This window comes from Pongo abelii, chromosome 18 (assembly GCF_028885655.2).
Source record: "Pongo abelii isolate AG06213 chromosome 18, NHGRI_mPonAbe1-v2.0_pri, whole genome shotgun sequence".
NCBI lineage: Eukaryota > Metazoa > Chordata > Mammalia > Primates > Hominidae > Pongo > Pongo abelii.
The window spans coordinates 74411165-74483253 of record NC_072003.2 but is presented as its reverse complement, the minus strand read 5'-3'; the positions used below and the strand labels follow the sequence as shown (position 1 = coordinate 74483253).

The window sequence follows — 72089 nt, the reverse complement described above, 5'->3', positions numbered from 1 at the left end:
AGGATTCTCTTATGTGAACAATGGATGTCAAACATGCTTTCTTTGATAGTATAGTCTCAAGGGTACAATGCAGCTCTGAAAGAGCTGGAGAAGTGTAGTGATATAGTTCGATGTTCGTCTCTGTCCAAATCTCATGCTGAGATGCCATCCCCAATGTTGGAGGTGGGGGCTGGTGGGAGGTGTTTGGGTCATGAGGGAGGACCCCTCATGGCTTGGTGCTGTCCTCAAGATAGTTCTTCTAAGAGCTGGTTATTTGAAAGCATGTGGCACCCCCTCCCCCTGCTCCTAATTTTGTCATGTGATGTGCCTGCTGCTCCCCCTTCACCTTCCGCCATAATTGCCAGTTTCCCGAGGCCTCCCCGGAAGCTGAGCAGGTGTCAGTCTGCAGAACTATGAGCTAATTAAATCTCTTTTCTTGGCCAGGTGTGGTGGCTCTCGCCTGTAATCCCAGCATTTTGGGAGGTCGAGGCAGGTGGACCACCTGAGGTCAGGAATTCAAGACCAGCCTGGCCAACATGGTGAAACCCCATCTCTACTAAAAATATAAAAATTAGCTGGGCATGGTGGTGGGTGCCTGTAATCCAAGCTACTCAGGAGGCTGAGGCAGGAGAATCGCTTGAACCCGGGAGGTGGAGTTTGCAGTGAGCCAAAATCATGCCACTGCACTCCAGCCTGGGTGACAGAGCAAGACTCTATCTTTAAAAACAAACAAAAACTCTTTTCTTTATAAATTACCCAGCCTCAGGTATTTATAGCAATGCACGAACAGCTTAACGTATGTAGACAGCCATTTTATAGGGTAATTAAGAGACCTTGCTTATGTTGTGCTGTGTTAGCTGAGGTCAATTATCTGTGTCCATTTTAATGGGTTTATGGTGTTTTAGGATAAATGAGTGTGTATTTAGGGACTAAGGTGTGCATACAAATTTTTCCACCAGAATTAATGGCAATTATATTCTCCACTTAGGAGAATTCATCCTAGGAGGGGTTTTTATGTACAAATTACCCTTTTAAAGCAGGAGAATGTAGGTGAAAAATACATCAGACTGCACAACACAAAGTTTTCTTAAATGTTTTTATGTTTTGCTTATTTTTGAGACGGAGTTCTCCCTCTGTTACCCAGGCTGGAGTGCAGTGGCGCAATCTCTGCCTCCTGGGCTCAAGTGATTCTCCCTCCCACCTCAGCCTCTTGAGTAGCTGTGACTACAGGCATGTACCACCACATCTGGCTAATTTTTATATTTTTTGTAAAGACGGGGGTCTCACTATGTTGCCCAGGCTGGTCTTGAGCTCCTGGGCTCCAGCAATCCACCTGCCTTGGCCTCCCAAAGTGCTGGGATTACAGGTGTCAGCCACCATGCCATCATTAGATGTTTAATAACTGGAGATATATCTAGAAATAATGTAAATATATACAAATAGACATACTGTCTTGGGTGTGACTGGCTGGGGCCAGTATCACAAGCAATAAAGGAATTCAAGACAGTTGTAGGGATAGAAAGGCAGATTTATTAGAGGGAGAGTATGGGCTGGGCACGGTGGCTCATACCTGTAATCCCAGCACTTCAGAAGGCTGAGGCAGGCAGATCGCTTGAGCTCGGGAGTTCGAGACTAGCCTGGGCAACATGGCAAAAATCCTCCTCTACCAAAAATTAAAAAATTAGCCAGGAGTGGTGCCTCGTGCCTGCAGTCCCAGCTACTTGGCAAGCTAAGGTGGGGATCACTTGAACCCGGGAGGCAGAGGCTGCAGTGAGGCGAGGTCGTGCCACTGCACTCCAGCCTGGGTGACAGAACCAGACCCTTTCTCAAAAGTAGGAAGATATGTTGCAAGGGTACAATGGGCCGCACAGCAGAGATGGGGCTGCTTGCAGAGAGGCAGGGGCTTGAGGGACGTCTTACAGGGTCATGCCGGAGGGGGCTGCGTGCGGAGCGAATGGGATGTTGTGTCCACGGGTTGTCTGATTAGCCTTCTCTTGGAACAGTTGCTCTCCCTCACCTGGGACCCCTTCCCTCTTGCTGCTGGCACAGCTTATCAGGACTCCACATTCCCTCTCTAACTGAACAATGCCCAAGCTCTGGCACTGGGGTGGCAGTTTCATTTTGCAGCTACTTCCTGCTGGCCTGGGGCGTAGAGTTGACCCTACCTATGCCTGTTGGTCTGTCATGAGACCCTGTGGGTCACTGTCCCGGGTTGTGAGGCCTGGGATGTTGGCTCTTGGTGGACAAAGGGACTTGTTGGAGAAGGGGAGCCTGTCAAAGTGAAACTGATGTCTAGCTGCATCCAGGGGAGACTCGTAAAGGCATCTGGCATCATCGGGGTTACCGATATTCCATCTGCAGCATCAATTTGAAGGTGAAACTGTTGAATTTGTCCCAGTGCTGTTTGGGATCACCTGGCTTAAGATGTCCAGAGCAGGGTGGTTGGCTGTCTTCACGGGAGAATTTAGCGTGAGAAAGAGGGGGTCTGGTTTCCCCAAAATGTGTGTAGGTTTGCCCTGGTTGAGCTTCTGCTGCCAATGGCACTACATGTAGGGATTGGGAACTTTTGGCCAGAAAGGATAGGAGGGGCCTTCCTCCCTTCCCAGCAAGGTAGCTAAACCTGTTTACCCCTTGGCCTCCAGGCTACACAAAGGAGTGGCCCTACACAGTGGCATGAATTGTCAGAGGGATACTAGCGTTTGTCCCCGGGAAGACTGAAAAGGAAAGCTGTAAACTGAAAAGGTGCTGTAAACTTTTACTGAATCAGGCAGCGGTGGTCGGTGGTCGGTGGTCGGGTGGTCGGTGGTCGGGCATCTCTCCACCGGGACCTTCTGGTCCATTAGGAAGTAGACCTGGCTGGGGAACTTCAGTTGTCTCCAGGCTTGGGTGCCCACTGAGAGGCTAGAGTTGGAGAAGAAAGGGAGAGAGGAGGGGAGGACTCCCTAAGCAGTCCGCGAGCACTTCCCATACGGGCCATCAAAATGTCACGGGTACAACTGGCTACGGCTGGCGTGGCAGGCGGCAAAGGAATTTACTAAGACAGTCATGGGGGGAAAAAGGCAGATTTATTAGAGGGAAAGCACGAAGATATGTCACAAAGGTACAACAGGCAGCACAGCAGAGGAGGGGCTGTCTGCAAACAGGCAGGGGCTAGAGGGAAGTCTTGGGTTGTGCAGGAACGACATGCTGCTGGGCTACATGGGGAGTGAGGTATTTGGGAACATGCCAGCAGGTTATCTGTGATGAGCCATCTCTTGGAATAATTGTTCCCCCCCACAGGAGACCCTTCCTCATTGCTTACTTTCCATGTACATGTGTGGAGTCTTATCTGAAAACTGGGCTAACAGAGTACAATATTTTGTACTGATTTTTTATCTTCTAAATATTAGAAAATACATCAATGTGGAAGTCACCGTTATAGCTCTACTCTATTTAAAACCATACCAGCTTGGTAGTAAAGGTCCTTATCCCAGAGGTAAATGCTGTTATGGCTTGCTCTAAGTCCTTCTGAAGCCACCTTGCAAAAATTAATAAGAGTGAGAAAATTATGACAACGAAAGGGATCTAACCTAACCAACTCCATCTTGCTCCTAACCTCCAAGCTGCCCTTGGTCATTCCTGGACATAGGCTGAACTAGCTTTGGGAGGAATTTATAGTTTAACTTTGGAACAAAGACAACAGCCCTTTTGCAAAACAAACCCCGTTCTTGCCTGGGGACCAGATAGCCTTCGAAGATTAACAAATTAGCCATGAGATTATAAATTAAGGTTTAGGAGTCTTGTAGCCAGAGGCCACAAGATTGCAAATCTCCCCATAATATCACTATTGTAAAATCTAAGATTGATGCTCACGATATCTTTCAAACCCTGCATTCTGATGTACCAGCTAGTGCCACCCAGAATGGTAATCTGGTCATGTCATTCAACCAGTACTGTGATCCCACCCAGGTACAGAAGATGGCAAGAACCCACTTTGACCTCTTCTTATTTTTTTGAGATGGAGTTTCACTCTTATTTCCCAGGCTGGAGTTCAGTGGCATGATCCTGGCTCACTGCAACCTCCACCTCCTGGGTTCAAGCGATTCTCCTTCCTCAGCCTCCTGAGTAGCTGGGATTACAGGTGCAAGCCACCAAGCCTGGCAATTTTTGTGTTTTTAGTAGAGACAGGGTTTCACCATGTTGGCCAGGCTAGTGTCAAACTCCTGACCTCAGGTGATCCACCCGCCTTGGCCTCCCAAAGTGCTGGGATTATAGGCGTGAGCCACCGCCCCCGGCTGACCCCTTATTTCATCTCTAGACCCAACCAATCAGCACTCCCTACTCCCTGACCCCCTACCGGCCAAATTATCCTTAAAAAACCAGAGTCTCCAAATTTTCAGGGAGAATGATTTGAGTAATAAAACTCTGGTCTTGGTCAGCCAGTTCTGCATGAATTAAACTTTTTCTCTATTACAATTGCCCTGTCTTGATAAATTGGCTGTATCTGGGCAGTGGACAAGGAGAACATGTCAGGCAGTTATACTTCCTGGTTTTTGTCTAAGTTTATAACATTTCCATATGTATATAAACACATATTCTATAAAAAATGTTATACGTAATATCCTGTAACATTCTTTCATTTTCAAAATTAGAAAATTTAGAATTTTCTACAGAAGAGACTATATAATGAACACCCATACACTCTTCATCTAGATTTACCAATTGTATGTTGTCATATCTTCCTTCTTCCCTCTCATTTCTCCCCCTCTGTGTGTATGTGTATACATGTGTATGTGTCCCTTGATAATCCATGAGGAATTAGTTCCAGGACCTCCTGCAGATATCAAAATCCAGAAGCTAAAGTCCCTGATATAAAATGGTATACTATTTGTGATCTACGCACACGCTCTTGTATACCTTAAATCATCCCTAGTGCTTATAATACCTAATACAATGTAAATGCTATATAGTCATTATATTTAGGGAATAATGACAAAAGGTCTGTGCGTGTTCAGTACAGATGCAACCATCCATTTTTTTCTTTGTTCTCTGAATATTCAACCCAAGGTTGGCTGAATCCTCAGATGCAGAATCCATGGATACAGAAAGCCAACTGTCTGTGTGTGTATACATACATTTTTGGCAACTTGCTTTTAAAACTCTATCAAACATTTTTCCAGATCAACACAATTAGTCTGACTATTTTCAGTCTTAGGAGCTCTATGGTATCTACCATATGTAAGGAACCATATGGTATTCAAATATTCCTTGTATGACCTCGTGGCAAAGATCAAGAAGGAGCCTCAAGTGCTCCAAGTCAGACCCACCTCCCCAGGCTTCCACATTTCTATTAGCAGGAGTGAAGAAGAGCCCAGAACTCTGGGTGCTCTTGGTAAGATTCCCACCCTTCCCTCCTCCCAAGACTCCAGCTTCTCCACCATTTTCTGAGACTCTCAGGTCTGATCTCATTAAAGCTTTTGTCCTTATTTGCTCAGTTATAAGAGGCTCAGGATTCCTGGGTCACCCCCTGCCTGACCCCACTCTAAACTTCCTCCACTTATATCCCTTTCTGAGTCCATCTCTTGCTTCTCCTCAACTTCTAGAGATCTTTCTCTGTGCCCTCCGGAACTCACCACAGAGGTTAGGGCAGAATTCCCTATGTCTTTTTTTTTTTTTTTTTTTTTGAGATGGAGTCTTGGGCTGGGTGTGGTGGCTCACACCTGTAATCCCAGCACTTTGGGAGGCCGAGGCGGATGGATCACGAGGTCTGGAGTTCGAGAACAGATTGAACAACATGGTGAAACCCCGTCTCGACTAAAAATACAAAAATTAGCCGGACGTGATGGTGCATGCCTGTAGTCCCAGCTACTTGGGAGGTGAGGCAGAAGAATTGCTTGAACCCGGGAGGCAGAGGCTGCAATGAGCTGAAATTGTACTACTGCACTCCAGCCTAGGCGACAGAGCAAGACTCTGTCACCAAAAAAAAAAAAAAAAAAAAAAAAAAAGGAGATGGAGTCTTGCTCTGTCCCCCAGGCTGGAGTGCAGTGGTGCAGTCTTGGCTCATTGCAGCTTCCGCCTCCCAGGTTCTAGTGATTCTCCTGCCTCAACCTCCCGAGTAGCTGAGGCTACAAGCATGCACCACCACTCCTGACTAATTTTTGTATTTTGTAGTAGAGACAGGGTTTCACTATGTTGGCCAGGCTGGTATGGAACTCCTGACCTCAACTGATCCACCAGCCTCGGCCTTCCAAAGTGTTGGGATTACAGGCGTGAGCCACCGTGTTTGGCCAGAATTTCCTATGTACTAATGAACATTCCATATACTTTTCTACTTCACCCTTAACCACTGGTCCTGGGGGTGGGAAAGATATCCTTCTCGCTGCTTCCAGACCATTCTCCTTTCATCTTCTCTGAAACCCCTTGGCATGGACGCTCAGGCCATCAGACCATACCACCTGATACTTAAAGCAGTCATCTTCTGATCCTTGGATCTCTTAAATTTTAGTTCCCACTCTAACACTACCATCTGAATTGATAATTTTAATGCTTATGTAGATTTAATACTTGGCTTTTCAGTTCCTTCATCTCCACTTATCCAATGAGCCTGTACTCCTCCCTCCTTCAGCCAGTTATTCTTGGACACGTTAATCTTGCTACTAGTAATAGCAACCTGTTTGTAATGTTTCATGCATTCCACACTCAACCAGATTTTCTCTAGTACTCTAACAATCCTACCCCATGGAAACATACAATCTTTTCAGTCTACCACTTTTCACACTCCTTTATCCCCTCAAGTTCTTTAGATTTTTCATTAACTTTTAAAAACTGACTTTCAAAGTTGTGTTTATTGGGGCCAGGTGTGGAGGCTCATGCCTGTAATCTCAGCACTTTGGAAGGCCAACGTGGGTGGATCACCTGATTGGCCAACAAGGCAAAATCCCATCTCTACTAAAAATACAAAAATTAGCCAAGCATGGTGGAGCAGGCTTGTGTAGTTCCAGCTACTTGGGAGGCTGAGGCAGCAGAACTGCTTGAACCTGGGAGGCGGAGGTTGCAGTGAGCTGAGATTGCACCACTGCACTCCAGCCAGGGTGACAGGGCAAGACTGTCTTAAAAAAAAAGAAAAAAGTATGTTTATTGTATGCAACTTGATGTTTACAAATGTATACATTGTAGAATGACTAAATCAGACTAATTTACATATGTATTACATGTATTTTTGTGGTGTGAATATTTAAAATCTACTCTCAGTGATTTTTCAAGAATACATTACAGTCAGGCACAGTGATACAACCTGTAGTCCCAGCTACTTGGGAGGCTGAGGTGGAAGAATTGCTTGAGCCCAGGAGTTTGAGACCAGCCTGGGCAACATAGTGAGACCTCATCTCTTAATCTCCTTTTTTTTTTGGAGACAGAGTCTTGCTCTCTCACCCAGGCTGGAGTGCAGTGGCACCATCATGGCTCACTGCAAGCTCTGCCTCCCGGGTTCAAGCAATTCTCCTGCCTCAGCCTCCCAAGAGCTGGGATTACAGGAGGTGGAGGGCACCACGCCCAGCTAATGTTTTCTATTTTTACTGGAAACGGGGTTTCATGATGTTAGCCAGGCTGGTCTCAAATTCCTGACCTCAGGTGCTCCACCCGCCTCAGCCTCTCAAAGTACTGGGATTATAGGCGTGAGCCACTGCACTTGGTCCACATTTATTCATTTTGCTAACAGCCATTCTAACAAGGTGTGAGGTGATATCTCATTGTAGTTTTAATCTGCGTTTCCCTGATAATTAGTGACACTGAGCATTTTTTCATACACCTGTTAGGCATATGTAAGTCGTCTTTTTGAGAAGTGTCTATTTAGGTCCTTTGCTCTTTACTTGGGTTATTTGTTTTCTTGCTATTGAGTTGTCTGAGTTCCTTATATTTTAGATATCCTTTATCAGACTGATTTGCAAATAATTCTCCCCATTCCAAAGGTTGTCTTTTCACTCTGTTGATTGTTTCCTTTGCTGTGCAGGAGCTTTTTTTAGTTGGATGTAATCTCATTTGTCTGTTGTTGCTTTTGTTGCCTGTGCTTTTGAAGTCAGATAAAAAAAAATCATTGACCAGATCAGTGTCATGGATCCCTGCTTTCTTCTAGTAGTTTTACAGTTTCAGGTCTTACATTTAAGTCTTTAGTTTATTTTTCTGTATTTCATTATTTTATATGTGAACGTCCAGCATTTACTGAAGAGATTGTCCTTTGCCCATTATGTGTTCTTGGCACCATTGTCAAAAGTCAGTTGACTGTAAATGCATGGTTTTATTTCTGGGAGCTCTATTCTGTTTCGTGGGTCTATGTGTCTGTTTTGATACTAATATGCTGTTTGGTTACTATACCTTTGTAGTGTATTTTGAATTCAAGTAGTGATATGGTTTGGATTTGTGTCCCCACCCAAATGTCATGTCGAACTGGAGGAGGGGCCTGGTGGGACGTGATTGGATCATTGCGGTGGATTTCTCCCTTGCTGCTCTCCTGATAGTGAGTTCTCATGAGATCTAATGGTTTACAAGTGTGTGGCACCTCCCCTTTTGCTAGCATGCTCTCCAGTCACCATGTGAAGAAGCTGCTTGCTTCCCCTTTGCCTTCCACCATGATTGTAAGTTTCCTGAGGCCTCCCAGTCATGCTTCTTGTTAAGCTTGTGGAACTGTAAGTCAGTTAAACTTTTTTTCATAAATTGCCCAGTGTCAGGTAGTTCTTTATAGCAGTGTGAGAATGCACTAATATAGGTAGTATGAAGCCTCAAGCTTTGTTCTTTTTGTTCAAGACTGCTTTGGGTATTTGGGGTCTTTTGTGGTTACATACAAGTTTTGGATTATTTTTTGTATCTCTGGAAAATATAATTGGAATTTTGATAGGCATTGCATGGAACCTGTAGATTGCTTTGGATAGTGTGAACATTTTAACAATATTCCTTCAATCCACGAACACAGGATAGTTTTCCATTTTATTGTATCTTCAGTTTCTTTTATCAATGTCTTATAGTTTTTGGTGCACCAGTCTTTCATCTCCTTGGTTAAATTTATTCCTAAGTATTTAACTTCTTGTAGCCGTTGTAAATGGGATTGTCTTACTGATTTCTTGTATAGATAGGTCATTGTTTGTATAAAACTACTGATTTTTGTATGTTGATTTTTGTATCCTGCAACTTCATTCATTAGTCCTAAAAGTTTTCTGGTGGACTCTTTAAGGTTTTCTATATGAGATCATAGCATCTGCAAACATGGACAATTTACCTTCTTTCTTTCCAATCTGGAAGCCTCATTTCTTTCTCTTGCCTAACTGTTCTGGCCAGGACTTCCAATACTATGTTGAATAGAAGTAGTGAGAGTGGACATTCTTGTCTTGTTCCTGATAGTAGATGAAAAGCTTTCTTTTTTCTTTTTCTTTTTTTTTGTTTGACACTAACTCACTCTGTTGCCCAGGCTGGAGTGCAGTGGCACAATCTCTGCTCACTGCACCTCTGCCTCCCAGGTTCAAGCAATTCTCCTGCCCCAGCCTCCCGAGTAGCTGGAATTACAGGGCTGCACCACCACACCTGGCTAATTTTTGTATTTTTAGTAGAGACAGGGTTCCGCCATGTTGGCCAGGCTGATCTCAAACTCCTAACTTCAAGTGATCCACCTGCCTCGGCCTCCCAAGGGGCTGGGATTACAAGTGTGAGCCACTGTGCCCAGCCAGATAAAAAGCTTTCAACTTTTCACTATTAAGTATGTTAGCTGTGGGCTTGTCATATATGGCCTGCCTTGTGCTGAGGTACATTCCTTCTATACCTATTTTGAGAGTTTTTATTATGAAAAGATGTTGAGTTTTGTCAGATGCTTTTTCTGCATCTATTAAGGTGATCAGAATAGATTTTGTCCTTCATACTGTTAATGTGGTAGATCACATTTATAGACTTGTGTATGTTGAAACATCCTTACACCCCTGGGATAGATCCCACTTGATCATAATGAATTGTCTTTCAATGTGCTGTTGAATTTGGTTTGCTGGTATTTTGTTGAGGGTTTTTGCATCTATGTTCATCAGGGATACTGGCCTGTAATTTTTTCTTTTTCTTGCAGTGCCCTTGTCTGGCTTTGGTATCAGGGTAGTGCTGGCTTCATAAAATAAGTTTGAAGGTGCTCCCTTTTTTTCAGTTTTTTTGGATGAGTTTGAGAAGAATTGGTATTAGTTCTTTAAATGTTAAGTAGAACTCAGTAGTGACACCATTAAGTCCTGCACTTTTCTTTGATGGATTTTTCTTCAGCCTCTTATTGAGTTTGTTGTTGATGTTGTTTTTGAAATGGAGTCTCATTCTGTCACCCAGGCTAGAGTACAATGGCACAATCTTGGCTCACTGCAACCTCTGCCTCCGGGGTTCAAGTGATTCTTCCTGCCTCTGCCTCCCAAGTAGTTGGGATTATAGGTGCCCGCCACCATGCCTGGCTAATTTTTGTATTTTTGCTAGAGACAGGGTTTCGTCATGTTGGCCAGGCTGGTCTTGAACTCCTGACCTCAGGTAATCTGCCTGCCTCAGCCTCCCAAAGTGCTGGGATTACAGGCATGAGCCACTGTGCCTGGCCTTTTCCCCACCCACCCCCCTACCCGAGTCTCACTCTATTGCCCAGACTGGAGTGCAGTGTGTGATCTCAGCTCAGTGCAACCCCTGCCTCCTGGGTTCAAGCAATTCTCCTGCCTCAGCCTCCCAAGTAGCTGGGATTAAAGGTGCCCGCCACCAGGCCCGGCTAATTTTTGTATTTTTAGTAGCAATGGGTTTTCACCATGTTGCCCAGGCTGGTCTCAAACTCCTGACCTCAAGTGATCTACCCACCTCGGCCTCCCAAAGCGCTGGGATTGCAGGCGTGAGTCACCATGCCCGGCCTATTGGTTCTCTGTTTCTTCATGATTCAGTGTTGGGTAGTTTGTATGTGTTTAGGATATTATCCATTTCTTCTAGGTTCTCTAATTCGCTGATGTATAATTGTTCATGGTATTCTAATCCTTTGTATTTCTGTGGTATCAGTTGTAACACTTCCTCTTTCATTTCTGATTTTGAGTTGTCTTTTTTCTTACTCTACCTAAAAGCTTCCCAATTTTATCTTAAAAGATTCCTAAGGTTTTCCTGCTTTCTCCAAGAAATGAAAGAATAAATCTATGAATAATTTATTTCTGTTCTGATACTTTCTTCTAACTTTGGGCTTTGTTCTTTTTCTAGTTCTTTGAGGTATAACATTATTTGTTCTCCTTTGATATAGGCATTTATTGCTATAGACATCTCTTAGAATTGCTTTTAATGAATCTTTTTTTTTTTTGAGATGCAGTCTCCCTCTATTACCCAGGCTGGAGTGCAGTGGTGCGATCTCAGCTCACTGCATGAATCCCATAAATTTTGGTATGTTGTGTTTCTGTTTTCATTAGTCTCAAGATTTTTTTTTTTTTTTGAGACTGAGTCTCACTCTGTCACCCAGGCTGGAGTGCAGTGGCGCGATGTTGGCTCACTACAACCTCTGCCTCCCACATTCAAGCAATTCTCCTGCCTCAGCCTCCCGAGTAGCTGGGATTACAGGAGTGTGTCTGGCACGCTAGGCAATTTTTTGTACTTTTTTATTTTTTAGTAGAGATGAGGTTTCACCATGTTAGCCAGGATGGTCTCTATCTCCTGACCTCGTGATCCACCCGCCTCAGCCTCCCAAAGTGCTGGGATAACAAGCGTGAGCCACCGCGCCCAGCCTGTCTCAAGATGGTTTTTAAATTTCTTCTCTGACCCATTGATTAGGAGCATGTTGTTGAATTTCCACATATTCGTGCTAATATTTATACCGTTGTGGTAGGAAAAAAATACCTGATATAATCTTCTTAAATTTAAGATTTGTTTTGTGGCCTAACGTACATCCTATCCTAGGGAAGTTCCTTGTGTGCTTGAGAAGAATGTGTATGCTGCTGCTATTGGATGGAAATTCTGTGTATGTTTGTTAGGTCCATTTGGTCTAAGCTGTAGTTTACATCTCCTTACTGATTCTGTCTGGATGATCTGTCTGTTGCTGAAAGTAGGGCATTGAAGTCTTCTACTGATATTATATTATAGTCTCTCTCTCCCTTCAGGTCTATTAATATTTGCTTTATATATTTAGGTGCTCAGATGTTGAATGTATATAAATTTAGAGGTATATCTTCTTGATAAATTGACACCTTTGTCATATAATGACCTTTGTGTCACAATTTTTGACTTAAAATCTAGTTTATATGATTTAAGTATAGCTATCCCTACTCTTTTGGTTTCCATTTCCATGGAATATTTTTTCCATCCTTTCACTTTCAGTATATATATGACCTTAAAGGTGAAGTGAGTTTCTTATAGGCAGCTATAAGAAACTGGGTCTTTAAAAAATTTTACTCAGCCACTCTTTTAACCAAGGAATTTAATCCATTTATATTTAAGGTAATTACTGATAGCCAAGGGGCCACTACTGCCATTTTGTTAATTGCTTCTTTCCTAGATCCTTTGTTTCTTTCTTTCCCTTTTGCTATCTTACTTGTAATGAGGTGATTTTCTTTTGTGGTATGCTTTTATTTCTTTTTTAAAATCTTTTGTGTATCTACTATAGATTTTTGCTTTGTGGTTAGCATGAGGCTTACAGAAAATATAGTTATCATAGGCTATTTTAAGTAGATAACAACTTTGATTGTAAACCAAACTACATGTTTACTCTACCCCTTCCCACATTTTGTTTTTAATGTCACAATTTACATCTTTTTATAGTGTGTATCCCTCGACATTTTATAGCTATTATTTGTTGATTCGTTTTTTTGAGACAAAGTTTCATTCTGTCACCCAGGCTGAAGTGCAGTAGCACAATCTTGGCTCACTGCAACCTCCACCTCCTGGGTTCAAGCAATTCTCCTGTCTCAGCCTCCCAAGTAGCTGGGATTACAGGCATGCACCACCATGCACAGCTAATTTTTGTATTTTTAGTACAGACAGGGTTTCACCATGTTGCCAAGCTGGTCTTGAACTCCTGACCTCAAGTTATCTGCCCGCCTTGGCCTCCCACAAGTGCTGGGATAACAGGCATGAGCCACCGTGCCCAGTTCCCTTTAGTATTTCTTGAAAGACAGGTCTGGTGGTAATGAACTCCCTCAGCTTTGGTTTGTCTGGGAAAGTTCTTATTGCTCCTTTATTTCAGGACAGATTTGCTGGATACAGTATTCTTGGTCAGCATTTTTTCCTTCAGCAGTTTGAATATGTCATCCCACTCTCTTCATAGCCTAAGATTTGTTTGGAAATCCACTGCTAGCCTTCTTGAAGCTCCCATATGTCATTTGCTTTTCTCTTGCTGTTTTCAGGATCTTCTCTTTGACAGTTTAACATGTACTCCTGTAGTCTTGTTAGGTCTCCAGTCAGATTCAATCCTTTCACCTTCCTATACCTGGATATTCACATATTTTCCCAGATTTGTACAGTTTATATTATATCTTCCTTTCTCCTTGCCTTCCTCCCCTGCTTCCACCCCCTATTCCCCTTCCTATTCCTCTTCCCTTCCCTCCCCACTTCCTCCCTCCTGCATTGTTTGTTTTTGAGACAGGGTCTCACTCTGTCACCCAGGCTGGCATACAGTGGCATGATCATGGCTCACTGCATCCTCAACCTCCTAGGCTCAAGGGATTCTCCCACTTCAGGCTCCCAAGCAGCTGAGACTACAGGCTCACAACACCATATCAGGCTAATTTTTTGTATTTTTCTACAGATGGGGGTTTCACTATATTTCCCAGACTGGTCTTGAACTCTTGGGCTCAAATGATCCTGCCTTGGCCTCCCAAAGTGTTGGGGTTACAAGCATGAACCACCCCCACCCTGGCCCTATTATTTAACCTTTCTGCCCTTTTGTCTCTCTTTCCTTCTTGAACTTCTGAGAGTCAAACATTTGTTCTTTTGATGGCATTCCATAAATGCCACAGTCTTTTCATTCATTCTTTTTTCTCCTCTGACTGCATCTTTTGAAATACAATGTCTTTGAGCTCAGATTCTTTCTTCTGCTTGATCACTTCTGTTGTTGCTGCTCTCTATTGCATTTTTCATGTCATTAATTGTATTCTTTAACTTCAGAATTTATTTTTATAATTTATGTTAAGTTTCTTATGTTGGTCATTTTCTTTTTTTTTTTTTTTTTTGAGACAGTCTCTGTTGCCCAGGCTGGAGTGCAGTGGCGCGATCTTGGCTCACTGCAAGCTCCGCCTCCAGGGTTCACACCATTCTCCTGCCTCAGCCTCCTGAGTAGCTGGGACTACAGGCACCCACCACCAAGCCTGGCTAAATTTTTTGTATTTTTAGTAGAGACGGGGTTTCACCATGTTGGCCAGGATGGTCTCGATGTCCTGACCTCATGATCCACCCATCTCAGCCTCCCAAAGTGCTGGGATTACAGGCGTGAGCCACGGTGCCTGGCGGTCATTTTCTTGATTTAATCAAATTCTCTATTTTCTTAAGAAAATTTAATATGCTGAGCTTCCTTAAAATAATTATTTTGAATTGTCAGGCAGCTCATACATTATCCAAATCTTCTAAATTTCTTTAGGGTCAATTACTGGTGCTTTTTTTTGTTGTTCCTTTTTTGGAGGGTCATATTTCCCTGATCTTGATCCTTGCAATGTGTTAATGTCTGGGCATTTGAAGAAATAGAGAGTTAAGTATTCCAGTCTGCAGACTGGCATTGTCTGGGAAAGCTCTTCACCAGTCAACCTGTCCAGAGATTCTGGGGAGGCCATCTGGTGTGATCTGCAAGTGAGTTTGCTGCTGGAGTCCTCAGCCAGGATGGTCTGGTCCCTGCATCAGTAGATGGGCAGACCTGGTGCTTGAGTCTATAGAACTGGGCCTGAAGCTTGGATCTACTGGAGGGACCTGTTGATTGGGTACATAGGCGTAACCCTGGAACTTGGGTCCTTGAAGGTAAACCTGGAACCTGCATCCTCTTGGGTTGGCCTGAAGCCTGGTTCCATGGGGGCTTACGTGGTGCTGGGGTAAGCCCCAGGCTGTGTAGTGTGCTAGGGTAGAGCTGGGCAGGCCGTGGCACCATGTCAGTGCCTGTAGACTGAGGTGAGGCAAGGGCCAGCCTGGAGCCTGAGGCCAGGGGTGCTGACCTGGCTCGGGGCTGGTCTAGAACCCAGGACAGACCTGAAGCCTTGCATCTGCAGGCCTGGGGAAGGCCTGGAACCCCAGACTGTGGGACCAGGCCTGAAGCTGGGGTGAGCCTGGACCACTGAGGTTGGTCTGGAGGTGAGGTGAGCAGACCAAGTCTGCTGTGCTGGCCTGGGGCTATGGGATTCAACCTCATGGTAGGGTCGGCCTGGAAGTTCTCTGTGGGTAGTGGCCTGGGGTCTAGGGCAATGGGGGCCTGCCCAGTGCTGAGTTTTACCCAGGTGAGCTGGTGCTTGGGATGGAGGCAAAGTCCAGTGTTCACTTCCTTCTCTTTCCCCTGTATGGAGGGTGTCTCTGTTGACACTATGGTGGCTGGGGTTGGGGAAGAGGTAATGGAAATAATGTAACACTGTCCTTCCTGCCCTCTTCAATGCATCTTTTTTTTTTTTTTTTTTTTTTTTTTTGAGATGGAGTCTTGCTCTGTTGCCCAGGCTGGAGTGCAGTGGCACAGTCTAAGCTCACTGCAACCTCAGCCTCCCAGGTTCAAGAGATCCTCCTACCTCAGCCCCCCTAGTAGATGGGATTACAGACACGCATCAACATGCCTGGCTAATTTTTGTACTTTTAGTAGAGACGGGGTTTTGCCATGTTGCCCAGGCTGGTCTCGAATTCCTGACCTCAGGTGATCCACCCTCCTCGGCCTGCCAAAATGCTGGGATTATAGGCGTGAGCCACTGCACCTGGCCGCATCCTTTATTTCTATACTATACCCAGGTGCTGTGACCTCTTACTTGGTTTCTTTAGCTCTTGTGAAGGTAATTTTGTGCATGGAAAGCTATTCAAACTGATGTTTCTGCAGGGAGTCAAGTGCTGGAAAGTCCTATTCTGCCATCTTGCTGATACCACTCCTTCTGATTTCCCTCTCTGAAGTTGTGACTCTTCACCTAATCAGCTTAAGTCCCATCGCTGATGTATTTCACACCAGTCAATCCAGGCTAAATCCAACTCTGCTGAACGTGGCTGGAACAAAACATACAACCCTGATAACTGATGTTATGTTAAACTCACGACCACTAACCTCAAGTGGGCCTTTAGTGTATCGTACATTTCCTTAGTTTTTTCACTCTTCCCTATCCCCCAAATGTCTCACACCACCTCTACCATCCTCACTCTCAGCTAATAACCATGTTTTCAGTTTAACAGAGCAAATAAAAGCAATCAGACGAGAATACTGACAAGCTCTAGCATCTTCTCTGCCCACGCTCTGCCTTCCTCCTGGTTGGTGCTCCAGCGTCTGACCTCTTCACTAGTACCCTGGATCCCGGTGTCTTCACCTGCTCAGACTCTGTTCTAGTCCATTGTCCTCCTCCTCTTCTCCAACAGCATCAATTTTTCTGCTTATCGTTCCTGTGAGTATATAAATTTATCCTAGAATTTTTAATATTTTAAAACACCAAAATCCTCAAAAGCCCCCATCTCTTCAGTTACCCATCCATTTCTCTGTGTTGGGAGACAATTCTCCATGGGTTTCTCCCTATCTTACAAGTACATATGGTGATGGCTTTTGTTACAGGCTGTTTTCAGGATGAATAGCCTTAGATAGGTAATTCGCTCTCCAGAGCAATGGTTTGTTTAGCATCCAGTATAATATGTCTTCTTTTCAGACAAAGGTTTGATAGATTTACTTCTAGACCACTGTTTAAGATTCAGGCTGCCTAAACTTGGACCTCCCCTCCTGTAACTCCACCCAGCGAATGTGTATTCTAGGTTAATACAGTATGTCTTCTGCCAGTATCCATGAAACTGGTAGCTTAACTTGTTACCTTGCAAGTAGGACAAAATCTCAGGCTTTTCAGTCCTTAACACTTGGCCCCTTATTCACAGTTCCTGTTTCCAAGTTTATCTTGAATTCTCCTAGATTTACCTTGACCACTCCTTTATAACTGTTCTTATCAAAATGACCTCACTGATGGTTAATCTCAGCATCTACCCAACTTCATACAAATTATTAGTATTTGATATCGTGGCCACTCTTCTACTTCAAAATAGTTTCACACCTGGCTTCAGATACCACCCTCTCCTGGTTTGCACCCTAACCCTGGTGGTTCCTTCTCAGTTTCCTTTGCCAGTTCCTGCCCAGCAAACACTGGGGTGAGTGCTCGGGGCTCAGTCCTTGACATTCTTTATACTTCTTTTTCCTAGGTAATCTCACCTAGCTTTATGGCTTAAAATATTACCCTGTGACAACTCCCAAATTTTTATTTCCTCTGAAACTGGGCTTCAGAGTCATCTTACCCTCTAAATGCGTAAGAGGCATGAGACAAACAGCTGCCACTTGGAATGACCATGGGGGAAGAAGGGTCCTTCTGGGAAAGCCTCATTACAGTCGGACCAGCAAGGCTGAAACTGAGATGGGAGATTTGCTGATTGTGCTGTTTGCCCTCCTGGTCCATCCTCCATCCTTCTACCCTGCTTTATCCCAGGAGGACGGCATCACCCGAGCTTCTGATCAGGTTCAGTTGATGGAGGCATCTTCAGGAGACAGCAATAAAGAGCTGAGGCTTTTCCCCCTCTGCTCCCTTTCCTGACAGTTCTGTATTTCTCACAGTAGCTGCATCTTTGTAGAGCTTCAACATCCACTTAAGAGACACTCTTCCTTTTTATTCTGTTTTTCTATCTCCTACAGGAAAGAGACCTTCCAACATTTTGGCTCTCACTGGGCTCTGAAACACCATTTCTTCCTCTTGTCCCTAGGGAGACAACAGCTTCCTGGCACTGCCGGTCTCTGGATTCCTTACCAACCGTTGTTTGTTCCCTTAATCCTTCTCTCATTCTCCAAGTCATCCTTTCATGTGGCGCTAATTCAGTTTACTGATAAAGCTGGTGAGGTCCACAGGTTAAAAATGGAAGGAATTCTATTCACCAGGCCCATAAAATCATATACAAAGACACACATATATAACGGTTTATCTTTATTTTATAAAAACTGCTACACATACACTCTCTCTCTCCCCTCTTGCTTTCCTCATTTGACCTACAGAAGTTTGGAGTTTGTTCCCATACATTCTTTTCAAGGAAATACCATTCAGCCATGGCATGATTTTTACCACAATTTATTCATCCATTCCCTTACTGATGGTCTTTTTTTTTTTGGTCCTTACCAAAAAATACAATATACATTAGTAAACATATAATCTTAAGTACTGGCACTTTTTATTCCTTAGGGATAGATTCCCAGGAGATTCCTAGGTTGTAAGAGTATATTAATGTTAAAACAGACTCACAATGTTTTCCAAGGAGGCTGTTACAATTTACATTTCTAAAAGCAGCTATGAAAATAACATTTTCCCCTCCTTTGTGAGTAGGTAAGATGACAACTTAGACAAAAGCTTATTGGGCTATGGATGTTCTGGATACATTTGTTCAGAAAGTCACTCAAATTCATATATAGTGACAGTACGTCAATGATATCCAAAAATATTTTTTAAAAGCCAGTTTTTGGTTGCCATTTATAATTTCCAATATATGATTTGTGATTGATAGGGAAAGGCTGAACTTAAGAATTTGAAATCAAGTCTATAAAAGCAAATCTTTGAGTTACACAACAATTCCTGTTAATATATGGAGAGACCACTGAAAAATCTGACTTTTATAAAAGTGTAAACATTGAAAGGTAATAACTTATAACTCATGTTCCAAAGGGAAACGTTTTAGGCTGGCAACAGCAAAACTCAAGGAAGTAGAAATGCCTCCTTGAAACAACAAAACAGTGTAAAAATTCACTTCTAAAGGGGGTTATGCACATGAAAAATTTAAAAAGCAATGAAACAGTTGACAGTTATTTAAAATAATTTTTCCTCTAAAGTCTCTGAAATGTAACATTTGTGAACTATAGAAGCATCCTACCATTTTTGCTAGACAATTCATGAAATATTAAGGGGAAACAAGGAAAGACAAAAACAGGTGGTTTGTGTCTGTGTTATACAATATTTTGGTAATAGACAGGCATGTGTATGCAAATATCCCACGGGAAAATAAGAGCACGATGAATGGGGATATTGTCTTTACACGGCAAACTCTTATTCTGTGGTGCATACTGAGTAGTACAGCTCATGTCTGCCTCCTTCACGTTATAGATCAGTTATTTCACATTTGCATATTTGTGTAAATAGTGCTTCTAGAAAATCTTCAGCAAACCAGAAGCAGGGAAAACTTCACTGTCTTCTGTTTCGTAAGAGGCAGCTCAAGAACAATGTTCATACCAACTGATATATGCCAGCAAGCAGTAGGGAAAGACGTAGGTTCCATGCTACTTTAAATCTGTTACACATTTCATTTGGAATGCATACTGGATTGCAGAGATACTGAAAAACACATGTGATGTTTAGTATGGAAAATCTTGTTATGTCCTAATTATCACAGAGGACAAGAATTTCAGATTCCCAGTGATTATGCTAAATTCACATGGGCAGATCTAAAACATACCACTTGTGTTTTGTGGCATAGCCACATAAAACCACTAAATTCATAGGATACTGTTTGTATATTTCTTATGCTGCCGTCTAGAATACTCAATTCATTCAAGATTTTAAAAAGCTCATTGTAGTACAACTGGGTGGGTATGGCTATTTACAACTGGATATATTCTGATATGTGTTCTTTAGCTGGGTATCACATGTAACTTCCAGTATAATGTTCTCATGTGATCCTATTTTTAATACATTTTTGAGTTGAGAGATTGCATCTCAGTATGAATTCCCATGTTCCCTCAATACTGTCATGAGGTTTCTCACCCGCTTGAAGAGTTCTGGCAGGAGTTTTCCACAGTACAACCTGGCTGGAGTTTCAGGGTTTCTCCCCGATGTGAACTCTCTGATGGACACTGAGTCGGGACTTCCTGCTAAAGGCCTTCCCACATTCGGAACACTCATATGGTTTCTCTCCTGTGTGGATTCGCAAGTGTAATCTAAGAGTTGACCTCTGGCTGAAAGTTTTGCCGCACTCAGTACATTCGTAGGGTTTCTCTCCTGTATGAGTTCTCATGTGTATAATGAGCTGTGAGTTCTGGATAAAGGATTTTCCACATTCACTGCACTCGTAGCGTTTCTCCCCCGTGTGAATCTTCTGATGTATGATAAGGTTTGACTTCTTGAAGAAGGTTTTTGCACATTCGTTACACTCATAGGGTCGCTCTCCTGTATGAATTCTCTGGTGTGTGGTGAGTTCAAACTTTTGGGCAAATGTCTTTCCACATTCACTGCACTCATAGGGCTTCTTCTCCATATGTGCTCTCTGGTGTACAATGAGGTTTGACTGGTGGGTGAAAGCTTTTCCACATTCCGGACACTCGAAGGGTTTCTCCCCAGTGTGAATTCTCTGATGTTTGATGAGGTTGGCCTTATGGGAGAAGGTTTTCTTACATACATTGCATTCATATGGTTTTTCTCCAGTATGTATTCTCTTATGACTAATGAGGAGTGACTTAAAGGAGAAAGCCTTGTCACAGTAAGTACAAATGAAAGGTTGAACCAAGTTTTTTATTTTCTGATGTTTAAAAATGGCTGCTTTATGGCTGAGGGCTTTTCCACTTTTATTGTATTCAGAATATTCTACTCCACCGTGGGTTTTCTCTTGCTTCAGGTAGAGAAGTGCTTTTCCAAATTCATTACACTCATCAGTCTGCTTTCCTGCATAGCTTCTATTACTATTAAGCAAGTCTGAATTATATTTCAAAGTTTTTTCATATAAGTCATATTTATAGGGTACTTGTCTTAAAGAAACAAAGTCTGTGTTCAGATTAAGTGCTCTTCCAAAGAGATCGCCTCTTTCCTCAATTGGGGTTTGGTTCTTAAGAATTAAAAATTGCCTTGCCTGCTCGTCTGGGTTTCTGTGGTCTCTTTCCATCTGGTCATCAGCCTTCCACACTTCTAGGATAGAGCACAATGAAAAGAACCTTGTCAGCGCCTCCCCTGTAATGTTACCGACTGGGAAGTCTTCACACGTGTTCTATCACAGGGCTGACTCTTTAGTTTGGGACCCAGTCTCCCAATACTAAAAAATTCCCAGCGCAAATGTTTCCTTTCAAACTTTGAAAGAGAAAGGAAATAGCTTGCGGTTAAAGAACAAAACCAAAATCAATACAAGTAGCATTGCCACAAAACAAAACCAAAATCAATACAAGTAGCAATCAATACAAGTAGCATTGCCAGATGACAAAATGACCTTAAAGTGGGCAGAGAAGGGGAAATGAGACAGAAAACAGAACACAAATAATATGAGAAGGCTGGCAATGCCAGGGATGGAGATTCATAGTGTTCTTAAGAACACTGCAGTTAGCACAGAGACTGAGAAAGTAAGCAGGTGAGGGAATTAAGGGGAAACACCTAAGCAGATCTTGACTAATAGTATTACTTGCTAAACTCGGACTACTCTGGTAGAACCAGCATCAGTCTGCATAGTTCTAAGCTTTTTCTCCTTTTTTTCTACTGTTCATCTTTACCAAAATGATTTCCAGAAAACAGCACTTCTCATAGGTTTGCAGTGACAACCAGATAGCAGAGCTCCAAATCTCTAAAGTGAGAATCTTGCAAATGGTAAAACCCAGAAACTCATTCTCTAAGAGATACATAACCCTTACCACAGGATCACTGACTGCTGCTGGTTTTATTGCTTTTTTTTTCTACTGAAGTTGTTGGGAGAGTGAACATGTTTTCACTATCATATCCTACTTTTCTTCCATTCCTATTTAGAGACAGGGTCTCCCTCAGTTGCCCAGGCTGGAGTGCAGTGGCACAGTCATAGCTCACTGCAGCCTTGACCTCCTGGGCTCAAGGGATCCTCTCAACATTCCAGGAATTAAGCCACCGTGCCCAGCCTACTTCTTTCAATGTGTTCAGAATCTTAAGGATCAAGTTACCCAGGTTCATTATTAAGAAGTCAAACAACAGATACTGGCAAGGCTAAGATACACTGTTGGTGGGAATTTAAATTAGTTCAGCCACTGTGGAAAACAGTCTGAAGATTTCTCAAATAATTCAGAACTACCCTTTGACCTAGCAATCCCATTAAAAATCATGTGGCCACGCACAGTGGCTCATGCCCATAATCCCAGCACTTTGGGAGGCCAAGGCAGGAGGATCACTTGAAGTCAGGAGGTCTTATTTTTGTTTTTTGAGATGGGGTCTCTCTCTATTGCCCAGGCTGGAGTACAATGGCGTGATCTCGGCTCACTGCAACCTCCGCCTCCTGAGTAGCTGGGATTACAGGCACATGCCACCATGCCCGGCTTATTTTGTATTTTTAGTAGAGAGGGGGTTTCACCATGTTGTCGGTGCTGGTATTGAACTGACCTCAGGTGATCCGCCCGCTTCAGCCTCCCAAAATGCTAGGATTACAAGCATGAGCCACCGCGCCTGGCCTGAGGTCAGGAGTTCTACAGAGAACTTGTCTCTACAAAAGTAAAAAATTAGCAGGACGTGGTGGTGTGTGTCTGTGGTCCCAGCTACTCGAGGCTGAGGTGGGAAGATTACTTGAGCCCAGGAGGTGGATGCTACAGTGCACTGTGATGTCACCACTGGATTCTAGCCTGGGTGACAAAATGAGACCCTGTCTCAAAAAAAGATTCTACCGAAAAGACACACGCCCACTCGCACGTTCATCACAGCACTATGCATAATAGCAAAGACACAATCAACCTGGGTGCCCAGTAATGGTGGACTGGAAGAGAATGGCACAGGTACAAGACACAATACTACACAGCAATAAAAAATGAAATCGTGTCCTTTTCAGCAACGTGGAGGCTCACAAATGGGAGTTAAACACTGGGTACTCACGGACATAAAGATGGCAATAGTAGACACACTGGTTGGTGGGAAAGGGAGGCAAGGCTTGAAAAGCTACTGGGTACCACGCTCACGACCTAGGTGTCAGGATCAATCAAACCCAAACCTCAGCATCACAGAATACACCTATGTACCCCTAAATCTAAAAAGCTGAAATCAATTTAAAATTAGCCACAATCTAGACCTTCATCTTACGTTATTGCTGGTTATCTTATTGTGATCCTGCTGCCATTTTGTCCGGGACAACACTGTCACTCTCATACTGAAAAATCTATCTTAAGGCCACTACACTGATTCCTATGAGTAAAAATACAAAGGTTACCCTTCTGGCAAAGTGAGAATGCTAATGAAAGAGCAACTAGTTACAACAAAAGTTTAAGATATGTTAGGAAAGTATCAGGGTTCAAGTGTGAGAGGCAAATATCTATAAGGTTAAACAGGAAAAAAAAAAAAAAAAGGTAAGCAGGGACAGACGGATATTTGGAGGTATGCTTCAGAGACTGAGGTACAGGTCATCTGTCCTCAGCTATACTTAAGGGTTAGGGATTTGAAAAACAGATTCCTGAAAAGTATTTCAAAGGTACTGAGCTGCTCATAATCCCCTGGATACTAATTCCACTGGCTTCTGCTTCTCCCTCTCTCCTGTCCTATCTCCCTTAAAACATTCTGAATTGACAACTCTATGCTACCCAAAACTCTTCTCGTTGCTCCAACTTGGAAACTGCATATGGTTTGACAGCCATTTACTAAGGGGACATAGCTCCTAACTGCTCGGACTTCAGAAGCCTTGAAGGAAAGGAGGTAGAGCTTTAAAGGCTGCAAGATCTCTCATGTTTAACACCTGAAGACTTAGGCCAAAAACATTAATTCAGAAGCTCATTTCTGGTCACTGAGACAGGACATAAATACCTCTAGGCACACAGTGAGCTGTACCTGAAAACCATCCTTACCCACTGAAAGTAAGTTGCTATAGTTCTCCAGCATCACATCCATGTATAGGATCCTCTGAGAGGGGTCCAGCTGTTCCCATTCCTCCTGGGTAAAGTCCACAGTCACATCCGTGAATGAAACTGATCCCTGAAATGGCATATTGTTATTCATCCTAAGATGATCATTTGGTGCTATAGAAAGGATAGATGAAAACTTTGTAAGTCATTCACCATGAAAATGTATATATTACACCAACAATACATCTTGTGGGACTGTTTTGTTCATGTCTTCCAAAATATATTTTTATAGTTGAGATTTATTCAGATTCCCCTATAACTCTGGCACTGTCATATTTGATAGGTGTCTCAGATTAATAAAACACTGTTGGCCAGGCACGGTGGCTCACACCTGTAATCCCAGCACTTTGGGAGGCTGAGGTGGGTGGATCACTTGAGGTCAGGAGTTCGAGACCAGCCTGGCCAACATGGTGAAATCCCGTCTCTACTAAAAAAAAATTTAGCTGGGCATGGTGGCACATGCCTGTAGTCCCAGCTACATGGGGGGCTGAGGCAGGAGAACTGCTTAAACCCGGGAGGCAGAGGCTGCAGTGAGCCAAGACTGCACCACTATACTCCAGCCTGGGCAACAGAGTAAGACTGTCTCAAAAAATAAACACTGTTTCTGCTCTCAAGATGTGTACTGTGAGACAAGCACATCAGATATTCAGTGTTACCAGTGTGCTAATAAAGCTCACATAGGCATTATTTCTGTGATATTGATGTTAAGGAGTTAAAACTTTGACTACTTAAAGGCAGAAAATGAACTTCCAACTATAAAATACCAGGTACAAGTAAGGATCTCTGTCCCTCCATCCCCCCATTCAAGCCGTAAAAATGGTAGAAAAAAATTTTTTAAAACATATGGCTGAATTTAACAGGACAGAACAGCTGAAGAAATGATTAGTCAATGTCAGTAAATATCTAAACTGAAATGCAAAAGGTACATTAAGGAGCCTAAAAGATACGTGGGATAAGCTAAAAAGGTCTAATATACTTGCAGCAGGAGTCCCAGGAGGGGCAAAATGCAGTGGAAACAATATTTGAAGAGATAACAGCTGAGAATTTTCCAACACACCCCACACCAGGCTATAGTTTTAAAACCACCAACCCCAAGTACAATAAGTACATTAAAAAAAAAAAAAAACACTCAGCATATAACAAAACTGATTTAAAACCCCAGAGGTGGCCAGGCTCAGGCCTGTAATCCCAGCACTTTAGGAGGCCGAGGTGGGCGGATCACAGTCAGGCGGTCGGGACCAACCTGGCAAAGATGGTGAAACCCTCTCTCTACTAAAAATACAAAAATTAGTCGGGCGTGGTGGAGGGCACCTGTAATCCCAGCTACTCGGGAGGCTGAGACAGGAGAATTGCTTGAACCTGGGAGGTGGAGGCTGCAGTGAACCCAGACTGCCCCACTGCACTTGAGCCTGGGTGACAGAGCAAGACTCTTGTCTCAGAAAAAACCCCAGAGGAAAAAACAGATATTGCCTTCAGAGGTACAAAAAACCTGACAGCTGATTTCTCAACATAAACAATGGAAGTCAAGACAAATCCTCAAAGTGCTGAAAGTATCTAGAATGAGTTGGTTGACAAACTTTTTCTATAAAGGGTCAAGTAACTAGATTTTTTTTTTTCAGGCTACATGTAGTCTCTGTTAAAACAAACCGACTTGGCCATCATACCACAAAAACAGGCACAGGCAACACGTCAACAAATAGACATGGCTGTGTTCCAATACTTGATTTATGGAGGCTGGGCGCGATGGCTCATGCCTGTAATGCCAGCACTTTGGGAGGCCGAAGTCGGTGGATCACCTGAGGTCAGGAGTTTGAGACCAGCCTGACCAACATGGAGAAACCCCGTCTCTACTACAAATGCAAAATTAGCTGGGCATAGTAGCGCATGCCTGTAATCCCAGCTACTCGGGAGGCTGAGACAGGAGAATCGCTTGAACCCATGAAGTGGAGGTTGTGGTAAGCCGAGACTGTGCCATTGCACTCCATCCTGGGCAACAAGTGAAACTCTGCCTCAAAAAAAAAAAAAAAAACTTATGGAAACTAAAAATCTGAGTTTCATATCATTTTTATTTCAAATCATTTTCACAGCACAAAATATTCTTTTGATATCCCCCCCACCCCAACCATTAAAATTAAAAACCATTCTTAGCTTGTGGGTCACACAAAAACAAGGCAGCAGCCCGTCTGGACAATGGGCCAGAGTTTGACACCCCCTGATCTAGAATGATGACTAGTACATAATAGATGTCAAGTATTAGGCATGATTACCATGATTAAAAGATGTACAAAACCAAAATTAAGCCCAGCAAGAATCAGTTGGATGTGCAAAAAAAGCAATAGCAAACCAGCAAAACATATTAAAAGTATGCAAATATGGAATGGGGAAGGAAGTTTTAAACTAATTTCTGGATGTCATCAACTTAGAAGTTGTGGCAGGAAGAAAGTACCATGTTTGGAAGAAAAATTCTGATTAACTTTTGTTTAAAATAGGAAAGTACTGAAAAAATATAAACCTTTAAAGGGTGGAAATAAGCAGAGATGGAAAAGCAGATAAAATCAGTAATCAAAATAAATTAAAATGGGATAAATGTCTGTGAAAAGACTAAGACCTTCAGGGTTTAAAAACATAATTTTTACAAGAGGCAAATTTTAAAAACAACACAAACTTCAATGATCCAGCTAAAATATAAACAAAGTAACAAAGCCTGAAAACAAAAGGCACAGGAAGAAGGCACAGGAAGCTGTCACAGGAACATCAATAAACAGAATTCCAAAAAATGCATATAACATAACCCAAAATTCTATATAATCCTGTTCATGATATAAAAGTGATTAAACAAAGAGCATGGGTACACCCACACAAAACATACTGGTTATCTCTAAGATGGAAAGACTGGCTTTAATGGTCAAGAAAATTTTAGGGTTGTGTGAGGTGACATAAACAGTGCTGGTGCCGTGGCTCATGCCTGTAATCCCAGCACTTTGGGAGGATGACGCAGGAGGACTGCTTGAGCCCAGGAGTTTGAGACCACCCTGGGCAACATGGCAAGACCCTGTCTCTACAACAACAAAACACCTAGCTGGACGTGGTGGTGCACACCTGTAGTCCCAGCTACGTGGGAGGTTCAGGTAGAAGGACAGCTTGGGCCTGGGAGGTCAAGGCTGCAGTGAACCGTGATCATGCCACTGCACTTCAGCCCTGGAGACACAGCAAGACCCTGTCTCAAAAAAAAGAAAAAAAGAAATAATAAAAAGGCTGGGTGCAGTGGCCACACCTGTAATCCCAGCACTTTGGGAGGCCGAGGCAGGTGGATCACCTGAGGTCAGGAGTTTGAGACCGGCCTGGACAACATGGTGAAACCCCATCTCTACTAAAAATATAAAAATTAGCCGGGCATGGTGGTGGGCACCTGTAGTCTCAGCCACTCAGGAGGCTGAGGCAGGAGAATTGCTTGAACCCGGGAGGCAAAGGTTGCAGTGAGCGAGATCGTGCCACTACACTACTACACTCTGGCCTGGGCAACAGAGCAAGACTCTACTCAAAAAAAAAAAAAAAAAAAAAAAAAAATGCATGCTGGGGAGGGCAGATCCTCATATGATAGATAGTAAGAGACAAAATTAATGTATGAATTTTGTAATATAAAAAACATTGGCTGGGCGCAATGGCTCATGCCTGTAATCACAACACTTTGGGAGGCCGAGGCAGGCAGATCACGAGGTCAGGAGTTCGAGACCAGCCTGGCCAACATGGTGAAACCCCGTCTCTACTAAAAATACAAAAATTAGCGGGGCGTGGTGGCGGGTGCTTGTAGTCCCAGCTACTCGGGAGGCTGAGGCAGGAGAATCGCTTGAACCCAGGAGGCAGAGGTTGCAGTGAGCCAAGATCATGCCACTGCACTCCAGCCTGGGCGACAGAGCTAGACTGTCTCAAAAAAAAAAAATTATATTTTAATAATTTAAAATATAATACAAGTAATACATATTTTAAAACCACAGCCATATAAAAGAATGAAATCATATCCTTTGCAGCAACATGGATGCAGGTGGAGGGCATTGTCCTAAGTGAATTAACACAAACAGAAATCCAAATAGCGCATACCCTCACTTATAAGTGGGAGCTAAACTCTGGGTATTCACGAACATAAAGATGGTAACAACAGACACTGGGGTCTACTGGTAGGGAAGGGAGGGGGCAAGGGCAAAAACTACTGGGTACTATCCTCACTACTTGGTGACAGGATCCATCATACCCCAAACGTCAGCATCATGAAAAGTATCTACGTAACAGATCTGCACATGTACCCCCAAATCTCAAATAAGTTGAAATTATATTTTAAAAAATCTTCAACATACACAATACATGGAAACATGTCAAAATGTTAAGCACTGACTAGACAGCAAAATAGGCGGATAATTAAGTTGACCTACACTTGGGCCGGACACAGTGGCTCATGCCTGTAATCCTAGCACTTTGGAGCCAAGGCAGGTGGATCACTTAAGGTCAGGAGTTCAAGACCAGTCTGGGCAACAGGGCAAGACCCCATCTCTAAAAAAAAATACAAAAAGCCCAGCGTGATGGTGCCTGCCTGTAGTCCCAGCTACATGGGGGGCTGAGGTGGGAGGATTGCTTGAGCCAAGGAAGTCCAGGCTGCAGTGAGCTGAGATTACACCACTGCACTCCAACCTGGGTGACAAAGTGAGACCCTGTCTCAAAAGCTGAACCATACTGAAGTTACTTTCAACTGTTTTAATACATAAAAATATTTCGGCTGGGCACGGTGGTTCACGCCTGTGATCCCAGCACTTTGGGAGGCTGAGGTGGGCGGATCACATGAGGTCAGGAGCTCGAGACCAGCCTGGCCAACATGGGGAAACCCTGTCTCTACCAAAAAATACAAAAATTAGCCGGGCGCGGTAGCAGGCGCCTATAGTCCCAGCTACCTGAGAGGCTGAGGTAGGGGAATCGCTTGAACCTGGGAGGCGGAGGGTGCAGTGAGCCGAGATCGTGCCACTGCATTCCAGCCTGGGCGACAGAGTGAGACTCTATCTCAGAAAAAAAAATATATATATATATATATATATTTCATAAAACTACTATGCTTTATTTGTATTTCTGTGAAATAAATCTTACAATCTACCATGCAAAATAGAAGAAAAAAATTCGAAGGAAATTTCAGAACACCGGCTGCAAAGAGAAAAGTCTGTGAGTTTCAGGACAGAATAGGTTACAAGTAAGTAGAATGAAAGCCTTCAGACCTCTTGACTACACCAGAAAGCAGTATCTTCAAAATTATCACAGAGGCAAACCATAAAAACTGGACAAAATAAATAATTACTTGCAAGCACAGGAGAGCAATCACTGTAAGGCTACAATTACCAAAAGGCATCTATGAGGAGAGCCACGCATTTACAATGATGCCGAACCATGGCACAGAACAACAAAGCCCAAGCAGGAGTGGGTGTTGTTGGCCGGGTGCAGTCGCTCACGCCTGTAATCCCAGCACTTTGAGAGGCCGAGGTGGGGAGATCACTTGCAGCCAGGAGTTCGAGACCAGCCTGGCCAATGTGGAGAAACCCCGTCTCTACTAAAAATACAAAAATTAGCCAGGCGTGGTGGCACACACCTGTAATCCCAGCTACTTGGGAGGCTGAGACAGGAGAATTGCTTGAACCCAGAAGGCGGAGGTGGCAGTGAGCCAAGATCGTGCCACTGCACTACAGCCTGGGCGACAAGAGCAAGACTCCATCTTGAAAATTAAATAAATAAATTTAAAAAAAATACACTGGTGTTTGGGTCTGTAAAGCAACTAGGATCTAGGGGCAATGCTATGGTTTGAGTATTTTTGTCTTCTCTAAAAATTCATGTTGAAACTTAATCCCCAATTAAGTATTGGGAGGTGTGGCCTTTGAGAGGTGATTGGGTCATGGAGGCTCCTCCCCTTGTGAATGGGGTTAGGTGCCCTTCTAACGGGGCTTGATGAAAGGAGTTCATCTCTTCTTTTGCCCTTTTGCATTCTGCCATGCCAGGACACAGCACTCCTCCCCTCTGAAGGAGGCAGCATTTAAAGTGCCATCTTGGAAGAAGAGACCAGGCCTTCACCTTGATCTTGGACTCTCAGCTTCTAGAACTGTGAGAAAATACATTTCTTCCTTTTTTTTTTTTTTTTTGAGACTAAGTCTCGCTTTGTCACCCAGACTGGAGTGCAGTGGCATGATCTCAGCTCACTGCAGCCTCCACCTTCCAGGTTCAAGTGATTCTCGTCCTCAGCCACCCAAGTAGCTGGGGTTACACGCAAGTGCCACCACACTTGGCTAATTTTTGTATTTTTAGTACAGATGGGGTTAGTACAGATGGGGTTAGTACATGTTGGTCAGACTGGTCTCAAACTGCTGCCCTCAAGGGATCCACCCACCTTGGCCTTTCAAAGTGCTGAGATTACAGGCATGGCTACCTTGCCCAGCCGAGAAAATAAATTTCTGTTCTTTATAAATTACCTAGTCTCAAGTATTCTGCCATGGCAGCACAAAATGGACTAAGACATAGGGTGATGGAGCTAAGGAAGCCATAGAGAAGAAGCCTTAACATTCTGCATAAAGATTCACCTCAGATCTTTGGCTAGTTCCTAATATGTGTAGGTGGAGGGCAGGCCTCCAAGAGAACTAGTGGCAACGACTGGGAGACTGAGAGCTGAGTAGAGATTTCAGAGGTTGCATAGTGCTGAGGAGCTGGGACAGTCTGAATCCAGCAAGATAGAGACACTGGCAAACAGTTGAGACACCAGAAAAGCCACGCCCTAGAAGGATGGAGCACACCCTAGGAGAAAGGAGTATGACCAAACCGATAGACCCACACCTACAAATCTTAAAACATGCCCCAACGGGATCAGAATCATCTGCCAATAATTTAGCTATCTGGCAGACAAAACTTAACATTTTTTAGAAGGAGCTATGTATCATACAACATATCCAGCATAGAAAAAAAACTGCTAGACATGTGAAAAAGCAAAACCAGGGCCAGGTGTAGTGGCTCATGACTGTAATCCCAGCACTTTGGGAGGCTGAGGCAGGTGGAGAGATTGAGCCCAGGAGTTTGAGACCAGCTTGGGCAATATACCAAAACCCTGTCTAAAAAAAGTACAAAAATTAGCCGGGCATAGTGGCACATGTCTGTGGACCCAGCTTCACAAGACGCTGGGGTGGGAGGGTTGCCTGAGCCCAGAAGGTCATGGCTACAGTGAACTGTGAGTGTTGTCACTGTACTCCAGCCTGGGGGTAATCAAGACTCTGTCAAAAAAAAAAAAGAAAAGAGAGAGAGAGAGAAAGGAAGGAAGGAAGGAAGGGATGGAAGGGTGGGAAGAGAAGAGAGGGAAGGGAAGGGAAGGGAAGGGAGGGAAGGAAGGGAGTACTGTGAGCGTTGTCACTGTACTCCAGCCTGGGGGTAATCAAGACTCTGTCAAAAAAAAAAAAAAGGAAAAGAGAGAGAGAGAAAGGAAGGAAAGAAGGAAGGAAGGGACAGAAGGGTGGGAAGGGAGGGAAGGGAAGGAAAGGAGGGAGGGAGGGAGGGACGGAGGAAGGAAGGAGAAAGCAAGCAAGCAAAAACAATGAGGACAGGCATGTGGCGCATACCTGAAATCCCAGCACGTTTGGGGGCTAAGGTGGGTGGACTGCTTGAGCCCAGGAGTTCGAGACCAGCCTGGACAACACAACGAAATTCCATGTCTACAAAAAATACAAAAATTAGCTGGGCATAATGGCATGTGCCGGTAGTCCCAGCTATTAAGGAGGCTGAGGTGGGTGGATCACTTGAGCCCGGGAGGCAGAGGTTGCAGTGAATGGAGATCAAGCCACTGCACTCCAGCCTGGGCAAGACCCTGTCTCAAAAAAAAAAAAAAAAAAAAAAAAAAAAGATAAGACAAAAACAAGAGATAAACAACCCAAAAGAAGCAGATGTAGAGAGTACCTATATATTAGTTTTAACCCATAAACACTTCAGGCAAACTGTAAAGTAATATGCAAAATATTGTAGAGGGGGTCAGTTAAGATTATAAGCTGTAATCTCTACAGCAACCACTTAAAGATAAAAGGGAAAATAGGAACACACAGGACAACTAAAAATAAATAGCAAAATGACAGACTTAAATTCACCTACGCTCGTAAAAAAAAAATCACAAATAAAATAATAAACCAATTAAAACACAGAAATAGGCCAGGCATGGTGGCTCACGCCTATAATCCCAGCCCTTTGGGAGGCAAGATCTCATCACTACAAAAAAATAAAAAAATTAAAATTAAAATTAACTGGCACAGGCCTGTAGTCCCAACTAATCAGGAGGCTGACGTGGGGGAAGTGCTTGAGCTCAGGAGGTTGAGGCTGCAATGAGCCAAGATCACACCACTTCACTCCAGCACTGCAGCCTGGGTGAGAAAGAGAGATCCTTTCTCAAAAAAAAAAGACAGAAATAGGCTGGATCAAGGAGCTTGAGGCTGCAGTGAGCTGTGTTCATGCCACTAAATTCCAGCCTGGGCAACAGAGGAAGAAGACCCTGTCACAAAAAAAGAAAAAAGAAACAGGCTGGATCAAAACCACGACCAAACTACACGCTATTTAGGAGAAATATACTATAAATAATATATGAACATAAATAGGTTGAAGTAAAAAGAAAATATATACCATAATACTAATAATTAAAAAAGGAGGTATGGGCCAGGCATGGTGGTTCACATTTGTAATCCCAGAACTTTGGGAGGCTGAGGTAGGCAGATCCCGTGAGCCTAGGGGTTTGAGACCAGCCTGGGCAACCTGGTGAGATCCCACCTCTACCAAAAAGAAAAATACAAAAATTCCCTGAGCATGGTGGTACACGCCTGTAGTTCCAACTACTGGGAGGATCACTTGAGCCCAGGAGGCAAAGGCTGCAGTGAGTCAAGATTAAGCCACTGCACTCCAGCCTGGGTAACAGAGCCAGATCCGGTCTCAAAACAAACAAACAAACAAAACCAAAAGAGGTAGGTATGGCTTTATTTATATCAGAAAAGGAGTATGATCAGGGATAAAGAGGGGCGCTCCAAAATGATAAAAGGGCAAGTCCATCAGGATGTGTGCACACATCCATAACCATATATGCAATGACTAACATAGCTTCAAATTATATCAAGCCTGACAGAACTAAAGTGAGGAATGGACAAATCCACATTCATACCTAGCTATCAATCAAATACCAGAAAAGAATGAGGGCCAGGTGCAGTGGCTCTCACCTGTAATCCCAGCATTTTGGGAGGCTGAGGAGGGCGTATCACTTGAGGCCAGGAGTTCAAGACCAGCCTGGCCAACAGGGCAAAATCCCGCCTCTACTAAAAATAGAAAAATTAACCACGTGTAGTGGCACACACCTGTAAGCACAGCTACTTAGGAGGCTGAGGTGGGAGAATTGCTTGAACCCGGTGGCAGAGGTTGCAGTGAGCCAAGATCACGCCACTGCACTCCAGCCTGGGAGACAGAGTAAGACAGTCTCAAAAAAAAAAAAAAGACATTTTCAGAAATTTAGCCTAAAAAATGTACCTCTCACAAACCCTTTCTCAAGAAGCTACTGAAGCATGTACTTCAATAAAACAACAGTAATCCAAAAAAGAGAGGCTGCAAACAAAAGATCAACATGAGAGACAGGAAGGAAATCCCTAGGAGGAGTGGGAAGGAGACAGCGGTGGGAGATGGCGAAATAGCGCTGATTCTCTACTAACACCACATTACTTGTAGTACAGACTGGAACACAGTGATTCAAAAGCTGGCATTTTGAGGGTTGTCATCAACAAGATACCTGCGGCCACTGTACCAACTTTTTATTAACCTGAGGGCAGAATGCCTGGGTGAGCCTGGCCCAGATTCTTATCTGTACTTGGTTTGGCTTATCTTGAACATGTTCTGATGACATGTCTTTCCCCTCCACATCAGACTGCCTTGGATCAGATGAGAACAGTCATTTCATGTTATAGAAGTGTTCTGCTTTAATCTACTCCTGAGAGGTGGCTATTCACCAGTGAACCAAGATGCAGAAAATGCACAGCATCCTGCTCCCTCTAATTATATTCGTACCAAAAATTCAATATCTAGTCTACACTCTGACCCTGTCACAAGGCCCAACTGTGTTGAGCCCTATGCTTCTCATGACCTTGCAAATGACCTCCCCAAACTGGACTTCTGTAAACGCTCAGGAAAGTCAAAGCCAGGCTATACCTGGAAATTCAATTCAGCTCATCTTCTCCTGGGAGCCTTTGTCCAACAGTAGCAAAATTTCTTTCTTTTTTTTTTTTTTTTTTTTTTTTCTGAGACAGAGTCTCACTCTGTTGCCCAGGCTGGAGTGCAGTAGCATGATCTCGGCTCACTGCAGCCTCTACCTCCTGGGTTCAAGCGATTCTCCTGCCTTAGCCTCTGGAGTAGCTGGGATTACAGGCACATGCTACCATGCCCGGCTAATTTTTTTGTATTTTTAGTAAAGACGGGGTTTCGCCATGTTGGCCAGGCTGGTCTCGATCTCCTGACCTCAGGTGATCCACGAACCTCGGCCTCCCAAAGTGCTAGGATTACAGGCGTGACCCACCACACCTGGCCCCAACAGTAGCCAAATTTCTAGACACAGCTGCTTTGCACTGCTAAATTTGCTTGGTGTTGCCACATTGCTCCCAGTAAGGCTGTATCATTCTATACTACCTCCAGCAATACATGAGTGGTTTCATTTCTTCTTAGCTAACACTAGCTAGTGTAATTTAAAAATAAATGATAACCTAAGTCTTGGCAAAGGGCCCACAGAAGCATCTTTTAGATCTCACATGTCTGAAAGGAAAAAAAAACCTCCACTAATCAGACAAAAGATTATGTATGCAAACCAAGGCAATATTAATTCCAGTTATAGTTTATTAACTAAATTTTATATTGACTATAAGTGATATTAATTCCAGTTACAGTTTATCAACTGAATATTAGATTACGAATATATCTAAGTGGTAAAGTCTTTAAGGAAAGCAAGGGAACTATTAAGAAAAATATCAAGATAGTGGCTATCTACTAGGCGGATTCAATCAGAAAATTTGTCATAAAGAACAGATAATGTTCTATTTCTTAACTTGGGTGCATACATGGGCACCCATTTTATTATTCTTTAATGCATATATATTTGTTATACATGTTGTTATAACATATATAAAGAGTGTTATGTTTTAATATACTATTCTGTACATGTGTCACACAATTAAAGATTAGAAAAAAAAGAATGAGCAAACTCTCTATGCTCTAGTATGGAAATACTTCGAAGATATGTTACTGAGTGATTTAAAAAACACATAATTGGGCTGGGCACGGTGGCTCACACCTGTAATGCCAGCACTTTAGGAGACTGAGGTGGACATGGATTGTCTGAGCTCAGGAGTTCCAGATGAGCCTGAGCAACAGGGCAAAACTCCATCTCTACAAAAAAATACAAAAAATTAGCTGAGCATGGCGGCATGTGCCTGTAGTCCCAGCTACTTGCGGGGGTTTAGGCGGGAGGATTGCTTGAGTCCAGGAAGTCGAGGCTGCAGTGAGCCATGTTCACACTACTGCACTCCCACTTAGGTGACAGAGCGAGACCCTGTCTCAAAAACAAAACAAAATCAAATCACATAATTAAGAGATTGAAACACAAACCATAACCAGGCACAGTGGCTCATGCTTGTAATCCCAGCATTTTGGGAGGCCAAGGTGGGTGGATCACTTGAGCCCAGGAGTTCGAGACCAGCCTGACCAACACAATGAAACCCCATCTCTACTAAAAATACAAAAATTAGCCGGGCTATGGTAGTGCGCACCTGTAATCCCAGCTACTCGGGAGGCTGAGGCAGGAGAATCACTTGAACCTAGGAAGTGGAGGTTGCACTGAGCCAAGATCGCGCCACTACATTCTAGCCTGTGTGACAGAGCAAGACTCCATCTCAAAAAAAAATAAAAATTAAATACATAAATAAATAAAATGGCTAAAATCCAGAACACTGACAACACAAAATGCTGGTGAGGATGCAGGGCCGCAGAAACTCTCATTCATTGCTGGTGGGAATGTAAAATGGTACAGCCACATGGAAGGGAGTTTGGCAGTTTCTTACAAAATTAATTATATTCTTAGTGTATGATCCAGGGGCCTTGGTATTTATCCAAATGAGTTGAAAACATGCCCCCAAAAAACCTGCACACGGATGTTTATAACAGCTTTATTTATAATTGCCAAAACTTGGAAGCCACTAAGTTTATCTGTTCCTTCAATATGTGAATGGATAAATAAACCGTGGTACATCACATCATGACATATTCGGTACTAAGAAGAAATCAAGCCAAGAAAAGACTTGGAGGAACTTTTTTTTTTTTTTTTTTTGAGACAGAGTCTCGTTCTGTCACCCAGGCTGGAGTACAGAGTACAGTGGCGCGATCTGGGCCCACTGCAAGCTCCACCACCTGGGTTCACACCATTCTCCTGCCTCAGCCTGTAGCTGGGACTACAGGCACCCGCCACCACACCTGGCTAATTTTTGTATTTTTTTTAGTAGAGATGGGGTTTCACCGTGTTGGCCAGGATGGTCTTGAACTTGGAGGAACCTTAAATGCATATTTCTAAGTGAAGGAAACCAATCTGAAAAGGCTACCTACTGCATGAATCCAACTATATGACATTCTAGAAAAAAAACAACTAGGGAGATAAGACAGTAGAAAGATCAGTGGGTGTTAGGGACTTAGGGATTCAGAGGGAGAGGTGCATAGGTGGAGCACAGGGGATTTTCAGGGCAGTGAACCTATTCTGTATGATGCCATAGTGATGGATACGTGTCATTATATATTGGTCAAAATACACAGAATGTACACAAAGAGTGATCCCTACTGTAAACTATGGTCTTTAAAGTATCAATATTGGCTCATCAACTGTAACGATATACACATTAACGCATATATTAATAATAAAGGAAACTGGGGGTAGGGGTTGGGAATGAGGGGGTATATGGGAACACACTGCATTCCCCATTCAATTTTTCTGTAAGCCCAAAACTGCTCTAAAAAAAATGAAATCTATTAAAACAGAATGCATATAAACAGAACAGTATGATTAACATGCTATCTTACATTTGTGCTTTTATGTGTACTTGTGTAATTATGTACAAATAAGCTCTGGAAAGCTACACAAGAAAGTAATGACAGTGCTACCTGCTTGGGGTGGGGGGATTTAAATACAAACCCACATATTTACTGCATTCTCTGGCATTAGGCTAATCTGACTGGGAAAAACAAATACATACAATAACCTTCTGCACTTGCACTGAGGAATGTTCTATGAAACAACCACAGATAAAGTGATAACCCTTTCAAAGTTGGTTGTTTCTGGGGGTGCTGTCCAAAACACCATCTATATGAAGGTCCATAAAATTTATTCAGACCTAATGTACAGAACCAAATAATTGGTACTTATAACCAATGCAAGACATTTAATTAACTCAATCTGCTTTTTGGCTGCTGGTATTGATTAGTTATTCTTGCTGTTTCCCTTGTGTCTTATTCATACTTTTCTATTTCATTTTCTGGATCCTTATAAACTTCTTTAAATGCACTGAAAAGGAAAATGGGGAATAAACAAACAACTCACCTGGGATTTGTTCATTTTCTGCAGTTTTTGGGAAAGGCAGAGAACTATGAAGGCAGAACTGGAATAGAGGAAAAAGGAAGGCATTGTTATTAAAGGTCTGACCTACCTTACAACTCCTAGAATGACTTGTTTAGAAATCCCTACAGACCACCTGGGAAAATACCACCTCCTGGGATAGTCCCTTTGCCTCTTCAGAAGCGGCAGAAAAGATCATATTAACAGCACCTATCTTTAATCTAACATTATCAGACACCCATAAAGGCAAGACTAAGATAATCCACTATCAAAAGAGGCAAAACAATCAATAGAACGCTCAACTGCTGAATTTATCAGACAGGGAATTTAACACAACTATGATTCATATACTAAAGGCTTTACCAGAAAAGGTGGACAACATGAATAAACAAATAGGGAATTTCAGCAGAGATGGAAATTGCAAGAAAAAATCAAATGGAAATGCTAAGAAACAAAAGTACAGTAACAGAGATGATCTTTCAGCAAGTTCATTAGTAGACAAAGGAGCTAAGAAAAGTTTCAGTAAACTTGAAGATAGGTCAAACTGAAACTCAAAGAGAAATGGAAGAAAAAAATAAAAGGATAGAGCATCCAAGGGCTGTGAGACAATAACAAATGGTCTAATAAACATGTAATTGAAATTCCAAAAGGAGAAAAGAAGTATTTGAAGACACAATGGACAAGAATTTTCCAAAAATAATAATATCAAACCACAGGTCCAAGAAACACAATTTATCCAAACAGGAAAATACCAAAAACTAAACTCAAACAAAAACACACATGTACACATCGTATCCAAACTGAAAACCAAAGTTAAAATCTTCAAAGTAGCCAGGGGAAAAAAGACATATTATATACAGAAAAATCAAGATAATGAATCACAGCCACCTCTCATCAGAAACTAAGCCAGAAAACAAAGTAGTGACATCCTTAAAGTGCTTTAACAACAAAAAAGCAACTAAAGCAAAAAATTATTAACTCAGAATTCTATACTCAGCAAAAATATCTTTCAAAAATGATAATGAAGTAAAAAACCTTTTTCAAACAACAAAAACATAGCAAATTCATTATCAGTAGACCTGAACTAGAAAAAATGTTTAATGAAGTTATTTAAATAGAAGAAATATGATATCAGACAAAAACCTGAATCTACACAAATAAATGAAAATCTCTTGAGAATGGTTAAAATGAGGATAAACATAATAGATACTTTTTCTTGCTTTTAATCACTGTGAAAGATTATCTAAAGCAAAAATAGTAGCAAAGTTTTGTGGGTTTACAGCATATGTCAATATGCTGTAACATGTATGACAACAATAACACAAAAGACGTGAAGATGAAATTGGGAGTATAATGTTGCAAGTATATTGACATAAAACAGTATGGTATCTTTAAAGTTCCACTAAACTTTAGGGTAACAACCAAAAACTCTGTTAAATTTTTACAAATATACAATAAGACAACAGTGGAGATAAAATGTAATTATAAAAAAGACCCACTTAAGCCAAAAGTAGACAGAAAAAAAGGTAAACAGAAACAGACCAAATGAGAAAAATAGAAAAAAACCAGCAAGATGGTAGATTTTAACACAACTATATCAATAATTGGTATAAACACACCAATTAAATAATAGAGGTCAAATAATATAAAAAAAGTAAGACCAAACCATGCGCTGTCTATAAGCAGTTTGTTTTAAATGTAAAAACATAGCTACATTCAAAGTAAAAGGATGATCAGTTGTAGGAGTCAGGAAATTAAAAAAAAAAAAAGATAAAAGAATGAAAAAAGAGGGTCAGGCACAGTAGCTCATGCCTTGTAATCCCAGCACTTTGGGAGGCAAAGGTGGGTGGACTGTTTGAGCCCAGGGGTTTGAGACCAGCCTGAGCAACATGGCAAAACCTCGTCTCTACAAAAAATACAGAAAATTAGCGGAGTGTGGTGGCTCATACCTTGAGTCCTAGCTACTCGGGAGGCTGAGGCAAAAGGTTTGAGGTTGCAGACAGCTGTGACTGAACCACTGCACTCCAGCTTCCGCAACAGAGACAGACCCTGTCTCAATCAATCAATCAATCAAGGAAGATTCTACCATCAACAGCACAATATTTATTCAAATACACATGAAACAGTTACCCAGAGAGATCATCATATCCTCGACCTTAAAACAAACTACAACAGGCCTGGTGTGCAGTGGCTCACGCCTGTAAAGCACTTTGGGAGGCCAAGGTCAGCGGATCACTTGAGTGAGACCAGGAGTCTGGGACTAGCCTGGCCAACATGGCAAAACCCTGTCTCTACTAAAACAAAATGAAACAAAAATACAAAAACAAACCACAACAAATTTAAAATAATTGAAATTTGTAACACAGTATTCTGACCAAATCAGAATTAAACTATAAATCAATAATATAAAAAGATCTGGGCCGGGCGCGGTGGTTCACGCCTGTGATCCCAGCACTTTGGAAGGCCGAGGCAGGCGGATCACGAGGTCAGGAGATAGAGACCATCCTGGCTAACATGGTGAAACCCCGTCTCTACTAAAAATACAAAAAAAACAAAATATATTAGCCAGGTGTGGTGGCGGGCGCCTGTAGTCCCAGCTACTCGGGAGGCTGAGGCAGGAGAATGGTGTGAACCTGGGAGGCGGAGCTTGCAGTGAGCCGAGATCTCGCCACTGCACTCCAGCCTGGGCGACAGAGCGAGACTCCGTCTCAAAAAAAAAAAAAAGATCTGGAAAATCTCCAAAAACTTGGAAATTACGCAATACAATCTAAATAAATAAGGGTAAAAAATGAAGTCACAAGGGAAGTTAAAAAAATTTGAATTGAATGGTAATGAAAACACAATATAAAGGCTGGGTGCAGTGGTTCATGCCTGTAATCCCAGCACTTTGGGAAGCCAAGGCGGGAGAATCACTTGAGGTCAAGAGTTCTAGACCAGCCTGGCCAACATGGTGAAACCCCGTCTATACTAAAAATACAAAAATCAGCCAGGTGTAGTGGAGGGCGCCTGTAATCCCAGCCAGGAGGACTGCTTGAACCCGGGAGGCAGAGGTTTCAGTGAGCTGAGTGCCACTGCACTCCAGCCTGGGTGACAGAGCGAGACTGTCTCAAAAACAAACAAAAAAGAAAATACAAGATATAAAAATCTGAGTGATGTAGTTAAAGTAGTATTTAGAGGAACAGTTACATCAATAAATTGTGTCTGGCCGGGTGCGGTGGCTCACGCCTGTAATCCCAGCTACTCGGGAGGCTGAGGCAGAGCACTGCTTGAGCCCGGGAGGTGGAGACTGCAGTGAGCCAAGATCGCGCCACTGCACTCCAGCCTGGACGACAGAGCGAGACTCCGTCTCAAAAAAAAAAAAGAAAAGAAAAGAAACGGTACAATACAAAAATATTATTACTATCACATAGGACCACCATTTTACATGAGGTCCCTCGTTGACAGAAACACTGTTATGCAGAGCGTGACTGTACCAGAATCATGGGAAAACTTTCGTATTTCAAAGTGGTGAAGACTTTTGGGTGCCCCAAACGGAAAGAACAGTAAATTCTACCCGAGAAAAATTCAAAACGTCAAAACGTACACATGGCAAAATCTACCAGGGAGTAAAATCAAAAGATAAATGAAAAAATATCTGCTGCTCACATAAAGCACCACCGGGTTGTGAGACCTTAGGGAAATCACTTTCCCCTTCTGAACCTCCCGTGTTCCTGGGGTAGCGACGGAGATGATAACGCTGGAAGTCATAGGGTGGATGCGAGGATCGGGGGACACCTCACTGAAGACCCTCTGACAAAGGGATCACGGTTCTCCTTCACCACCGGCACCTGACCAGGCTCCAGTCCTTCCTCCACCCACGAGGCAACGGGCATCGGGGCGTGGCCAGGTGTGTCAGGCCACGCCCCCACCACGCCCCGGCGGGGATCCAGTCCCACGCGCGCGCGCGCGCCCGCCAGGGCTCCCGGACTCGCTCCCGCGCGGCCCGAGCCCTTCGCCGCCCGTCTGAGGCGCATCTCCTGACAAAGAGAAGAAGGCGAAGCCTCACAGCCGCCCTTCCCTCCGCCGTCCCCGCCCCCGCACGTTCGGCCAGGCGTGCCCCGCCGGCCCTGCTCGGAGGCGGGCGCCGGGCAACGCCGGACGCCGCCCTGAGGGTCACTGCCGCCTACGAGTCGCCGAAGTTTGGGCTCCCACCCTGCGCGGGCACGAGCCCATCCCTCATCTCCTTCCCCTCGGCCCCAGGCCACGCGGAGCTACCTGGAAGCCCCTCTCGTACCTGGAGGGGCGCAGCCTCCACTCGTGGCCCAGTGCCACAGTGGGTCACGACGCGGGGCGGCAAAGACGCGCGGAGACGGGGGCTCTGTCATCCACTCGCCGCTGCTGGTGGGGGAAGGGCGGCCACCGGCGCGCTCGCAGCACTGCACATGCGCAGATACAGGGGCGCGCGCCGTTCCCAGGGTCCTCGGAGGGGTGGTCCATCCACGTTCGGGACTACATTTCCCACAAGCCTCCGGGGCCGCGGCTTTAGGGACTCTCAGGAAAGTCTGCGCCTTGTTAGGCGGTCTGATGAGCCGACCAAAATAATCCCTTAGCCTGCACTGTTTTCTTTTCTCCAGAGTGGGTCGTGAATTACAATTCACCACCTCCCCCTTAAATACAACAACTTGGCTTTTAAACATTACACAAATAATCTATAACTGTATTTAATTAGAATATATGTACAAAATAAAAGAAAGTATCCATAATCTCACTTTCTAAAGATTAACTGCGTATAACATTAAGTTCGCACTTTGATTTTTTTGTTGTTGTTACAAAACTGGCCATAAAGGTGTCATGTGCTGCAACTAGCTTTTTTCCCTTTTTTCCCGGGCCACTTTGTTGGGTATATATATTTGTTGAGATCTAAATATTTGAGATGTACAACTTGACGGTATCTACATTTGTGAAATATTCACCATAATCAAGCTAATTAAAATGTGCATCACCTCACATAGTTATTTTTTTGTCTGATGAGAACACTCATGATCTATTTTCTTAGCAAATTTCAAGTATACAATGTTGTCAACTATTGTCACATAGCTGTGCATCTCTCCAGAACTAGTCATCTTGCATAACTGAGACTTTGTACCCCTTGACCACTATCTTCCCATTTCCCTTCACCCTCAGTTCCTTTTATCCTTTAGAACAGTTTTAGGTTCTCAGCAAAATTTGAGCAGAAAGTACACTGAATTCCCATATAATCCATGTCCCCCCAGCACACACAACCTCCCCAAAGTCGATATCCCACACCAGAACAGTATATTTGTTACAATTGGTGACCCTACAGTTAAATATCAGCACCTGGCCAGGCTCAGTGGCTCACACCTGTAAATCCCAGCACTTTGGGAGCCTGAGGCCAGCATATTGCTTGAGCCCAGGAATTCGAAACCAGCCTGACCAAAATGGCAAAACCTCATCTCTAAAAAAAAAAAAAAAAAAAAAAAAAAGTACAAAAATTAGCCAGGCCTGGTGGCATGCACCTGTAGTCCCAGCTCCTCGGGAGGCTGAGGAGCCTGGGAGGCTGAGGTTTCACTGAGCCAAGATTGTGCCACTGCACTCCAGCTTGGGTGACCCTGTCTCAAAAAATATAAATTAAAAAACAAAATCATTGGCACCCAAAGTCCATAGCTTACATTAGTGTTCACTTGATGTTGTACATTCTATGGGTTTTGACAAATGCATGTAACCATTACAGTATCGTACAGAATAGTTTCACTGCCCCCCAAAAAAATCATCTGTACTCCATTTATTCATCCATCCCACAACCCCTGGAAATCTCTGATATTTTTACTGTCTCCATAGTTTTGCCTTTTGCAGGTTGTCACATAGTTGGAATCATACATATGTTGCTTTTTCAGATTGGCTTCTTTCATTTAGTAATATGCATTTAAGTTTCTTTCATGTCTTTTTCTGGCTTTTTTTTTTTTTTGACACAGGGCTCACTCTGTCACCCAGGTTGGAGTGCAGTGGTGCAATCATGGCTCACTGCAGCCTCCACTTCCTGGGCTCAAGTGACCCTCCCAGTTCAGCCTCCCAAGTAGCTAAAACTACAGGTGTGCACAGCCATGCTTGGCTAATTTTTTGTATTTTTTGTAGAGATGGCATTTTGCCGTGTTTCCCAGGCTCATCTCAAACTCCTGGGCTCGAGAAATCCTCCTGCCTTGGCCTCCCAAAGTGCGGGGATTATAGGCATGAGCCACTGTGCCCAGCCTCAATTTGTTTTAGTGCTGCATAATATTCTACTGTCTGCATGTACCAGTGTTTTAAATCCATTCACCTACTGAAGATACATTGGTTGCTTCTAAGTTTTGGCAACTATGAATAAAGCTGCTCTAAACATCTGTGTTCAGGTTTTGTGTGGATATAAGTTTCCAGTTCATTTGGGTAAATAGCATGGTTGCGGCTGGGCACAGTGGCTCATACCTATAATCCCAGCACTTTGGGAGGCCGAGGCGGGCGGATCACGAGGTCAGGAGATCGAGACCATCCTGGCTAACACGGTGAAACCCTGTCTCTACTAAAAATACAAAAAAAAAAAAATTAGCCGGGCGTGGTGGCGGACACCTGTAGTCCCAGCTACTCGGGAGGCTGAGGCAGGAGAATGGCGTGAACCCGGGAGGCGGAGCTTGCAGTGAGCCAAGATCGCACCACTGCACTCCAGCCTGGGCAACAGAGCGAGACTCCATCTCCAAAAAAAAAAAAAAAAATAGCATGGTTGCTGGATTGTGTGGTAACAGTATGTTAATGAGACAGGAGAGTTCCCTGGACCCCTTCGCGGGACTTGTCATGGTTAGCTTACTCAGCCACTGCGCTAAAACCCCTTATGGGAGGGGGAGCATGCAGGCAAGTGGGTGCCAGGGCCAGGATGAGCACCTTTGGGCTCTGGCCCCATGGTAGCATCTAGGGGTGTGTTACAATTAATGCTCTTCTAGCAGTTGCCATCCATGGACAGCTAAGTGTTAACCAGCTCAGTGGAGAGTGAGGGTGACAGCCTTTTACACCCTGCCCTCTTAATACCCAGGTCCTTGTCCAGCATCCAGAAAGAATCAGGTCACATGGACTTGAAGAATGGTAAATGCAGAGGTTTTATTGAGTGAGGGAGGTGGCTCTCAGCAGGATGGGGAGCTGGAAAGGGGATGGCATGGAAAGATAATCATCCCCTGGAGTTCTGCTGTCCCTGGCCAAATTCCTCTCTGACTATCCAGCTACCTCTTCAATGCTCAATTGCTTCTTCTCTTTTCTCCTTTTCCCCCGCGTTGCTCTGCTGCTCTGCCACTCTGCCCCTCTGCCGCCCTTCTGCTTGTGGAGCCTGGGATTTGGGGTTCTTATGGGCACAGGATAGAGAGCGGGGTGGGCCAGAGTGATCTTGCAAAAGGCAACGTACAAGCGTGAAAACAGGAATGCCTGTTCTCATTTAGGGCCATGGGTCCAGGCTTGAGGGTAGAACCCTCACCAGGGACCCCGCCCTCCTGCTTCCTGTCCGTATCATTAGTTTTGTAAGAGACTGCCAAAACTGTCTTCTGAAGTGGCTGCATCATTTTGCACCCACCAACAATGAATAAGAATTCCTGTTGCTCCAATTTCTCACCAGCATTTGTTGTCAGTGTCCTGGATTTTGGCCATTCTAATAGGTATGCAGTGGTAGCAGCTTGCTTTTAATTAAAACAATAGCCTCAAACAGGTTCATAGAAAGGTGTTTACACCAATGTTCATAGCAGCATTGTTCACAATATCCAAAGGTGGAGACAATCCAAATGTCCATCAGCTGATGAATGGATATGGTGGAATATTATTCAGCCATATCAAAGAATGACGTTCTGGTACATGCTACAACATGATTAAAACTTGAAAACACACCAAGTGAAATAAGCCAAGCTGGATGTAGTGGCACGTGCCTGTGGCCCCAGCTACTCAGGAGGCTGAGGCGGGAAGATCACTTGACCCCAGGAGTTCGAGGCTGCAGTGAGCTATGATTGCACGACTGCACTCCAGCCTGGGTAATAGAATGAGACTCTGTTTCTTAAAAGAAAAGAAAAGAAAAAAAGAAGCCAGACACAAAAGGACAAATACTGTGTGATTCCATTTATATGAGGTACCTAGGATAGGCAAATTTATAAAGACAGAAAGTAAAACAGAGTTACCAGGGACTGGAATAAAAAGGGATGGGGAGTTAGTGCTTAAAGGGTATAGCGTTTCTGTTTGGGATAATGAGAAAGTTCTGGAAGGAGAAAGTGGTGATGGATATACAACATTGTGATGTGTGTGTATACATCAAAATTTTCTGAAGATCTTATTATACCAAAATTTAAAAATTGTAAATTACCATAACCTATAATCTTATGGAAAGGTCTATATACAAGAATGTTCCTCACATTGCCATTTATATTTGCAAAACATCGGGAAAGATCTAAAAATCTTTTAGTAGGTAAACATAAAATAAATTGTGGTGATATGTAAGGAGAATTTGGGGAAACACTAAAAAGGATAATGTGTACTACCCACATGGGGGTTATTTCATTGAGAAATGAAATAATACTGATCACACAAGAATATGTGGAGCATAATCCTATTTTTGTAAAAAACTATGCATATTTTAAAAAGACTAAACACTGCACTATACGAAGAGAATGGAGAACTCCCCACACACACACATGCACACAAGATAAATTCCCCTTACCGCCTTGTGTGTAACAGCACTGAGTAAGCACCACGTGTGTGGGCTGTATTTTTCAAGACTTTCTAAAATTCATGACCACATTGTCCTCTATTAATTTTCCCTGAAAAATCAAGAGAAAGTGTAGAGGGTGTTTTTGAAAAACACATTGCTGACCTGGCCAGCTCATGCAGAGGTTCTAAATGTTGATACCTTTTATTATACCGTATCAAACAGCTACATTAATATCACCACTGGTGGCCGGTGCAGTGGCTCATGCCTGTAATCCTAGCACTTTGGGAGGCCAAGGCAGGCAGATCCCTTGAGCCCAGGAGTTTGAGACAAGCCTGGGGAACATGGCAAAACCATCTCTACCAAAAAAAAAAATAAACAAAAATTAGGTGGGCACAGTGGCATGCGCCAATAGTCCCAGCTACTCTGGAAGCTGAGGTGGGAGGATCACTTGAGCCCAGGAGGTTGAGGCTGCAGTGAGCTGTCATGCCACTGCACTCCAGCCTGGGCAATAGAGTGAGACCATGTCTCTTTTTTTTTTTTTTGAGACCATGTCTCAAAAAAAAAAAAAAAAAAAAAAGAGTTTCACCTCCTGGATCCCCAGAAAAGGTCTTGGAGACCCCAGGATCTGTAGATCATACTTTAAACATAATAAAAATATTATCACACATAAAAAATTAACAGGGCCGGGCACAGTGGCTCATGCCTATAATTCCAGCACTTTGGGAGGCCAAGGTGGGCAGATCATCTGAGGTCAAGAGTTCAAGACCAGCCTGGCCAACATGGTGAAACCCCATCTCTACTAAAAACACAAAAAAAATTAGCTAGGCCTGGTGGCATACACCTGTAGTCCCAGCTACTTGGGAGGCTGAAGCAGGAGAATTGCTTGAACTCGAGAGGCGGAGGTGGCAGTGAGCCGAGATCACACCATTGCACTCCAGCCTGGGAAACAAGAGTGAGTCTCTGTCTCAAAAACAAAAACAAAACAAAAAATTCAGGCCCAATGAATCCACGTACTCAGATTGTTTGATGTCTTCTCATGTATACATTTCCCCTCCATATCTTTTTTTTTCTTTGCCATTTAGTTGTTGAAAACACTGGGTTATTTATTTTAAGGAATTTCTATATGGTCTGGATTTTCCTAACCATGTTAAATTTTGTATAACAATTGTCAAAGTCAAATAAAATATAGAAATGAATCTCTAAATTTAAAATGTTTTATTTGGGGACTGGGTACAGTGGCTCAGGCCTGTAATCCCAGCACTTTGGGAGGCCAAGGTGGGCAGATCACTTGAGGTCAAGAGTTCAAGATCAGCCTGGCCAACATGGTGAAACCTCATCTCTACTAAAAATATTTAAATTAGCTGGGTGTGGTGATGGACACCTGTAGTCCCAGATACTTGGGAGGCTGAGGCAGGAGAATCACTTGACCCTGGAGGCCAAGGTTGCAGTGAGCCGAGATCGCACCACTGCACTCCAACCTGGGTAACAAAGTGAGACTCTGTCTCAAAAAATAAAAATATAAATAAAATAACATGTTTTATTTGGGAAGCAAGAATTGCAATTTGAGGCATCCACATAGACTGGATAGTCTTCAGTATGTCAGAAGAACAAAGTGAAGTTTGGGAATTTTATGAGCAAGAGAAATATTATGAATTGTTTTGAAAGAACCTCACTGGTGCTAGAGACGCTTTTGGGAGCTAGCAAGCTCAGATTGGTGAGTGACAACAGTAGATTAAACTAGTCTTAGAGTCATGGCAGGTCACTTCAGCAGCTACTGGGTCCAACTGGTCTTAGGGTTACAGCAGGTCGTTTCAGCAGCTGGCCTCACAGAAAATTTCTTTTTCTTTTCTTTTATTCTTTTTTTTTTTTTTTTTTTTTTTTTTTTTTGACGAACACTTCCTCTGTCACCAGGCTAGAGTGCAGTGGTGTGATCTCGGCTCACTGCAACTTCCACCTTCTGGGTTAAAATGATTCTCCTGCCTCAGCCTCCTGAGTAGCTGGGACTACAGGTGTGCACCACCACGCCCAGCTAATTTTTTTTTTTTTTGTATTTTTAGTAGAGACGGGGTTTCACCATGTTAGCCAGAATGGAGTTGATCTCTTGACCTTGTGATCTGCCCGCCTCGGCCTCCCAAAGTGCTGGGATTATAGGTATGAGCCACCGAGCCCAGCCTCTTTTTTTTTTTTTTTTTTTTTTGAGATGGAGTCTTGCACTGTTGTTCAGTCTGGAGTGCAGTGGCATGATCTCGGCTACTGTAATGTCTGCCTCCTGGGTTCAAGCAATTCTCCTGCCTCAGCCTCTCAAGTAGCTAGGATTACAGTCGCCCACAATTATGCCCAGCTCATTTTTGCATTTTTAATGGAGATGGGATTTCACCCTGTTGGCCAGGCTGGTCTTGAACTCATGACCTCAAATGAGCCACTCGCCTCAGTCTCCCAAAGTGCTGGGATTACAGACTTGAGCCACCATGGTGCAGCCTTTTTTTCTCTCTCTCTCTTTTTTAATTAATTTGTTTATTTTGCAGAGACAGGGTCTCCCTATCCTGCCCAGGCTGGTCTCAAACTCCTGGTCTCAAGCAATCCTCCCAAACCTTGGCCTTTCAAAGTACGGGGATTATAGGCGTGCGCCGCTACACACAGAGAATTTATTTCTTGGAATAAGTGCTATGTGCCCTAAGTGCATTTTTTCCTGACCTCTCAGCTCTGATTTAGTGGGATATGACAAGGATGACCCCATTTGGGCCGGGCGCGGTGGCTCACGCCTGTAATCCCAGCACTTTGGGAAGCCAAGGTGGACGGATCACAAGGTCAGGAGATCCAGACCATCCTGGCTAACACGGTGAAACCCCGTCTCTACTAAAAAAATACAAAAAATTAGCCAGGCGTGGTGGCAGGTGCCTGTAGTCCCAGCTACTCGGGAGGCTGAGGCAGGAGAATGGCATGAACCCGGGAGGCAGAGCTTGCAGTGAGCTGAGATTGCACCACTGCACTCCAGCCTGGGCAACAGAGCAAGACTCTGTCCAAAAAAAAAAAAAAAAAAAAAAAGAATGACCCAATTTGTATAATCAACTTTTTCACCCGATTTTCTGTTCCTTCTTCTGGACTCTGAACCAGAGAAAGTCAATATTTAAGAACAATTTTTGGCCAAATATTAGCAATAATTCTTTTCTCCTTGCCAGGTTTCAAAATGATTATTTTTGTGAGGTTCTGAATGACAAGTTTAGACATTTCCCCCAAGTGTTGTTGTTGTTGTTGTTGTTGTTGTTTTGAGACGGAGTGTTGCTCTGTCGCCCAGGCTGGAGTGCAGTGGCCTGATCTCGGCTCACTGCAAGCTCTGCCTCCCGGGTTCATGCCATTCTCCTGCCTCAGCCTCCTGAATAGCTGGGACTACAGGTGCCCGCCACCACGCCCGGCTAATTTTTTGTATTTTTAGTAGAGACGGGGTTTCACCGTGTTAGCCAGGATGGTCTCGATCTCCTGACCTCGTGATCTGCCCACCTCGGCCTCCCAAAGTGCTGGGATTACAGGCGTGAGCCACCGCGCCCAGCCTCCCCCAAGTGTTTTTATTTTCTACTCCTTTATTCAGCATTTCTGCAATGCTTGGGTAAGCTTGTCAGCTGCTGGTGGCAGGCGCCATGCCAGAGCACGGCTGTGACTAAGACACAAGCTCTCTGTCGTGGTGGAGCTTACATTGTAGTTGGGGGGACAATAAGAATCAACAATGAGTAAAATATATAGCATGTCAGATGGTGTTCATTGCTAAGGAGGTCATAGCAGGAGTTGGGGGGGCAGTGTATTGCTTTTCAATTTTTTTCTTTTTTTTTTTTTGTAGAGACAAGATCTCACTATGTTGCCCAGGCTGGTCTCGAACTCCTGAGCTCAAGTGGTCCTCCTGCCTCAGTCTCCCAAAGTGCTGGGATTAGAAGCATGAGCCACCACACCTGGCCTCAACCTTTTTTTTTTTTTCTTTTGAGATGGAGTTTCGCTCTTGTTGCCCAGGCTGGAGTGCAATGGCGTGATCTCGGCTCACCGCAACCTCCACCTCCCAGGTTCAAGAGATTCTCCTGCCTCAGCCTCCCGAGTAGCTGGGATTACAGGAGTGCACCACCACGCCCGGCTAGTTTTGTATTTTTAGTAGAGACGGGGTTTCTCCATGTTGGTCAGGCTGGTCTTGAACTCCCGACTTCAGGTGGTCCACCCAACTTGGCCTCCCAAAATGGGAGGATAACAGGTGTGAGCCACCATGCCTGGCCAGCCTCAACTTTTTTTACTGTGGTAAAATACATATGTAATAAAATTTACCATCTTAACCATTTTCAAGTGTACAGTTCAGAGGTATTAAAAATATCCATAATATCGCGCAACTATCCCCACCATCCATCGCTGGAACGCTTTTCATCTTGTAAAACTGAAACTCTACCCATGAAACACTAACTCCCATTTCTTCCTCCCCCAGCCCTTGGCAACCACCATTCTTCTTCCTGTTTCTGTGATTTTTGATGACTCTAAGTACAAACTACCTGGCTTGTCTAAGGCCTCCATGTAACAAAGCCACTCTTATCAAGAGGGATCTCCTGGCCAGGTGCGGTAGCTCACGCCTGTAATCCCAGCCTCCACCTCCTGGCCTCAAGCAATCCTCCCACCTCAGTCTCCTGAGTAGCTGGGACCACATGTGTGCACCACCATGCCCAACTTATTTGTTTATTTTTGGTAGAGAGGGGGTCTCTCTCTGTTGCTCAGGCTGGTCTCAAACTCCTGGGCTCAAGCTATCCTCCTGGTTCAACCTCCCTAAGTGCTGAGATTATAGGTGTGAGCTCCCAGGCCCGACTGGCTCTGACAGTTTTGAGGGATTACTGGATAGGTATTTTGTAGGATGCTTTTCTATTGAAATGTATCCGATGTTTTTCTCATGATTAGAATGGAGTTGTGGGTTTTGGGGAGGAAGATCCTAGAGGTAAAGTGCCACTTCCATTACGTCATCATAGCAAGGATCCGGCATTAATTTCCTAGAGCTGTCATCACAAACAGCCACATACTGGGCAGCTGAAAACAACATGCATTTATTTTTTCACAGTTCTGGAGAACGGAAGTCTGAAGGCAAGGTGTCGGCAAGGTCCTGCTGCAGCTGAAACCCACAGGGGGCAGCCCTCCATGCTTCTTCCTGCCTTCCAGGGGTTTCCTTCGCTGCTGCGGCTGGCGCTGCATCACTTCCCTCACGTAGCGTTCTCCCCTCTGGGGTCCATTTCTCTTCACCTCTTCTTATCAGGACACTAGCCATACTGGATTAAGGGCCCACCCTACTCCAGCGTGACCTCATCTTAGCTAATTACATCTGCAATCACTATTTGCAAATAAGGTCACAGTCCGAGGTTGCAGGGAGGATGTGAGCTTTGGGAGGACATGATTCGACCCAGTAAAGATACATGCTATCCATATGGCTTATGAGTGTTGATATGGACCTTGATCACCCTGCTGAAGGTGTGTCTCCACTATAAAGTTACTCCTTTTGTTTATCCTTTTTATTCTGTACTCTTTGGAAGGAAGTCACTCTGCACAATCCACATTTAAGAAGCGGGAAGTTGGCTGGGCGCGGTGGCTCACGCCTGTAATCTCAGCACTTTGGGAGGCCAAGGTGGGTGGATCATAAGGTCAAGAGATAGAGACCATCCTGGCCAACATGGTGAAACCCCTTCTCTACTAAAAATACCAAAATTAGCCGGGCGTGGTGGCATGCGCCTGTAGTCCCAGCTACCTGAGAGGCTGAGGCAGGAGAATCACTTGAACCCGGGAGGAGGAGGTTGCAGTGAGCCAAGAGCACACCACTGCACTCCAGCCTGACAACAGAGTGAGACTCTGTCTCAAAAAAAAAAAAAAAAAAAAAAAAGGAAGTGGGAGGTTATGTCGCCCTGCCTTTAGAGTGAGGTATCTAAATAATTTATTTGGAATTCTGCAGGAGAGGCTTGTCTCTTTTCCCCATTTACTAATGTATTCAATCATTATTTATTTGGAGACAGAATCTCACTCTGCCACCTAAGCTGGAGTACAGTGATGCAACCCTAGCTCCCTGCAAGTCCTGGGCTCAAGTGATGCTCGTGCCTCAGCCTCGCTGCATGAAGCTCATTAAAGACATTTTTTTGTAGAGACCGAGTCTCTCCCTGTTGACCATGCTGGTCTTGAACTTCTGCTCTCAAGTGATCTTCCCACCTAGGCCTCCCAAAGTGCTGAAATTACAGGTGTAAGCCACTGCACCCAGCCTCGGTTACTTATTAATATATCACTATGGACTCATGAATACTTAACTTTAGGGAATAATCCAATACTATTCTACCTAGTTTGTCAATCAAAGTGTTCTAGCTTTGGCCCTTAGGAGTTCTCTCAGGTGGCTCCTGGACCCCTTTGACATGCCCCGTCAGTGTGTGTGTGAACGCTCTTTCACTTCCTGACATGACAAGATACTCCAGGGCCATCTCATATATTTCCTTCCCCTTGTCCTAAAATTAGCCCTTTCTCCAAGGAGCCCTGGTTCCTTTACTGGAGATTGGCATTAGAAACAAAGATGCTGGCCCTGGGTGGGCTCCTTGCTTCTTAGGGTATTATTATTATTTTTAGGACCCCTTGGCTGACAGAGCAAAGAAATATATGTATGTATGCTAAGGTGTGCGTATACATATATCTACAAACAGGGTCCTTTTTTTTCCTTTTCTTTTCTTTTTTGAGACAGGGTCTTGCTCTGTTGCCCAGGCTGGAGCACAGTGTCACGACCATAGCTCACTGCAGCCTTGAACTCCTGTACTCAAGCAGTCTTCCTGCCTCAGCCTCCCAAAGTAGCCAGGACTACAGGCGAACACCATCACGCCCGGCTAATTTTTGTATTTTTTTGTGGAGATGGGGTTTCACCATGTTGTCCAGGCTGGTCTTAAACTCCTGGGTTCAAGTGATCCTCCTGCCTCAGCCTCCCAAAGTTCTAAGAATACAAGCTTGAGCCACCATGCCCAGTCTGTAACTATAAATAGTTCTATATGTAATTATCTGTATCTGTATTAAGTTAAACATGAGTTGTTACTGATTCTTCAATTGTAATTCATTATCATATGGATCATTCTGGCCTCGTTTCTCACTGAACTGTAAATTTTCAGTCAACCAGTGAGAAGCCTGGCTCCTACCATTCACCACCTATTGACTATTGTTCCAGTATACATGTATAGCCATAGTAGGACTGTCAACGAGTATCCCTGCAAAAAACAACTTCATTGACTAGAGTACAGTACTGACATGTAGTTCCTTTTGCCTTTACTTTTACAAATTCCATTCAGTTCCAAAGTTACTTACATCAGTGCCTTTTTCCCTAACCCTCTTCTGTGAGGCTGTTTCATGCATTTAGAAAGAAAAAGTTAGATTCTCTTGCCACCATCTGCATTTTTTCCTGGGACTCTCCCGACTTCCTAAATGATCTTTTAAAAATTTGCCTTGGCCGGGCGTGGTGGTTCATGCCTATAATCCCGGCACTTTGGGAGACAGAGGTGGGTGGATAACTTGAGGTCAGGAGTTCGAGACCAGCCTGGCCAACACGGCGAAAACCCATCTCTACTAAAAATATAAAAATTAGCCAGGCATGGTGGTGGGCACCTGTAATCCCAGTTACTCAGAAGGCTGAGGCAGGAGAATCGCCTGAAACCCAGGAGGTGGACGTTGCAGTGAGCCAAGATTGTGTCACTGTACTCCAGCCTGGGTGACAAAGTGAGACTCCGTCTCAAAAAATAAGTAACCAAATTAATTAATGAATAATAAAGATAAAAACTTGTCTGTATTGTTTCATTCAGTGTGGTAAAGTTCTATAGGTTTTGACAAACGCATAATGTCATGTATGTACCATTATAGTACCATACAGAAGAGTTTCACCACCCTCAACATCCTTTGTTCTTCATTATTTATCCCTCCCACCTTGAACTCCTGGCAATCACTAATTTTTTTTCCCCCTGAGACAAGGTCTCGCTCTGTTGCCCAGGCTCCAGGACAGCTTTGAACTCCTGGGCTCACCAATCCTCTCACCTTGTCCTCCCAAAGTGTTGGAATTGATTACAGGCTGGAGCCACCGTTACCAGCTAATCACTAATCTTTTTACCGTCCCTATGGTTTTATCTTTTCTAGAATGTCATGTGGATGGAATAATACAGTATATAGTCTTTTGAGACTGACTTCTATCACTTAGCAATATGCATTTAAGGTTCCTCTATGTTATTTTGTGTTAAGGTTCTTCTTTGTCTTTTTGTGACTTGATAGCTCATTTTTACAATTGCTGATTAACGTTCCACTGTATGAATGAGTTACAGTTGGTTTATCCGTTCACTTTTGAAGGATCTCTTGGCTGTTTCCAGTGTTTTTTTTTTTTTTTTTGAGATAAGGTCTCACTCTGTCACCCAGGCTGGAGTGCAGTGTGGTGATCATGGCTCATTGCAAGCTGTAACTCCTGGGTTCAAGCAATCCTTCTACGTCAGCCTTCTAAGCAGCTAGGATTACAGGCACCAGCTAGTTTTTTGTTTGTTTGTTTGTTTGTTTTGTTTTGTTTTTGAGATGGAGTTTCACTGTTGTTGCCCAGGCTGGAATGCAATGGCACGATCTCGGCTCATCGCAAACACCTCCCGGGTTCAAGCGACTCTCCTGCCTCAGCCTCCCGAGTAGCTGGGATTACAGGCATGTGCCACCACACCTGGCTTTTGTATTTTTAGTAGAGATGGGGTTTCTCCATGTTGGTCAGGCTGGTCTCGAACTCCAGACCTCAGGTGATCCGCCCGCCTCGGCCTCCCCAAGTGCTGGGATTACAGGCATGAACCACCGTGCCCAGCCAGGCCTGGCTAATTTTTTAATTTTTTTTTTAGGAGGAGTCTTGCTGTGTTGCCCAGGCTGGAGTGCAGTGGCACGATCTTGGCTCACTGCAAGCTCTGCCTCCCAGTTCACACCATTCTCCTGCCTCAGCCTCCCGAGTAGCTGGGACTACAGGTGCCCGCCACCACGCCTGGCTAATTTTTTGTATTTTTAGTAGAGACGGGGTTTCACCATGTTAGCCAGGATGGTCTCGATCTCCTGACCTTGTGATCTGCCCGCCTCAGCCTCCCAAAGTGCTGGGATTACAGGAGTGAGCCATCGAGCCTGGCCCAGGCCTGGCTAATTTTTAAAAATGTTTTTTGGGGATGGGATCTGGCTATGCCCAGGCTGGTCGCAAACTCCTGGGCTCAAGTTCATTGTCTTTAATGACCAACTTAATATTACAAAGAAGCCAAATTTCACAAAATTAATAAACTAATTATTCAATTCAATCTCAATCAAAATTCCAATTAGAATTAAAAAAAATTTTTTTGAGATAAAATTCATCTAACATAACATTCAGAATTTTTACCATTTTAAAGTGTGTAAGTCAGTAGTTTTTAGTATATTCATAATGTTGCACAACCATCACCGCTATCTAATTCCAGAATATTCTCATCATCCTGAAAGAAAACCTATACCTTTCAATTCCCTGTCCCCCAATTCAGGTGGAATTTTTAAGGCCTAAAACTTATTATTATTATTATTATTTTTGAGACAGGGTCTTGCTCTGTCACCCCGGCTGGAGTGCAGTGGCACAATCTTGGCTCACTGCAACCTCCACCTCCTGGGTTCAAGAGATTCTCCTGCCTCAGCCTCCCAAGTAGCTGGGACTACAGGCACGCACCACAACGCCTGGCTAATTTTTGTATTTTTATTACAGATGGGGTTTCACCATGTTGGCCAGGCTTGTCTCGAATGCCTGGCCTCAGGTGATCCACCTGCCTCAGCCTCCCAAAGTGCTGGGATTACAGGCGTGAGTTACCATGCCTGGCAGAAGATCTAAAACTTATTCTAAAATGTACATGGACACACAACATCATCTATGAAGTAGTCTTGCCAAAGAAAGCAGAATCTGAATTCAATCAAGCCTCTGAATATGTGCTATCCAATACAATAGCCACTCAAAATTAAAATGAATTAAAATAAAATTATGCAGCCATAAAAAAGATCATGTATTTTGCGGGAACATGGATGGAGATGGAGGCCGTTATCCTTAGGAAACTAACACAGGAACAGAAAACACAGGTTCTCACTTATAAGTGGGCGCTAAATGATGAGAATTTATAAACACAAAGAAGGAAACAACAGATGCTGGGGTCTATCTGAGGGTAGAGGGTGGGGGGAGGGAAAGGAGCAGAAGAGGTAACTATTGAATACTGGGCGTAATTCCTGGGTGATGAAATAATCTCTACAGCAAACCCCCATGACATGAGTTTACCTATGTAACAAATCTGCGCATGTACCCCCAAATCTAAAATAAAAGTTAAAGGCCAGGCACGGTGGCTCATACAGTAATCCCAGCACTTTGGGAGGCCGAAGCGGGCAGATCACCGGAGGTCAGGAGTTCGCGACCAGCCTGGTCAACATGGCGAAACCCTGTCTCTACTAAAAATACAAAATTAGCCGGGTGTGGTAGCATGCACCTGTAATCCCAGCTACTCGGGAGGCTGAAGCAGGAGACTCGCTTGAACCCAGCAGGTGGAGGTTGCGGTGAGCCGAGATCGCACCACTGCACTCCAGCCTGGGCGACAGGGCAAGACTCCATCTTGAAAAAAAAAAGTAAAAAAATCTTAAAATGAAATGAGGCTGGGCATGGTGGCTCATGCCTGTAATCAAGCACTTTGAGAGGTTGAGGTGGTTGGATCACCTGAGGTCAGGAGTTTGAGACCAGCCTGGCCAACACGGTGAAACCTTATCTCTACTAAAAAAAAAAAACAAACAAAAAAAACTAGCCAGGCGTGGTGGTGAATGTCTGTAATCCCAGCTACACAGGAGGCTGAGGCAAGAGAACCACTTGAACTCAGGAGGCAGAGGTTGCAGCAAGCCAAGATTCGGCCACTGCACTCCAGCCTGGGCAACAGAGTGAGACTCTGTCTCAAAAACAAAAAAAAAAAAAAAATAGAAATGAAATAGACAATTGAGTTACCTTAGCCACATTTTGAATGCTCCATAGCAACGCATGGCCACTGGCTACAAACTGAGAAGCGCAGATCTAGAATGGTTCCATCAGAGCAGAAAGTTGTACTGGCCAGCATCTCACCTAGATCTAATAGTTCATAAGAAATACAGAGATTAGAGAAATATATTCAATACCACAAGGATGCAATCACCCAAATACAGAATATGGAAACTTCTACAGAACAAATGACCCTGCTCCATTTTTTTTTTTTTTTTTGAGACAGGGTCTCACTCTGTTGCTCAGTGGCATGATCTTGTCTCACTGCAAACTCTACTTCCCAGACTCAAGCGATCCTCCCACTTCAGCCTCCCAAGTAGCTGTGACTACAGGCATATGCCGCCATGCCTGGCTAATTTTTTATATTTTTGGTAGAGATGGGGTTTCGCTATGTTGCCCAGGCTGGTCTCAAACTTCTGACTTCAAGTGATCCCCCTGCCTTGGCTTCCCAAAGCTCTGGGATGACAGGTGTGAGCCACCATGCCTGGCTGACCCAGTTTCTTTAACAAATACATGCCATGAAAAAAGGTGGGGGAAACTTGCAGATAAAAAGATTTATGAGATGCATCAATCAAATGCATTGTTTGGACCTTCACTGAACTTGATTTGAACTAACCAACCACAAAACAGACTTTTTTTTTTTTTTTTGAAATGGAATCTTGCTCTGTCGTCCCGCTTGGAGTACAGTGGTGTGATCTTGGTTCACTGTAACCTCCACCTCCCGGGTTCAAGTGATCCTCCCACCTCAGCCTCCCAAGTAGCTGGGATTACAGGTGTCTGCCCCTGCACACGGCTAGTTTTTCGTATTTTTAGTAGAGACAGGGTTGTATCATGTTGGCCAGGCTGGTCTTGAACTCCTGACCTCAGGTGACCCACCCACCTCGGCCTCCCAAAGTGCTGAGATTACAGGCGTGAGCCGCTGTGCCTGGACAAAATAGACATTTTTTGAGACAATCCAGGTAAGCAACAAACCGAGGTGGACGTATAAACTCATTCAAATATGGCAGGGGTGAAGGACCCAGCTAGGATGAGAGGGGAGTGTGCATTCCCGATTTGATGGGAAGAAAAACGAGGGTAGGTAGAGCTTTGTTTTGGTGATGTTAGCAACATGATGCTTCTCATTTGCTGTGGGAGGAAAACGAGCTAGGAATTAGCTTCAGGAACAGCAGCCACATCACTCCAGGATGGTCCTGAGCTCTGCCCTGGGGAGGGTGAATATGAAAGAGGTGTGAAGTCTTTTCTTTCACCTACCTGGAAAACTGCTGCTCATCCTCAAATTTCCTCTTCCAGGAAGCCTCCCTGGCTTGCCCCACTGCCCAACCCCATCCCATCCTGAAAGCCCTCCCTGAGCTTCCCTCCTCATGCTCCTGAGGGTGGCCCACTCTAAGTGTGACACTGATACCTAGACTTGCAGGACGAGGAAGAACTGGCCAGGTGGAAAGCCTGGAGAATATGCCAGACCGAGGGCATAGCCTGTGTCGAGAGCAAGCCTGGCTGGAGCTTGAGGTCCACAGGGACAGAAGGGAAAGCTGGATCTTAAGAGGTCAATGAGGAGGTTGGGAGGAAGTGGGATACAGAAAAGATGATAAATGAGTATCAGGCCCTAAAAGGTGCCAGATCTATGGGGAGGTCAGCAGGGCACAGCAGGATTTTTAAGGCCACTTCAAGGGCTTTGCATTTATTTGAGGGGCCACGGGAAGCCACTGAGGTGTTTTAGGCCATGGAATGGTCTTTATCTCTCAGTTTTGTCAGCCAAAAAAAAAAAAAAAAAATCAAACTGTAAAATACTTGAAGGGATTTACTCATGTGAGTATTACGGTAGGTAGCTAGGCAGGCATGAACAGGGCTCCCCCTCCACCCAACAGGAAAGTCAGGCCACCCTCAGGTGATGGTCAGGCAGTTACACTGTTTCTCTAAGATAACAGTTGGTGGCAGCCTGCTCCAGGGAAATGCAGTTTCCCAATAGATACAAAAACCTGAAACTGATGATCAGTTTCCCGATAAGATCTCACGAGTTGGGCGACTGAGCTTGAGCATGCGTACTAAGAAGCAAAATGGTGGAGTTTAACAGATATATGACCTTCTAGGAACATTCAGCTGGTAAGGGAAGAAAGCCTCAAGTGAGCATGCGTACAAGGCCAGTCAACAAACTGCACGTTTCCCTCCCAAGCGCTAGCAGGCCACTGCTCACGTGGGCAACCCACCTCAAGAAAAGAATCGGGGGAGAAGGGCTGCAAGACCCCCAGAAGCACGCCACCATATAAAACTCCAAGTCAGGCTGGACATGGTGGCTCACGTCTGTAATCCCAGCATTTTGGGAGGCTGAGGCAGGCGGATCACCTGAAGTCAGGAGTTTGAGACCAGTCGGGCCAACATGGTGAAACCCCATCTCTACTAAAAATACAAAACTTAGCCAGGTGTGGTAGTGCACACCTGTAATCCCAGCTACTCCAGAGGCTGAGGCAGGAGAATTGCTTGAACCCAGGAGGTGGAGGTTGCAGTGAGCCGAGCTTGCGCCACTGCACTCCAGCCTGGACGACAGAGTGGACTCTGTCTGAAAAAAAATAAAAAACAAAAATCCACAAGTCAAAAGGTCAAACCACACACTTGTCTTTCAAGTTGCCCTCTTGGCCCTCTTCCAAGTGTACTTTCCTTCCTTTTGTTTGCACTCTAAAGCTTTTTAAATACAATTTCACTCCTGCTCTAAAACTTGCCTTGGTCTCTCCTTCTGCCTTATGCCTCTATGAACCCCAAAAATCTGAGACAGATCTCAGTTAATTTAGAAAGTTTATTTTGCCAAGGCTGAGGACACATGCCCATGACACAGCCTCAGGAGGTCTTGGCGACATGTGCCCAAGGTGATCACAGCACAGTTCTTTTACATTTTAGAGAGACATGAGACATCAATCAACATATGTCAGAGGAACATTGGTTCTGTCTGGAGAGGCGGGACAACTAGAAGTGGGGAAGGGTTTCCGGGTCATAGGTAGATAAGAGACCAACGGTTGCATTCTTTTGAGGTTCTGATGAGCCTCTCCAAGACAGGCAAAAGGATATGCATTTATCTCAGTGAGCAGAGGGGTGACTTTGAATAGAATGGGAGGCAGGTTTGCCCTAAGCAGTTCCCAGCTTGACTTTTCCCTTTAGCTTAGTGATTTTGAGGACTCAAGATATTTTCCTTTCACATTCCCTCTTTTTCTTTTTAAAAATTTTTTAGATAAAGCATTTTAGAAGAAAATGAGTCTCTGATCTCAGGTTTCATCTGATCTCTCATGGCTAGGATGGTTTATTCCTAGACGGGTAAGTCCCCAGTTGCCAGGAAAGCTCATTTTTAGAAGGTTGTGAAGTCTCATGTCCTCTGAAGAGAAAATAGGGGGAGGAACGGAGAACAACAACAAACAAAAGAACAATCCTGAAAAATTGTTATAGGCCACATTACTCCGAAGTCCATACATCAGTAGACAGATATGAAAGTGGCTGGCCCGGCACGGTGGCTCACATCTGTAATCCCAGCGCTTTGGGAGGCTGAGGCAGGCAGATCACCTGAGGTCGGGAGTTCGAGACCAGCCTGATCAACATGGAGAAACCCCGTCTCTACTAAAAATACAAAATTAGCCAGGCGTGGTGGTGCACTCCTGTAATCCCAGCTACTTGGGAGGCTAAGGCAGGAGAATTGCTTGAACCCCGGAGGCGGAGGTTGCAACGAGCCAAGATTGTGCCATTGCACTCCAGCCTGGGCAACACAAAGAGCAAAACTCTGTCTCAAAAACAAACAAACAACAAAAAAAGTGGCTTATGTATATAAATATAAATAGGTTGCTGTTACCTTCTTCTGAAGTTTAAGTTGTCTAGCTTCAGTTCACAGGGCTTTATGAAAACACAGCTTAGTTTTCAGTGACTCCAGATTAGGAAAAATGGGGGAAAAAAGAAGGAAAAATTTGAAAACATTATTTTGAAGACACATTGCCAAGAAAAATTAGAATTTGGTTCAAACTGTAGATAATAATAAAAATTGAAAAATATTAGACAAGACTAGAATCTAACAATGAGTGTTACTATAGTTTTGGAAACATAATTTTCCTCTCTCCAGTTTCCTATTTTTACTAAAGACAAATCATGGTAGGACTGGTTTGCTTTATTGTACTTGGCCTAATTATTTGTATACACTGCAGCAAAAATAATTAATGTTTACATAGGCTTTTAAACTGGTTTTGATAGAACGTTGTCCCAGAGAAGGAATCTCAGATAAGACTTTTTTTAAAGCCGAGCCCAGACATGAATTTGTACCATCAAGTACTGATGAGTTGGGTGAATTCTTCTCCTCTTGAGGTTCCAAGATAAACGCGGAGCTCCTGGGCCTGTCAGAAAGTGACATTCTTTACTTACCACAGGTCAGGAACCCTTTACAGGGACTGTGTAGACAAAGGTATGAGGCCAGTTTTTCAAGGGGCTTTTATTGGCTCCATAAGTGAAGTTTGATTCCTTAAAGGAAAGCACAGCGTTCTGGTCAAAGTCTTGGTAAAATAACTAGTTTCTCCAATTGTGTCCTGTTACAAATGAAAACAGATTCTTTTTGCACTTATGCAAATAACTGTATTGTCGTAAGTTAAGAATACTCACAAATAGTTTCCAAATTCTATAGAAATCAGGTAGAGAGAAACAAATATGCTCCAAATTTTGTTCTTGAGTATACTTAACTCAATTGTTAAAAGTTGTAAATAGCTTAAAAGTTTTCTTGACTCTGAAAAGCAAAACAAAGATCAGCAATGTTTTAAGCAAAAAGTTAAAAAGATTACTTCAGACTTCTATTAGTTTAGTCCATGCAGTTAATTCCTGTTCTGCTTGATATTCATGAACATTTCAGCCCTCCATGAATCCTGAAAGTTTTTCCTTTATGCTGATGTCACAATCTCCAAAGTTATCAGAAACCTGCATTCAAGAGCACCTGTTAGGCCAGGCATGGTGACTCACGCCTATAATTCCAGCACTTTGGGAGGCTGAGACCAGCAGATCTCTTGAGGCCAGGAGTTCAAGACCAGCCTGGCCAACATGGCAAAACCCCATCTCTACTAAACATACAAAAATTAGCCAGGTATGGTGGTACATGCCTGCATTCCCAGCTACTTGGGAGGCTGATCTCCTCATGCTTCCCTCTTCATGCTCATGCTTTTTTTCTGAGACAGAGTCTTGCTCTGTCGCCCAGGCTGGAGTTAAGAATCACTTGAGCCCAGGAGGCAGAGGTTGCAGTGAGCCAAGATCATGCCACTGCACTCCAGCCTGAGCAACAGAGTGAGACTCTGTCCCCGCCCAAAAAAAGAGCACCTGTTAGAGTTTTAGAGTTTTGCAGCTGATTGAAAAACCACCTTCTATAAAATCAGTTTTATAGCTGATTGTAAAACCAAAGAGGACCAAAACAAGACAACAATTGTCCATGAATGACAAAAAGTTTTAGAGCAGCCATAGTCAAAGATACAATTGACAAGGAAATTTGTTACTTCTGCAGCACACAATAATTTAACGTAACAATTATGGTTATTACTGATAATGTACATTAAGTCAGATCAGAATTATAGGAGTTTCCCATAATTTTGGAACACATACCAGTAACATATTTATATGAATACAGCCCAAAGAAAACCAAACACCGTTTTATATTTGACAATGCTTCCTGTATAATTTTTAGACCAAATAAGCCAAATATGTCATTTTTGGATTTTAGGAAACCTATTAATAACATTTTAAAGGATTAGTTACATCAGAAAAAAACATAATTTATAATTTGATCTTGGAAAGTTTGTCAAATATCAAAGGTATAAAACACTTGATATTACAAAATAGGATTACAAGTCATTGTAAAAGAATTCATTTAACTGGCTGGGTGTGGTGGCTCATGCCTGTAACCCCAGCATTTAAGGAGGCCAAGGTGGGTGGATCACCTGAGGTCAGGATTTTGAGATCAGCAGGCCAACATGGTGAAACCCCGTCTCTACTAAAAATACAAAAATTAGCCTGGCGTAGTGGCACATGCCTGTAATCCTAGCCACCCAGGAGGCTGAGGCAGGAGAATCGCTTGAACCTGGGACGCAGGGGTTGCAGTAAGCCAAGATCGCGCCATTGCAGTCCAGCCTGGGTGACAGAACAAGACTCTGTTGAGGCAGGTGGACTTTGGCAGGCTGAGGTGGGCAGATCATGAGGTCAAGAGATTGAGGTCATCCTGGCCAATATGGTGAAAACCTGTCTCTACTAAAAATAAAAAAATTAGCTGGGCATGGTGATGCACGCCTGTAGTCCCAGCTACTTGGGAGGCTGAGGCAGGAGAATAGCTTGAACCTGGGAGGTAGAGGTTGCAGTGAGCCAAGATCATGCCACTGCACTCCAGACTGGCAACACAGTGAGACTCTGTCTCAAAAAAGTAAATAAATAAATAAATAAATTAATTAATTAAAAGAAGAATTCATTTAACCAAAGTGATAACTCAAGGATTAAAAAAAAAAAAAAAAAATACAGTGTGGCCGGGCACAGTGACTCACGCCTGTAATCCCAGCACTTTGGATGGCCGAGGCGGGTGGATCAAGAGGTCAGGAGATAGAGACCATCCTGGCTAACACGGTGAAACCCCGTCTCTACTAAAAATACAAAAAATTAGCTGGGCATGGTGGCATGAGCCTGTAGTCCCAGCTACTCGGGAGGCTGAGGCAGGAGAATGGTGTGAACCTGGGAGGCGGAGCTTGCAGTGAGCCAAGATCGCACCACTGCACTCTGGCCTGGGGGACAGAGCAAGAATCCGTCCCAGAAAAAAAAAAAAAAATACAGTGAAAACCTTCATTCTTCATTCTTTTTTTTTTTTTTTTTTTTTTTTTGAGATGGAGTCTTGCTCTGTCGCCCAGGCTGGAGTTCAGGGGGTTGATTGTGGCTCACTGCAACCTCTGCCTCCCAGATTCAAGCAATTCTCCTGCCTCAGCCTTCTGAGTAACTGGGATTACAGGCACCTGATATCATGCCTGGCTAATTTTTGTATTTTGGTAGAGACAGGGTTTCACCATGTTAGCCAGGCTGGTCTTGAACTCCTGACCTCAGGTGATCTGCCCTCCTCGGCCTCCCAAAGTGCTGGGATTACAGGCATGAGCCACTGTACCCGGCCTGAAAACCTTCATTCTTTAAGAAAGGAGACTTAATTTTCCAAATGAGAAGCCCTAGTAAAAACAACATGAAGCCAATTAAATTTGTTTTTCAAAATTTTATAAACAATTTATAAAATTTTCATCTTGATCATAAAATACAACTTCTGGCTGGGCACGGTGGCTCATGCCTGTAATCCCAGCACTTTGGAAGGCCGAAGTGGGTGATCACTTGAGGTCAGGTGTTCAAGACCAGTCTGACAAACATGGTGAAACCCAGTCTCTACTAAAAAAATACAAAATTAGCCAGGTGTGGTGGTGCATGCCTGTAATCCTAGTTACCTGGGTAGGTGAGGCAGGAGAATCTCTTGAACCCAGGAGGTGGAGTTTGCAGTGAGCTGAGATTGCTCCATTGCACACCAGCCTGGGCAACAAGAGCCAAACTCCGTCTCAAAAAAAAAAAAAAAAGTACATACAGGCAGATACAAGGATGTAATAATTTTAATTAAAAAAAATTTTTTTTGAGATAGAGTCTTGCTCTGTTGTCCCAGCTGGAGTGCAGTGGCATGACCTCAGCTCACTGTAACCACTGCTTCCTGGGTGCAAGCAATTCTCCTGCCTCAGCCTCCCAAATAGCTGGGATTACAGGAGCATGCCACCATGCCTGGCTAATTTTTGTATTTTTAGTAGAGATGGAGTTTCACCATGTTGGCCAGGCTGGTCTCAAACTCCTGACCTTGTGATCCAACCACCTCGGCCTCCCAAAGTGTTGGGATTCCAGACCTTAGACAGTGAGCCTGGCCCATTCCTCTTTGTTAAACTACTAGTCATTTTACTTTAGCATTAAATGTATCATACAAGATTCTTTCTCATATGAAATTATTTCTCTTTAAGCTTTCTTACCAAAAAAACCCCACAAAACTATTTTTATAATTTTTTTTACATCTCTTTTATTTCCTGGTTCCTTTCACCTTGCTTTTTTTTTTTTTTTGAGGTGGAGTCTCGTTCTGTCGCCCAGGCTGGAGTGCAGTGGGCACCATCTCAGCTCGCTGCAAGCTCCGCCTCTCAGATTCATGCCATTCTCCTGCCTCAGCCTCCCAAGTAGCTGGGACTACAGGCGCCTGCCACCACGTCCGGCTAATTTTGTTTTTGTATTTTTAGTAGAGATGGGGTTTCACCGTGTTAGCCAGGATGGTCTCAATTTCCTGACGTCGTGATCCGCCCGCCTCGTCCTCCCAAAGTGCTGGGATTACAGGCGTGAGCCACCGCGCCCAGCCCCTTTACCTTGTTTTGTACATGACCTTTAAATTAGCTTTGAGGCTGGGCGTGGTAGCTCACGCCTATAATCCCAGCACTTTAAGAGGCGGAGGAGGGCAGATCACCTGAGGTCAGGAGTCCAAGACCAGCCTGGCTAACATGGCAAAACCCTGTCTCTACTAAAAAATATCAAAATTAGCCAGGAGTGGTTGTGGGTGCCTGTAATCCCAGTTACTTGGGAGGCTGAGGCAGGAGAATCGCTTGAACCTGGAAGGCAGAGGTTGCAGTGAACTTTGTACCACTGCGCTCCAGCCTGGGCAACAGAGCAAGACTCCGTCTCAAAAAAAAAAGCTTTGAATTAGACAAAAATCGTTCACCTTTTTCAAAAGGACACACTTATTTTTTATTTGTATTTTACTTTTTTTGAGATGGAGTCTCGCTCTGTCACCCAGGCTGGAGTGCAGTGGTGCAATCTCGGCTCACTGCAACCTCTGCTTCCTGGGTTCAAGAGATTCTCCTGCCTCAGCCTCCGGAGTAGTTGGGACTACAGGTGTGTGCTATCATGCCCAGCTAATTTTTTTTTTGTACTTTTAGTAGAGACAGGGTTTCACCGTGTCGGCCAGAATGGTCTTGATTTCCTGACCTTGTGATCCATCCGCCTTGGCCTCTTATAGTGCTGGGATTACAGGCGTGAGCCACCGCACCCGGCTGGGACACACCTTTTCTTAAGAAAGAATGTTTTTGGCTTGGTGCGGTGGCTCATGCCTGTAATCCCAGCACTTTGGGAGGCTGAGGTGGACAGATTGCCTGAGTTCAGGAGTTCGAGACCAGCCTAAACTCCGTCTCTACTGAAATACAAAAAATTAGCCAGGCATGGCAGCATGCATCTGTAGTCCCAGCTACTCGGGAGGCTGAGGCAGGAGAATTGCTTGAACCCGGGAGGCGGAGGTTGCAGTGAGCCGAGATTACACCAATGCACTCCAGCCTGGTTGACAGAGGAAGACTCTTTCTCAAAAAAAAAAAAAAAAAGAATGTTTTCCTACAAATATATATATACATATATAAATGTGTGTATGTATTATATATATAATATATAATATATAATAATATATAATATATTATATAATATATATTATATATATTATATAATATATTATATAATATATATACTTTAGACAGAGTCTCCCTGTCGCCCAGGCTGGAGTGCAGTGGCACTATCTTGGTTCACTGCAACCTCCACCTCCTAGGTTCAAGTGATTCTCTTGCCTTAGCCTCCTGAGTAGCTGGGACTACAGGCATGCACCATCGTGCCCAGCTAATTTTTGCATTGTTTAATAGAGATGAGGTTTCACCATGTTGGCCAGGCTGGTCTCAAACTTCTGACCTCACATGATCCACTCAACTTGTCCTCCCCAAGTGCTGGGATTACAGGTGTGAGCCACTGCACTTGGCCCAAATATATTTTTATTGGAAAATACCCAAATAATAAAATATCTATTTCACTCTAGATTCAAAATTATGAGTTTGTCTATATTTATCATATAATATTTACTTATTTTATTTTAATTACTTACCTAGATTATTTATAAAAACTGTGCTTGTCATTATTTAAAATTATGGAACTGCCATTGCAAAATTATCACTGAGACAGTGAAAAAGATTGGACCTAAGTGACTCCATCTTGCTTCTAACCTCCAAGCTGTCCTTGTTCATTCCTGAGCATAGGCCAAACTAACTTTGGGAGGAACTTATAGTTTAGCTTTGAAGCAAAGATGATAACAGTGCTTTTCCAAAACAAACCCTATTGCCTGTAGACTAGACTGCCTAAAGCCACAAGATGAGAAGTTATGGTAATCTTACTAAATTTAAGATGTAGCTATTTTTATTAAACCAATATTAATGTCTTATTTATTAAAGATTTGTTAAATGTGGTGTATCCCAAGTTTCTCTTCAAAGAATCAGTATGTCAGTATGTTCAGCTCTCTTATTGTTTGATTCTCCATTTTAACTTCCTGGTTCTCTTTGCCCCCGGCTTCTAGTTTCAGTAAAAAGCTTTCCCGCCAGTCCTAATCAGTAGTTCACATCTGTTCCCCTGGTCACCTGCTTTGACCTGAGTCACTCTTGGTCACCTACTCTGTCCTGATTCATCCTGAGCCAACTGTTCTGTAACCGCCCTTCCTGCCAAACTACTTACCCTGCCACTCCGGCTGGTACTCCTGCTCTTTGTAAAATAGTCAGTCGGAATTAGCTTAGACTGTGTGGTCCAACCCTATCCAATAGAGGAATGACACAGCAGTAGGGGCTACCTGCATCAGGAATAAGAACTCCTGCCCGTCCCCTGTCCAGGTGTGCTCTCACCGTTGTTTCATCTGTGAGGGGCACCCTTTCTGCAGAAAGTGAATACTGCCTTGCTGATAAAATTAAATTTATGTTTGAGTGCTATTTCTTTGTGGCACTGGGGAACAAGTATTTTGCATTTCTAACAAGGTTACACAAGCAAAGATCATTCTGTTTTGGGCTGGGTTTATAGTTTTGTAACCCCTATGACAAATTTTGACACCTTATAGTATTTGGCAGGGATAAGTATGAAACTGCTTGATTAATATGCAAACAAAAATGTATGCTGGCAATTCTTAAGACATTTCTAATATTACTTTACCAGTAATTTTAAGGCTAGCTTATTTATTAATAATTTTACTGAGTTACATAAACTTGAAGAAACATTTGACTAGTCTTTTTTCCTGATAAAGCATTTCATTCAAGCACTTTCATTTTCTTAAGCCAGTTAATTAGAGCTCTTTTATGTATTTTCAGTAGTGAAGCATTGTGTACACAACACATAAATATACAGACGTATTAGGCATGCTGATAGAAGTATATCTTATAGATACACTCAGATTATTGATAACCTGTTTCACAACCCTAGGCAGTTGTCAGCTAAATAGCCTTAAGTTTGCATATTAAAGGAAACAACTCAGGTGAAAATCAAATAGCAAAATTTACATCATAAGGTACAGAGAGAAAAAGTCTGGTGGTGCCAGAGAGAGATTAAAGATGAATGCCAAATCAAACATAAAATTAAAGAAATTTGCCGGGTGCAGTGGTTCACGCCTGTAATCCCAGCACTTTGGGAGGCCGAGGCGGGCGGATCACAAGGTCAGGAGATTGAAACCATCCTGGCTAACGTGGTGAAACCCCGCCTCTACTAAAAATACAAAAAATTAGCCGGGCATGGTGGCGGGTGCCTGTAGTCCCAGTTATTTGGGAGGCTGAGGCAGGAGAATGGCGTGAACCCAGGAGGCGGAGCTTGCAGTGAGCCCAGATCGCCTCACTGTATGTACTCCAGCCTGGGCGACAGAGTGAGACCCTGTCTCAAAAAAAAAAAAGAAATTTATCATAGGATTGTATAAGGAGACTAGTTTTATTTAGATAGGGACTACCTATCTTTTAAGTGGATCTCTGAGCTCTGGGCAGAGCCCACACTGAATCCTGTGTCTCCAAGAAGGGACAATTATTATGAGGTTAGACCACGTGATGCTTTTACGGTGCACTTTTAAAAAAACTTCTTTTAAACAGACATTTCTAAGTGTCTAAACCATAGTCTTCCTTAAAAACCCAAGGGTAGGCTGGGTGCGGTGGCTTACGCCTGTAATCCCAGCACTTTGGGAGGCTGAGGCGGGCGGATCATGAGGTCAGGAGATCGAGACCATTCTGGCTAACACGGTGAAACCCCGTCTCTACTAAAAATACAAAACAAACAAACAAACAAACAAAAACAAGCTGGGCATGATGGCGGGCGCCTGTAGTCCCAGCTACTTGGGAGGCGGAGGCAGGAGAATGGCGTGAACTCGGGAGGCGGGGCTTGCTGTGAGCCGAGATTGTGCCACTGCACTCCAGCCTGGGCGACAGAGTGAAACTCCGACTCAAAACAAACAAACAAACAAAACAAAACAAAAAACAAAAGACAAAAAACCCCAAGGGTAACCTCTGTTGCAATAACTATTTTAGTCAAAAAAAAAAAAAAAACACACAAACAGGTAACACAATACAAAAGTAAGCAGTTTAAGAGACGAGAGGAATTTGCCTGTTTACACTCTGGGGATTGCATAAGAAAAAACAGGTTTCTCCCCTAAAGGGAGCCTGGCGCCTTCTCTGTTTTCTTTAAGGAACCCGAGGCTATTATAAACTATTTTAGGTCCCTCATGTAGCAGAGGGTGCGAGAGAAAGGAGAGACAGCAGAAGTACATGAAGAAAACAGAATTCAGTCAACTGAGAAGAAAAAAACTTTTGCTCAAAAAAAAGAGACAAGATTCTTGGAGAAAAACAAAAACAAAAACATGAAGGCCTTTTAAATACAAACACACACATGCACACACGCACACACACATGCACGCACACACACACACGCACACACACACACGCACGCGCACACACACACACATACACCCCACATACACATGCACATCTTGGATGTTAGCTTTAATTAAGCTGACTTTTAATCATTGAGCTCCTTTAAAAAAATCTTTTAAAATCTCATTACCATATTTCAGGTAGGACAAATTGCTATTTCAGAAGTACAGCCATTGCTCTTTCAGTTTGGCCTGGCTAGCAAAAAGGTGGCCTCGTTATGTAAGTAAATCCCCTTAGTAGTCAAAATAAAAAATCTTTCCTCTTTTTTTTCCTTTTGCTGGCTGTTTTTCACCCCCTATCACATCATCCTTTGGGTATGTGTGTGTGTGTGTGTGTGTGTGTGTGTGTGTGTGTGTGTGTGTGTGTGTGTGTGTGTGAATTTAGCCACTTCAGAGGCCTTGTTCCCCATAATTTGGAACTTCCTTTGGATTTGATCAAGTCAGATAGAGTTGATCAAACCCAATGGGAAAAAGACTGAAAGAACAACAAAAAGGGAAATGAACAACAACAACAAAACAGTTAAGCAAAACAAATGATCACACAATTTATATGATTACTGAGCTCTCCAGTGGTAAGGAGAAATTAAGACCAGCTGGTTGTAATCTTAACTTTAGCCGAAACAAACCCCAATTCAGTTACTTACCTAGGGATGGGTTTCAGGCTGAAGACTTTCTCTACCATCCTAGAAGCAGGGAAAAACCCTCATCTTCCCTGTTGGTTGCGAGCTCAAACACCATAAAGGAGTTACCTGCCTTCCATCAACATGGAAGCAGGAAAAACTTGCCTTCCTTGTGGTAGAAGCAAGTAAAACTCCAAAAACAAACAAACAAAAAGGAGTTGTACAACAAAATGAACTTTAGATCTTGACCAGATTTTGAAAGATAAGGTATTCTCTGGAGGGGGTGCTTCCGGGCCTCAGCAAATTGTCCTATTGGTTTGACCCATAAAGATAGCTCAAGCTGGTACCAAGCACTGATAGCTTTGTCAAAGGTCAGGGGCACCTCCAGTCAGAATTCTTCTGTGGTTACCAAAATATGAACCCCCCAAATCTAAGAAAGGTCTCAGTTAATTTAGAAGGTTTATTTTGCCAATGTTGATGGTGTGACACGGCCTCAGGAGATCCCAATGACATGTCCCCAAGGTGGTCAGAGCACAGTTTAGTTTTATACATTTTGGGGAGACTTGAGACGTCACTCAACATATGTAAGATGAACATTGTTTGGGTCTGGAAAGACAGGGAGGGGGCTTCCCGGTCATAGGTAGATAAGAGACAAATGTTTGCATTCTTTTGAGTTTCTAATTAGCCTCTCAAAAGGAGGCAGTCAGATATGCATTTAGCTCAGTGATCAGAGAGGGGTGACTGAAAGAATGGGAGGCAGGTTTGCCTTAAGTAGTTCCCAGCTTGACTTTTCCCTTTAGCTTAGTAATTTTGGGGGCTCAAGATATTTTCCTTTCAGACCTCTTCAGAGAATTCTTTCTTCTGATGAGGCAAGCATTGAGGTTTCTGTAGACCTGTATGGATTTCCCAGCACTAACATGAAGACCATGACCTGTGACACATTCCCTGGAGGTCCTGAGAACATGTACCCAAGGCAGTTGAGTTACAGCTGGTTTTATACAGTTTAGGGAGACATCAGACACTAATCAGTATGAGCAGGGTATGTGTTGGTTCCTTCCGATGGAGGGAGGAGCTTACAGGTCATAGGTGAATTCAAAGACTTTTCTGATTGGCGCTGGGCACGGTGGCTCACACTTGTAATCCCAGCACTTTGGGGGGCCAAGGCGGGTGGATCACTTGAGGTCAGGAGTTTGAGACCAGCCTGGACCAACATGGTGGAACTCTGTCTCTACTAAAAATACAAAAATTAGCTGGGCATGGTGGCACGCCTGTAATCCCAGCTACTTGGGAGGCTGAGGCATGAGAACAGCTTGAACCCAGG

At 43.6% G+C, this 72089-nt stretch overlaps 1 protein-coding gene and 1 pseudogene across 6 annotated transcripts; one reads left to right on the top strand and one right to left on the bottom strand.

Moving 5' to 3' along the window:
* Positions 1 to 396, top strand: part of LOC100434076 (small ribosomal subunit protein eS4-like) — a 1812-nt pseudogene extending 1416 nt beyond the window's left edge.
* A 17666-nt stretch (positions 397 to 18062) lies between these two features.
* ZFP1 (ZFP1 zinc finger protein) lies at positions 18063 to 42042 on the bottom strand. 6 transcript variants are annotated; one of them, XM_054533035.2, is made up of 4 exons: positions 41874 to 42042; positions 37605 to 37662; positions 23897 to 24023; positions 18063 to 21032 (listed from the first exon to the last, which is right to left on the bottom strand). In XM_054533035.2, exons 1-4 carry the CDS (start codon positions 41981 to 41983, stop codon positions 19951 to 19953), a joined length of 1377 nt encoding a protein of 458 aa, XP_054389010.1. In that variant the 5' UTR covers positions 41984 to 42042; the 3' UTR covers positions 18063 to 19950.
* Between the last annotated feature and the right edge of the window lie 30047 nt (positions 42043 to 72089).

What these genes read in the sequence shown, in the direction of transcription:
- ZFP1 (XM_054533034.2), bottom strand. Translation starts at nt 41,366, where the DNA reads ATGACTTCCAGCGTTATCATCTCCGTCGCTACCCCAGGAACACGGGAG. An exon ending in ACAACCCGGTGGTGCTTTAT is followed by an intron (nt 37,663 to 41,264) that starts GTGAGCAGCAGA and finishes CCTCTATTCCAG; the next exon opens with TTCTGCCTTCATAGTTCTCT. An exon ending in AGAAAATGAACAAATCCCAG is followed by an intron (nt 24,068 to 37,604) that starts GTGAGTTGTTTG and finishes TCCTTTCTATAG; the next exon opens with CACCAAATGATCATCTTAGG.